Consider the following 70,209-nt stretch of genomic DNA (forward strand, 5'->3'; position numbering starts at 1 on the left):
CCCCCAGGACGTCTGCGTACGGCAGTCGGTTGCCAGCTGTTTACTTCCAGCCGGAGAAAGAAAAAGAGGACAGCTTTCCCAGGGACAATTCTGGACCCTTGGGACCATCCAGAGTCACCAAAGCCTAAACTTTACACGGCTGGGGAACGCTCTTCCTCATGTCCAGCAATCCCCACGTCAAAACCTTTCTCAGCAGAGGCAGGCACTCTCTCCCTCGTACTAGATAGCTCGGCAGAGCCTTCCGAGAAACATGCTGCGTCATTCAGCTTGAACGTGGGACGCGGAGGGGAGAGTACGCTTTCTCCCCGTTTGGAGGCGCCTTGCGCTTGGCTTCAAAGCTGCCTGAACAGCACTAGCGGCCCGACGTCTCTGCACGGCAGGATTGTCGTTGTGGGCCGAGGCTGCGTGTTCTCTCAAAACGAAAACCGTGCTGGCGATCCCTTTCTAGGAACCCCTCCCACGGCACCACATGTTCAGCTCCGGCCGAACGAAAGGTGACCTCAGGCCTCAAGGTAAGTTCCAGTGTTTCACGTCGGGGGAGTTGGGTGTGCAGTGGTTTCCATGAGGCCATACTCCACCACGGAGTGCCTTCACTCTGCGACGCTCCTGGGGGCACACAGGATAGGAGCTCGTTCGCCAAGTTCGCAGGATGACTTCTCTCCGTGCCGGAACGGCGGCTCCTGGCTTCTGAGGAACCTTAGCCTCAACAGGGCCCTGGAGAAAGCTCTTCACATTCATAGCAAGGGCAACGTACTGCTCTCTGGCTTGCCTGGGTTGAGTGCCCCAGTCGTCAAAGAGCCTCGCGAAGGCGGTGCTGCGCAGACTCCCTTTGCCAGTCGCACGGCCTCCTTGACTGAAAGAGAACTGCAGTGCCAAAAGGCACCGTGCTGACGACTGGCTCCAGGAGGAGACTCGGGACAGCACTCTCACAGAAGCGAAAGCTAGGCTGTGGGCCCAGCCTGAGGACCAGCACGTTTTCCACACTTAACACAGCTAAGGCATGAGCCAGACGACAGCCTTGGTCCCTGAGGCCTACCTAAGGTACTGCCATACTTACCCAGTAGATCCCACGCAGAGGTCCCTGTGCCCAAAAGGGCCTCCATGGAAGGGCCCTGTTCCTCCCGTGTGTTTCCTTGAGGTAATCGGAAACCACTGAGGATAACTACGTGAGCTCAGCTTTGAAACTGGGCGACCCTGGGCAAACCTTATTCCCCTCCGTGGTAGACGAGACAGTTGCGGGTCCTAAGCTGCCTGAAGCACACTCCTCGCGCCCACCTTCTCTTTGCTGCCGGAAGGCCTCACTTTAGAGGTCTGAGTTTACTCGTGACGGAAGCCGTCTGAGTGTACTCGTGTGAGGCCTGCTGCTCTCAGGTCCTTGCTGGGAGCTTCAGCAAGAGCACTCTGGAGCTCGCCGACAAAAGAATTGTGAGCCCCCCCGGCCTCAAGTAAAAGTCCAGATTTCCCCCGTCAGTACCACCTCGGAGTGCCATAGGAGCGAAGAAGCCTGCGTTAACGGGATGCTTCAACAGTGCTAGGGATTTCTTTCACGAGACACTGTGCACTCACGTTCGTCGTAACAACTGTCAAAGGGCACTGTATGCCTTCCAACTCCTCTGTTGCGTTTGAACCACAGGAAGTAAAGGCATTCGTTTGATTAAGCTCCGTGAACGGGCAACGATGATGGCGAAGCGCTGCCCTGTTCGCTCGAAAGCTCTCGTCCGTACGGCCTTCCAACGGCCTCAGGGTACGCAGTTCTAAACAGCCTTACATTCCATGCTGGTGTGCCCCCAATTAGGAATTTGGGCTCTTCTGTGAGACACCCACGTGCGTCCCAAATGAAACCGGGGGGCTCCCCCAGGACGTCTGCGTACGGCAGTCGGTTGCCAGCTGTTTACTTCCAGCCGGAGAAAGAAAAAGAGGACAGCTTTCCCAGGGACAATTCTGGACCCTTGGGACCATCCAGAGTCACCAAAGCCTAAACTTTGCAGGGCTGGGGAACGCTCTTCCTCATGTCCAGCAATCCCCACGTCAAAACCTTTCTCAGCAGAGGCAGGCACTCTCTCCCTCGTACTAGATAGCTCGGCAGAGCCTTCCGAGAAACATGCTGCGTCATTCAGCTTGAACGTGGGACGCGGAGGGAGAGTACGCTTTCTCCCCGTTTGGAGGCGCCTTGCGCTTGGCTTCAAAGCTGCCTGAACAGCAGTAGCGGCCCGACGTCTCTGCACGGCAGGATTGTCGTTGTGGGCCGAGGCTGCGTGTTCTCTCAAAACGAAAACCGTGCTGGCGATCCCTTTCTAGGAACCCCTCCCACGGCACCACATGTTCAGCTCCGGCCGAACGAAAGGTGACCTCAGGCCTCAAGGTAAGTTCCAGTGTTTCACGTCGGGGGAGTTGGGTGTGCAGTGGTTTCCATGAGGCCATACTCCACCACGGAGTGCCTTCACTCTGCGACGCTCCTGGGGGCACACAGGATAGGAGCTCGTTCGCCAAGTTCGCAGGATGACTTCTCTCCGTGCCGGAACGGCGGCTCCTGGCTTCTGAGGAACCTTAGCCTCAACAGGGCCCTGGAGAAAGCTCTTCACATTCATAGCAAGGGCAACGTACTGCTCTCTGGCTTGCCTGGGTTGAGTGCCCCAGTCGTCAAAGAGCCTCGCGAAGGCAGTGCTGCGCAGACTCCCTTTGCCAGTCGCACGGCCTCCTTGACTGAAAGAGAACTGCAGTGCCAAAAGGCACCGTGCTGACGACTGGCTCCAGGAGGAGACTCGGGACAGCACTCTCACAGAAGCGAAAGCTAGGCTGTGGGCCCAGCCTGAGGACCAGCACGTTTTCCACACTTAACACAGCTAAGGCATGAGCCAGACGACAGCCTTGATCCCTGAGGCCTACCTAAGGTACTGCCATTCTTACCCAGTAGATCCCACGCAGAGGTCCCTGTGCCCAAAAGGGCCTCCATGGAAGGGCCCTGTTCCTCCCGTGTGTTTCCTTGAGGTAATCGGAAACCACTGAGGATAACTACGTGAGCTCAGCTTTGAAACTGGGCGACCCTGGGCAAACCTTATTCCCCTCCGTGGTAGACGAGACAGTTGCGGGTCCTAAGCTGCCTGAAGCACACTCCTCGCGCCCACCTTCTCTTTGCTGCCGGAAGGCCTCACTTTAGAGGTCTGAGTTTACTCGTGACGGAAGCCGTCTGAGTGTACTCGTGTGAGGCCTGCTGCTCTCAGGTCCTTGCTGGGAGCTTCAGCAAGAGCACTCTGGAGCTCGCCGACAAAAGAATTGTGAGCCCCCCCGGCCTCAAGTAAAAGTCCAGATTTCCCCCGTCAGTACCACCTCGGAGTGCCATAGGAGCGAAGAAGCCTGCGTTAACGGGATGCTTCAACAGTGCTAGGGATTTCTTTCACGAGACACTGTGCACTCACGTTCGTCGTAACAACTGTCAAAGGGCACTGTATGCCTTCCAACTCCTCTGTTGCGTTTGAACCACAGGAAGTAAAGGCATTCGTTTGATTAAGCTCCGTGAACGGGCAACGATGATGGCGAAGCGCTGCCCTGTTCGCTCGAAAGCTCTCGTCCGTACGGCCTTCCAACGGCCTCAGGGTACGCAGTTGTAAACAGCCTTACATTCCATGCTGGTGTGCCCCCAATTAGGAATTTGGGCTCTTCTGTGAGACACCCACGTGCGTCCCAAATGAAACCGGGGGGCTCCCCCAGGACGTCTGCGTACGGCAGTCGGTTGCCAGCTGTTTACTTCCAGCCGGAGAAAGAAAAAGAGGACAGCTTTCCCAGGGACAATTCTGGACCCTTGGGACCATCCAGAGTCACCAAAGCCTAAACTTTGCAGGGCTGGGGAACGCTCTTCCTCATGTCCAGCAATCCCCACGTCAAAACCTTTCTCAGCAGAGGCAGGCACTCTCTCCCTCGTACTAGATAGCTCGGCAGAGCCTTCCGAGAAACATGCTGCGTCATTCAGCTTGAACGTGGGACGCGGAGGGGAGAGTACGCTTTCTCCCCGTTTGGAGGCGCCTTGCGCTTGGCTTCAAAGCTGCCTGAACAGCACTAGCGGCCCGACGTCTCTGCACGGCAGGATTGTCGTTGTGGGCCGAGGCTGCGTGTTCTCTCAAAACGAAAACCGTGCTGGCGATCCCTTTCTAGGAACCCCTCCCACGGCACCACATGTTCAGCTCCGGCCGAACGAAAGGTGACCTCAGGCCTCAAGGTAAGTTCCAGTGTTTCACGTCGGGGGAGTTGGGTGTGCAGTGGTTTCCATGAGGCCATACTCCACCACGGAGTGCCTTCACTCTGCGACGCTCCTGGGGGCACACAGGATAGGAGCTCGTTCGCCAAGTTCGCAGGATGACTTCTCTCCGTGCCGGAACGGCGGCTCCTGGCTTCTGAGGAACCTTAGCCTCAACAGGGCCCTGGAGAAAGCTCTTCACATTCATAGCAAGGGCAACGTACTGCTCTCTGACTTGCCTGGGTTGAGTGCCCCAGTCGTCAAAGAGCCTCGCGAAGGCGGTGCTGCGCAGACTCCCTTTGCCAGTCGCACGGCCTCCTTGACTGAAAGAGAACTGCAGTGCCAAAAGGCACCGTGCTGACGACTGGCTCCAGGAGGAGACTCGGGACAGCACTCTCACAGAAGCGAAAGCTAGGCTGTGGGCCCAGCCTGAGGACCAGCACGTTTTCCACACTTAACACAGCTAAGGCATGAGCCAGACGACAGCCTTGGTCCCTGAGGCCTACCTAAGGTACTGCCATACTTACCCAGTAGATCCCACGCAGAGGTCCCTGTGCCCAAAAGGGCCTCCATGGAAGGGCCCTGTTCCTCCCGTGTGTTTCCTTGAGGTAATCGGAAACCACTGAGGATAACTACGTGAGCTCAGCTTTGAAACTGGGCGACCCTGGGCAAACCTTATTCCCCTCCGTGGTAGACGAGACAGTTGCGGGTCCTAAGCTGCCTGAAGCACACTCCTCGCGCCCACCTTCTCTTTGCTGCCGGAAGGCCTCACTTCAGAGGTCTGAGTTTACTCGTGACGGAAGCCGTCTGAGTGTACTCGTGTGAGGCCTGCTGCTCTCAGGTCCTTGCTAGGAGCTTCAGCAAGAGCACTCTGGAGCTCGCCGACAAAAGAATTGTGAGCCCCCCCGGCCTCAAGTAAAAGTCCAGATTTCCCCCGTCAGTACCACCTCGGAGTGCCATAGGAGCGAAGAAGCCTGCGTTAACGGGATGCTTCAACAGTGCTAGGGATTTCTTTCACGAGACACTGTGCACTCACGTTCGTCGTAACAACTGTCAAAGGGCACTGTATGCCTTCCAACTCCTCTGTTGCGTTTGAACCACAGGAAGTAAAGGCATTCGTTTGATTAAGCTCCGTGAACGGGCAACGATGATGGCGAAGCGCTGCCCTGTTCGCTCGAAAGCTCTCGTCCGTACGGCCTTCCAACGGCCTCAGGGTACGCAGTTGTAAACAGCCTTACATTCCATGCTGGTGTGCCCCCAATTAGGAATTTGGGCTCTTCTGTGAGACACCCACGTGCGTCCCAAATGAAACCGGGGGGCTCCCCCAGGACGTCTGCGTACGGCAGTCGGTTGCCAGCTGTTTACTTCCAGCCGGAGAAAGAAGAAGAGGACAGCTTTCCCAGGGACAATTCTGGACCCTTGGGACCATCCAGAGTCACCAAAGCCTAAACTTTGCACGGCCTGGGGAACGCTCTTCCTCATGTCCAGCAATCCCCACGTCAAAACCTTTCTCAGCAGAGGCAGGCACTCTCTCCCTCGTACTAGAAAGCTCGGCAGAGCCTTCCGAGAAACATGCTGCGTCATTCAGCTTGAACGTGGGACGCGGAGGGGAGAGTACGCTTTCTCCCCGTTTGGAGGCGCCTTGCGCTTGGCTTCAAAGCTGCCTGAACAGCACTAGCGGCCCGACGTCTCTGCACGGCAGGATTGTCGTTGTGGGCCGAGGCTGCGTGTTCTCTCAAAACGAAAACCGTGCTGGCGATCCCTTTCTAGGAACCCCTCCCACGGCACCACATGTTCAGCTCCGGCCGAACGAAAGGTGACCTCAGGCCTCAAGGTAAGTTCCAGTGTTTCACGTCGGGGGAGTTGGGTGTGCAGTGGTTTCCATGAGGCCATACTCCACCACGGAGTGCCTTCACTCTGCGACGCTCCTGGGGGCACACAGGATAGGAGCTCGTTCGCCAAGTTCGCAGGATGACTTCTCTCCGTGCCGGAACGGCGGCTCCTGGCTTCTGAGGAACCTTAGCCTCAACAGGGCCCTGGAGAAAGCTCTTCACATTCATAGCAAGGGCAACGTACTGCTCTCTGGCTTGCCTGGGTTGAGTGCCCCAGTCGTCAAAGAGCCTCGCGAAGGCAGTGCTGCGCAGACTCCCTTTGCCAGTCGCACGGCCTCCTTGACTGAAAGAGAACTGCAGTGCCAAAAGGCACCGTGCTGACGACTGGCTCCAGGAGGAGACTCGGGACAGCACTCTCACAGAAGCGAAAGCTAGGCTGTGGGCCCAGCCTGAGGACCAGCACGTTTTCCACACTTAACACAGCTAAGGCATGAGCCAGACGACAGCCTTGATCCCTGAGGCCTACCTAAGGTACTGCCATTCTTACCCAGTAGATCCCACGCAGAGGTCCCTGTGCCCAAAAGGGCCTCCATGGAAGGGCCCTGTTCCTCCCGTGTGTTTCCTTGAGGTAATCGGAAACCACTGAGGATAACTACGTGAGCTCAGCTTTGAAACTGGGCGACCCTGGGCAAACCTTATTCCCCTCCGTGGTAGACGAGACAGTTGCGGGTCCTAAGCTGCCTGAAGCACACTCCTCGCGCCCACCTTCTCTTTGCTGCCGGAAGGCCTCACTTTAGAGGTCTGAGTTTACTCGTGACGGAAGCCGTCTGAGTGTACTCGTGTGAGGCCTGCTGCTCTCAGGTCCTTGCTGGGAGCTTCAGCAAGAGCACTCTGGAGCTCGCCGACAAAAGAATTGTGAGCCCCCCCGGCCTCAAGTAAAAGTCCAGATTTCCCCCGTCAGTACCACCTCGGAGTGCCATAGGAGCGAAGAAGCCTGCGTTAACGGGATGCTTCAACAGTGCTAGGGATTTCTTTCACGAGACACTGTGCACTCACGTTCGTCGTAACAACTGTCAAAGGGCACTGTATGCCTTCCAACTCCTCTGTTGCGTTTGAACCACAGGAAGTAAAGGCATTCGTTTGATTAAGCTCCGTGAACGGGCAACGATGATGGCGAAGCGCTGCCCTGTTCGCTCGAAAGCTCTCGTCCGTACGGCCTTCCAACGGCCTCAGGGTACGCAGTTGTAAACAGCCTTACATTCCATGCTGGTGTGCCCCCAATTAGGAATTTGGGCTCTTCTGTGAGACACCCACGTGCGTCCCAAATGAAACCGGGGGGCTCCCCCAGGACGTCTGCGTACGGCAGTCGGTTGCCAGCTGTTTACTTCCAGCCGGAGAAAGAAAAAGAGGACAGCTTTCCCAGGGACAATTCTGGACCCTTGGGACCATCCAGAGTCACCAAAGCCTAAACTTTGCAGGGCTGGGGAACGCTCTTCCTCATGTCCAGCAATCCCCACGTCAAAACCTTTCTCAGCAGAGGCAGGCACTCTCTCCCTCGTACTAGATAGCTCGGCAGAGCCTTCCGAGAAACATGCTGCGTCATTCAGCTTGAACGTGGGACGCGGAGGGGAGAGTACGCTTTCTCCCCGTTTGGAGGCGCCTTGCGCTTGGCTTCAAAGCTGCCTGAACAGCACTAGCGGCCCGACGTCTCTGCACGGCAGGATTGTCGTTGTGGGCCGAGGCTGCGTGTTCTCTCAAAACGAAAACCGTGCTGGCGATCCCTTTCTAGGAACCCCTCCCACGGCACCACATGTTCAGCTCCGGCCGAACGAAAGGTGACCTCAGGCCTCAAGGTAAGTTCCAGTGTTTCACGTCGGGGGAGTTGGGTGTGCAGTGGTTTCCATGAGGCCATACTCCACCACGGAGTGCCTTCACTCTGCGACGCTCCTGGGGGCACACAGGATAGGAGCTCGTTCGCCAAGTTCGCAGGATGACTTCTCTCCGTGCCGGAACGGCGGCTCCTGGCTTCTGAGGAACCTTAGCCTCAACAGGGCCCTGGAGAAAGCTCTTCACATTCATAGCAAGGGCAACGTACTGCTCTCTGACTTGCCTGGGTTGAGTGCCCCAGTCGTCAAAGAGCCTCGCGAAGGCGGTGCTGCGCAGACTCCCTTTGCCAGTCGCACGGCCTCCTTGACTGAAAGAGAACTGCAGTGCCAAAAGGCACCGTGCTGACGACTGGCTCCAGGAGGAGACTCGGGACAGCACTCTCACAGAAGCGAAAGCTAGGCTGTGGGCCCAGCCTGAGGACCAGCACGTTTTCCACACTTAACACAGCTAAGGCATGAGCCAGACGACAGCCTTGGTCCCTGAGGCCTACCTAAGGTACTGCCATACTTACCCAGTAGATCCCACGCAGAGGTCCCTGTGCCCAAAAGGGCCTCCATGGAAGGGCCCTGTTCCTCCCGTGTGTTTCCTTGAGGTAATCGGAAACCACTGAGGATAACTACGTGAGCTCAGCTTTGAAACTGGGCGACCCTGGGCAAACCTTATTCCCCTCCGTGGTAGACGAGACAGTTGCGGGTCCTAAGCTGCCTGAAGCACACTCCTCGCGCCCACCTTCTCTTTGCTGCCGGAAGGCCTCACTTCAGAGGTCTGAGTTTACTCGTGACGGAAGCCGTCTGAGTGTACTCGTGTGAGGCCTGCTGCTCTCAGGTCCTTGCTAGGAGCTTCAGCAAGAGCACTCTGGAGCTCGCCGACAAAAGAATTGTGAGCCCCCCCGGCCTCAAGTAAAAGTCCAGATTTCCCCCGTCAGTACCACCTCGGAGTGCCATAGGAGCGAAGAAGCCTGCGTTAACGGGATGCTTCAACAGTGCTAGGGATTTCTTTCACGAGACACTGTGCACTCACGTTCGTCGTAACAACTGTCAAAGGGCACTGTATGCCTTCCAACTCCTCTGTTGCGTTTGAACCACAGGAAGTAAAGGCATTCGTTTGATTAAGCTCCGTGAACGGGCAACGATGATGGCGAAGCGCTGCCCTGTTCGCTCGAAAGCTCTCGTCCGTACGGCCTTCCAACGGCCTCAGGGTACGCAGTTGTAAACAGCCTTACATTCCATGCTGGTGTGCCCCCAATTAGGAATTTGGGCTCTTCTGTGAGACACCCACGTGCGTCCCAAATGAAACCGGGGGGCTCCCCCAGGACGTCTGCGTACGGCAGTCGGTTGCCAGCTGTTTACTTCCAGCCGGAGAAAGAAGAAGAGGACAGCTTTCCCAGGGACAATTCTGGACCCTTGGGACCATCCAGAGTCACCAAAGCCTAAACTTTGCACGGCCTGGGGAACGCTCTTCCTCATGTCCAGCAATCCCCACGTCAAAACCTTTCTCAGCAGAGGCAGGCACTCTCTCCCTCGTACTAGAAAGCTCGGCAGAGCCTTCCGAGAAACATGCTGCGTCATTCAGCTTGAACGTGGGACGCGGAGGGGAGAGTACGCTTTCTCCCCGTTTGGAGGCGCCTTGCGCTTGGCTTCAAAGCTGCCTGAACAGCACTAGCGGCCCGACGTCTCTGCACGGCAGGATTGTCGTTGTGGGCCGAGGCTGCGTGTTCTCTCAAAACGAAAACCGTGCTGGCGATCCCTTTCTAGGAACCCCTCCCACGGCACCACATGTTCAGCTCCGGCCGAACGAAAGGTGACCTCAGGCCTCAAGGTAAGTTCCAGTGTTTCACGTCGGGGGAGTTGGGTGTGCAGTGGTTTCCATGAGGCCATACTCCACCACGGAGTGCCTTCACTCTGCGACGCTCCTGGGGGCACACAGGATAGGAGCTGGTTCGCCAAGTTCGCAGGATGACTTCTCTCCGTGCCGGAACGGCGGCTCCTGGCTTCTGAGGAACCTTAGCCTCAACAGGGCCCTGGAGAAAGCTCTTCACATTCATAGCAAGGGCCACGTACTGCTCTCTGGTTTGCCTGGGTTGAGTGCCCCAGTCGTCAAAGAGCCTCGCGAAGGCGGTGCTGCGCAGACTCCCTTTGCCAGTCGCACGGCCTCCTTGACTGAAAGAGAACTGCAGTGCCAAAAGGCACCGTGCTGACGACTGGCTCCAGGAGGAGACTCGGGACAGCACTCTCACAGAAGCGAAAGCTAGGCTGTGGGCCCAGCCTGAGGACCAGCACGTTTTCCACCCTTAACACAGCTAAGGCATGAGCCAGACGACAGCCTTGTTCCCTGAGGCCTATCTAAGGTACTGCCATACTTACCCAGTAGATCCCACGCAGAGGTCCCTGTGCCCAAAAGGGCCTCCATGGAAGGGCCCTGTTCCTCCCGTGTGTTTCCTTGAGGTAATCGGAAACCACTGAGGATAACTACGTGAGCTCAGCTTTGAAACTGGGCGACCCTGGGCAAACCTTATTCCCCTCCGTGGTAGACGAGACAGTGGCGGGTCCTAAGCTGCCTGAAGCACACTCCTCGCGCCCACCTTCTCTTTGCTGCCGGAAGGCCTCACTTCAGAGGTCTGAGTTTACTCGTGACGGAAGCCGTCTGAGTGTACTCGTGTGAGGCCTGCTGCTCTCAGGTCCTTGCTGGGAGCTTCAGCAAGAGCACTCTGGAGCTCGCCGACAAAAGAATTGTGAGCCCCCCCGGCCTCAAGTAAAAGTCCAGATTTCCCCCGTCAGTACCACCTCGGAGTGCCATAGGAGCGAAGAAGCATGCGTTAACGGGATGCTTCAACAGTGCTAGGCATTTCTTTCACGAGACACTGTGCACTCACGTTCGTCGTAACAACTGTCAAAGGGCACTGTATGCCTTCCAACTCCTCTGTTGCGTTTGAACCACAGGAAGTAAAGGCATTCGTTTGATTAAGCTCCGTGAACGGGCAACGATGATGGCGAAGCGCTGCCCTGTTCGCTCGAAAGCTCTCGTCAGTACGGCCTTCCAACGGCCTCAGGGTACGCAGTTGTAAACAGCCTTACATTCCATGCTGGTGTGCCCCCAATTAGGAATTTGGGCTCTTCTGTGAGACACCCACGTGCGTCCCAAATGAAACCGGGGGGCTCCCCCAGGACGTCTGCGTACGGCAGTCGGTTGCCAGCTGTTTACTTCCAGCCGGAGAAAGAAAACGAGGACAGCTTTCCCAGGGACAATTCTGGACCCTTGGGACCATCCAGTCACCAAAGCCTAAACTTTGCACGGCCTGGGGAACGCTCTTCCTCATGTCCAGCAATCCCCACGTCAAAACCTTTCTCAGAAGAGGCAGGCGCTCTCTCCCTCGTACTAGATAGCTCGGCAGAGCCTTCCGAGAAACATGCTGCGTCATTCAGCTTGAACGTGGGACGCGGAGGGGAGAGTACGCTTTCTCCCCGTTTGGAGGCGCCTTGCGCTTGGCTTCAAAGCTGCCTGAACAGCACTAGCGGCCCGACGTCTCTGCACGGCAGGACTGTCGTTGTGGGCCAAGGCTGCATGTTCTCCCAAAGCGAAAACCGTGCTGGCAATCCCTTTCTAGGAACTCCTCCCACGGCACCCCAGGTTCAGCTCCGGCCAAGTGGAAGGTGACCTCAGGCCTCAAGGTGAAGTTCCAGTGTTTCACGTCAGGGGAGTTGGGTGTGCAGGGGTCTCCAATGAGGCCGTCCTCCACCACGGAGTGCCTTAACCCTGCGACGGTCCTGGGGGCACACAGGATAGGAGCCCATTCACCAGTTCCCCACGATGACCTTTCTCCGTGCCGGAACGGCGGCTCCTGGCTTCTGAGGAACCTTGGCCTAAGCAGGCCCCTGGAGACAGCTCTTCACGTTCATAGCAAGGGCAACGTACTGTTCTCTGGCTTGCCTGGGTTGAGTGCCCCAGTCGTCAAAGAGCCTCGCGAAGGCAGTGCTGCGCAGACTCCCTTTGCCAGTCGCACGGCCTCCTTGACTGAAAGAGAACTGCAGTGCCAAAAGGCACCGTGCTGACGACTGGCTCCAGGAGGAGACTCGGGACAGCACTCTCACAGAAGCGAAAGCTAGGCTGTGGGCCCAGCCTGAGGACCAGCACGTTTTCCACACTTAACACAGCTAAGGCATGAGCCAGACGACAGCCTTGATCCCTGAGGCCTACCTAAGGTACTGCCATACTTACCCAGTAGATCCCACGCAGAGGTCCCTGTGCCCAAAAGGGCCTCCATGGAAGGGCCCTGTTCCTCCCGTGTGTTTCCTTGAGGTAATCGGAAACCACTGAGGATAACTACGTGAGCTCAGCTTTGAAACTGGGCGACCCTGGGCAAACCTTATTCCCCTCCGTGGTAGACGAGACAGTTGCGGGTCCTAAGCTGCCTGAAGCACACTCCTCGCGCCCACCTTCTCTTTGCTGCCGGAAGGCCTCACTTAAGAGGTCTGAGTTTACTCGTGACGGAAGCCGTCTGAGTGTACTCGTGTGAGGCCTGCTGCTCTCAGGTCCTTGCTGGGAGCTTCAGCAAGAGCACTCTGGAGCTCGCCGACAAAAGAATTGTGAGCCCCCCCGGCCTCAAGTAAAAGTCCAGATTTCCCCCGTCAGTACCACCTCGGAGTGCCATAGGAGCGAAGAAGCCTGCGTTAACGGGATGCTTCAACAGTGCTAGGGATTTCTTTCACGAGACACTGCACTCACGTTCGTCGTAACAACTGTCAAAGGGCACTGTATGCCTTCCAACTCCTCTGTTTCGTTTGAGCCACAGGAAGTAAAGGCATTCGTTTGATTAAGCTCCGTGAACGGGCAACGATGATGGCGAAGCGCTGCCCTGTTCGCTCGAAAGCTCTCGTCCGTACGGCCTTCCAACGGCCTCAGGGTACGCAGTTGTAAACAGCCTTACATTCCATGCTGGTGTGCCCCCAATTAGGAATTTGGGCTCTTCTGTGAGACACCCACGTGCGTCCCAAATGAAACCGGGGGGCTCCCCCAGGACGTCTGCGTACGGCAGTCGGTTGCCAGCTGTTTACTTCCAGCCGGAGAAAGAAAACGAGGACAGCTTTCCCAGGGACAATTCTGGACCCTTGGGACCATCCAGTCACCAAAGCCTAAACTTTGCACGGCCTGGGGAACGCTCTTCCTCATGTCCAGCAATCCCCACGTCAAAACCTTTCTCAGAAGAGGCAGGCGCTCTCTCCCTCGTACTAGATAGCTCGGCAGAGCCTTCCGAGAAACATGCTGCGTCATTCAGCTTGAACGTGGGACGCGGAGGGGAGAGTACGCTTTCTCCCCGTTTGGAGGCGCCTTGCGCTTGGCTTCAAAGCTGCCTGAACAGCACTAGCGGCCCGACGTCTCTGCACGGCAGGATTGTCGTTGTGGGCCGAGGCTGCGTGTTCTCTCAAAACGAAAACCGTGCTGGCGATCCCTTTCTAGGAACCCCTCCCACGGCACCACATGTTCAGCTCCGGCCGAACGAAAGGTGACCTCAGGCCTCAAGGTAAGTGTTTCACGTCGGGGGAGTTGGGTGTGCAGTGGTTTCCATGAGGCCATACTCCACCACGGAGTGCCTTCACTCTGCGACGCTCCTGGGGGCACACAGGATAGGAGCTCGTTCGCCAAGTTCGCAGGATGACTTCTCTCCGTGCCGGAACGGCGGCTCCTGGCTTCTGAGGAACCTTAGCCTCAACAGGGCCCTGGAGAAAGCTCTTCACATTCATAGCAAGGGCAACGTACTGCTCTCTGGCTTGCCTGGGTTGAGTGCCCCAGTCGTCAAAGAGCCTCGCGAAGGCAGTGCTGCGCAGACTCCCTTTGCCAGTCGCACGGCCTCCCTGACTGAAAGAGAACTGCAGTGCCAAAAGGCACCGTGCTGACGACTGGCTCCAGGAAGAGACTCGGGACAGCACTCTCAGAGAAGCGAAAGCTAGGCTGTGGGCCCAGCCTGAGGAGCAGTACGTACGTTTGCCACACTTCTTTGCACAGCTAGGCGTGAGGCAGAGAGCCTTGGTCCCTGAGGCCTCCCTAAGGTACTGCCATACTTACCCAGTAGATCCCACGCAGAGGTCCCTGTGCCCAAAAGGGCCTCCATGGAAGGGCCCTGTTCCTCCCGTTGTGTTTCCTTGAGGTAATCAGAAACCACTGAGGATACCCGTATGAGCTCAGGTATGAAGCTGGGCGACCCTGGCCAAACCTTATTCCCCTCCGTGGCAGACGAGACAGTGGCGGGTCCTGAGCTGCCTGAAGCACACTCCTCGCGCGTACCTTCTCTTTGCTGCCGGAAGGCCTCACATAAGAAGTCTGAGTTGACTCGTGACAGAAGAAGTCTGAGTGTACTCGTGTGAGGCCTGCTGCTCTCAGTTCCTTGCTGGGAGCTTCAGCAGGAGCGCTCTGGAGCTCACCCGCAGAAGAATTGTGAGTCCCCCCGCCCCACCCCGGGATCAAGCAAAAGTCCAGATTTCCCCAGTTAGTAACACCTCGGAGCGCCAGAGGGAGCGGAGGGGCATGCCTTAACGGAATGCTTCGACCGTGGAAGGTATTTCACGAGACACTGTGCACTCACGTTCGTCGTAACAACTGTCAAAGGGCACTGTATGCCTTCCAACTCCTCGGCTGTGTTTGAGCCACAGAAAGTAAATGCGTTCGTTTGATTCAGCTCCGTGAATGTGCAACGATGATGTCGAAGCGCTGCCCTGTTCGCTCGAAAGCTCTCGTCTGTTCGGCCTTCCAATGGCCTCAGGGTACGCAGTTGTAAACAACCTTACATTCCATGCTGGTGTGCCCCCAATTAGGAATTTGGGCTCTTCTGTGAGACACCCACGTGCGTCCCAAATGAAACCAGGGGGCTCCCCCAGGACGTCTGCGTACGGCAGTCGGTTGCCAGCTGTTTACTTCCAGCCGGAGAAAGAAGAAGAGGACAGCTTTCCCAGGGACAATTCTGGACCCTTGGGACCATCCAGAGTCACCAAAGCCTAAACTTTGCACGGCCTGGGGAACGCTCTTCCTCATGTCCAGCAATCCCCACGTCAAAACCTTTCTCAGCAGAGGCAGGCACTCTCTCCCTTGTACTAGATAGCTCGGCAGAGCCTTCCGAAAAACATGCTGCGTCATTCAGCTTGAACGTGGGACGCGGAGGGGAGAGTACGCTTTCTCCCCGTTTGGAGGCGCCTTGCGCTTGGCTTCAAAGCTGCCTGAACAGCACTAGCGGCCCGACGTCTCTGCACGGCAGGATTGTCGTTGTGGGCCGAGGCTGCGTGTTCTCTCAAAACGAAAACCGTGCTGGCGATCCCTTTCTAGGAACTCCTCCCACGGCACCACATGTTCAGCTCCGGCCGAACGAAAGGTGACCTCAGGCCTCAAGGTAAGTTCCAGTGTTTCACGTCGGGGGAGTTGGGTGTGCAGTGGTTTCCATGAGGCCATACTCCACCACGGAGTGCCTTCACTCTGCGACGCTCCTGGGGGCACACAGGATAGGAGCTCGTTCGCCAAGTTCGCAGGATGACTTCTCTCCGTGCCGGAACGGCGGCTCCTGGCTTCTGAGGAACCTTAGCCTCAACAGGGCCCTGGAGAAAGCTCTTCACATTCATAGCAAGGGCAACGTACTGCTCTCTGGCTTGCCTGGGTTGAGTGCCCCAGTCGTCAAAGAGCCTCGCGAAGGCAGTGCTGCACAGACTCCCTTTGCCAGTCGCCCGGCCTCCCTGACTGAAAGAGAACTGCAATGCCAAAATGCACCGTGCTGACGACTGGCTCCAGGAGGAGACTCGGGACAGCACTCTCACAGAAGCGAAAGCTAGGCTGTGGGCCCAGCCTGAGGACCAGCACGTTTTCCACACTTAACACAGCTAAGGCATGAGCCAAACGACAGCCTTGGTCCATGAGGCCTACCTAAGGTACTGCCATACTTACTCAGTAGATCCCACGCAGAGGTCCCTGTGCCCAAAAGGGCCTCCATGGAAGGGCCCTGTTCCTCCCGTGTGTTTCCTTCAGGAAATCGGAAACCACTGAGGATAACTACGTGAGCTCTGCTTTGAATATGGGCGACCCTGGGCAAACCTTATTCCCCTCCGTGGTAGACGAGACAGTTGCGGGTCCTAAGCTGCCTGAAGCACACTCCTCGCGCCCACCTTCTCTTTGCTGCCGGAAGGCCTCACTTAAGAGGTCTGAGTTTACTCGTGACGGAAGCCGTCTGAGTGTACTCGTGTGAGGCCTGCTGCTCTCAGGTCCTTGCTGGGAGCTTCAGCAAGAGCACTCTGGAGCTCGCCGACAAAAGAATTGTGAGCCCCCCCGGCCTCAAGTAAAAGTCCAGATTTCCCCCGTCAGTACCACCTCGGAGTGCCATAGGAGCGAAGAAGCATGCGTTAACGGGATGCTTCAACAGTGCTAGGCATTTCTTTCACGAGACACTGTGCACTCACGTTCGTCGTAACAACTGTCAAAGGGCACTGTATGCCTTCCAACTCCTCTGTTGCGTTTGAACCACAGGAAGTAAAGGCATTCGTTTGATTAAGCTCCGTGAACGGGCAACGATGATGGCGAAGCGCTGCCCTGTTCGCTCGAAAGCTCTCGTCCGTACGGCCTTCCAACGGCCTCAGGGTACGCAGTTGTAAACAGCCTTACATTCCATGCTGGTGTGCCCCCAATTAGGAATTTGGGCTCTTCTGTGAGACACCCACGTGCGTCCCAAATGAAACCGGGGGGCTCCCCCAGGACGTCTGCGTACGGCAGTCGGTTGCCAGCTGTTTACTTCCAGCCGGAGAAAGAAAACGAGGACAGCTTTCCCAGGGACAATTCTGGACCCTTGGGACCATCCAGTCACCAAAGCCTAAACTTTGCACGGCCTGGGGAACGCTCTTCCTCATGTCCAGCAATCCCCACGTCAAAACCTTTCTCAGAAGAGGCAGGCGCTCTCTCCCTCGTACTAGATAGCTCGGCAGAGCCTTCCGAGAAACATGCTGCGTCATTCAGCTTGAACGTGGGACGCGGAGGGGAGAGTACGCTTTCTCCCCGTTTGGAGGCGCCTTGCGCTTGGCTTCAAAGCTGCCTGAACAGCACTAGCGGCCCGACGTCTCTGCACGGCAGGACTGTCGTTGTGGGCCAAGGCTGCGTGTTCTCCCAAAGCGAAAACCGTGCTGGCAATCCCTTTCTAGGAACTCCTCCCACGGCACCCCAGGTTCAGCTCCGGCCAAGTGGAAGGTGACCTCAGGCCTCAAGGTGAAGTTCCAGTGTTTCACGTCAGGGGAGTTGGGTGTGCAGGGGTCTCCAACGAGGCCGTCCTCCACCACGGAGTGCCTTAACCCTGCGACGGTCCTGGGGGCACACAGGATAGGAGCCCATTCACCAGTTCCGCACGATGACCTTTCTCCGTGCCGGAACGGCGGCTCCTGGCTTCTGAGGAACCTTAGCCTAAGCAGGCCCCTGGAGACAGCTCTTCACGTTCATAGCAAGGGCAACGTACTGTTCTCTGGCTTGCCTGGGTTGAGTGCCCCAGTCGTCAAAGAGCCTCGCGAAGGCAGTGCTGCGCAGACTCCCTTTGCCAGTCGCACGGCCTCCTTGACTGAAAGAGAACTGCAGTGCCAAAAGGCACCGTGCTGACGACTGGCTCCAGGAGGAGACTCGGGACAGCACTCTCACAGAAGCGAAAGCTAGGCTGTGGGCCCAGCCTGAGGACCAGCACGTTTTCCACACTTAACACAGCTAAGGCATGAGCCAGACGACAGCCTTGATCCCTGAGGCCTACCTAAGGTACTGCCATACTTACCCAGTAGATCCCACGCAGAGGTCCCTGTGCCCAAAAGGGCCTCCATGGAAGGGCCCTGTTCCTCCCGTGTGTTTCCTTGAGGTAATCGGAAACCACTGAGGATAACTACGTGAGCTCAGCTTTGAAACTGGGCGACCCTGGGCAAACCTTATTCCCCTCCGTGGTAGACGAGACAGTTGCGGGTCCTAAGCTGCCTGAAGCACACTCCTCGCGCCCACCTTCTCTTTGCTGCCGGAAGGCCTCACTTAAGAGGTCTGAGTTTACTCGTGACGGAAGCCGTCTGAGTGTACTCGTGTGAGGCCTGCTGCTCTCAGGTCCTTGCTGGGAGCTTCAGCAAGAGCACTCTGGAGCTCGCCGACAAAAGAATTGTGAGCCCCCCCGGCCTCAAGTAAAAGTCCAGATTTCCCCCGTCAGTACCACCTCGGAGTGCCATAGGAGCGAAGAAGCATGCGTTAACGGGATGCTTCAACAGTGCTAGGGATTTCTTTCACGAGACACTGCACTCACGTTCGTCGTAACAACTGTCAAAGGGCACTGTATGCCTTCCAACTCCTCTGTTGCGTTTGAGCCACAGGAAGTAAAGGCATTCGTTTGATTAAGCTCCGTGAACGGGCAACGATGATGGCGAAGCGCTGCCCTGTTCGCTCGAAAGCTCTCGTCCGTACGGCCTTCCAACGGCCTCAGGGTACGCAGTTGTAAACAGCCTTACATTCCATGCTGGTGTGCCCCCAATTAGGAATTTGGGCTCTTCTGTGAGACACCCACGTGCGTCCCAAATGAAACCGGGGGGCTCCCCCAGGACGTCTGCGTACGGCAGTCGGTTGCCAGCTGTTTACTTCCAGCCGGAGAAAGAAAACGAGGACAGCTTTCCCAGGGACAATTCTGGACTCTTGGGACCATCCAGTCACCAAAGCCTAAACTTTGCACGGCCTGGGGAACGCTCTTCCTCATGTCCAGCAATCCCCACGTCAAAACCTTTCTCAGAAGAGGCAGGCGCTCTCTCCCTCGTACTAGATAGCTCGGCAGAGCCTTCCGAGAAACATGCTGCGTCATTCAGCTTGAACGTGGGACGCGGAGGGGAGAGTACGCTTTCTCCCCGTTTGGAGGCGCCTTGCGCTTGGCTTCAAAGCTGCCTGAACAGCACTAGCGGCCCGACGTCTCTGCACGGCAGGATTGTCGTTGTGGGCCGAGGCTGCGTGTTCTCTCAAAACGAAAACCGTGCTGGCGATCCCTTTCTAGGAACCCCTCCCACGGCACCACATGTTCAGCTCCGGCCGAACGAAAGGTGACCTCAGGCCTCAAGGTAAGTGTTTCACGTCGGGGGAGTTGGGTGTGCAGTGGTTTCCATGAGGCCATACTCCACCACGGAGTGCCTTCACTCTGCGACGCTCCTGGGGGCACACAGGATAGGAGCTCGTTCGCCAAGTTCGCAGGATGACTTCTCTCCGTGCCGGAACGGCGGCTCCTGGCTTCTGAGGAACCTTAGCCTCAACAGGGCCCTGGAGAAAGCTCTTCACATTCATAGCAAGGGCAACGTACTGCTCTCTGGCTTGCCTGGGTTGAGTGCCCCAGTCGTCAAAGAGCCTCGCGAAGGCAGTGCTGCGCAGACTCCCTTTGCCAGTCGCACGGCCTCCCTGACTGAAAGAGAACTGCAGTGCCAAAAGGCACCGTGCTGACGACTGGCTCCAGGAAGAGACTCGGGACAGCACTCTCAGAGAAGCGAAAGCTAGGCTGTGGGCCCAGCCTGAGGAGCAGTACGTACGTTTGCCACACTTCTTTGCACAGCTAGGCGTGAGCCAGAGAGCCTTGGTCCCTGAGGCCTCCCTAAGGTACTGCCATACTTACCCAGTAGATCCCACGCAGAGGTCCCTGTGCCCAAAAGGGCCTCCATGGAAGGGCCCTGTTCCTCCCGTTGTGTTTCCTTGAGGTAATCAGAAACCACTGAGGATACCCGTATGAGCTCAGGTATGAAGCTGGGCGACCCTGGCCAAACCTTATTCCCCTCCGTGGCAGACGAGACAGTGGCGGGTCCTGAGCTGCCTGAAGCACACTCCTCGAGCGCACCTTCTCTTTGCTGCCGGAAGGCCTCACATAAGAAGTCTGAGTTGACTCGTGACAGAAGAAGTCTGAGTGTACTCGTGTGAGGCCTGCTGCTCTCAGTTCCTTGCTGGGAGCTTCAGCAGGAGCGCTCTGGAGCTCACCCGCAGAAGAATTGTGAGTCCCCCCGCCCCACCCCGGGATCAAGCAAAAGTCCAGATTTCCCCAGTTAGTAACACCTCGGAGCGCCAGAGGGAGCGGAGGGGCATGCCTTAACGGAATGCTTCGACCGTGGAAGGTATTTCACGAGACACTGTGCACTCACGTTCGTTGTAACAACTGTCAAAGGGCACTGTATGCCTTCCAACTCCTCGGCTGTGTTTCAGCCACAGAAAGTAAATGCGTTCGTTTGATTCAGCTCCGTGAATGTGCAACGATGATGTCGAAGCGCTGCCCTGTTCGCTCGAAAGCTCTCGTCTGTACGGCCTTCCAACGGCCTCAGGGTACGCAGTTGTAAACAACCTTACATTCCATGCTGGTGTGCCCCCAATTAGGAATTTGGGCTCTTCTGTGAGACACCCACGTGCGTCCCAAATGAAACCAGGGGGCTCCCCCAGGACGTCTGCGTACGGCAGTCGGTTGCCAGCTGTTTACTTCCAGCCGGAGAAAGAAGAAGAGGACAGCTTTCCCAGGGACAATTCTGGACCCTTGGGACCATCCAGAGTCACCAAAGCCTAAACTTTGCACGGCCTGGGGAACGCTCTTCCTCATGTCCAGCAATCCCCACGTCAAAACCTTTCTCAGCAGAGGCAGGCACTCTCTCCCTCGTACTAGATAGCTCGGCAGAGCCTTCCGAAAAACATGCTGCGTCATTCAGCTTGAACGTGGGACGCGGAGGGGAGAGTACGCTTTCTCCCCGTTTGGAGGCGCCTTGCGCTTGGCTTCAAAGCTGCCTGAACAGCACTAGCGGCCCGACGTCTCTGCACGGCAGGATTGTCGTTGTGGGCCGAGGCTGCGTGTTCTCTCAAAACGAAAACCGTGCTGGCGATCCCTTTCTAGGAACTCCTCCCACGGCACCACATGTTCAGCTCCGGCCGAACGAAAGGTGACCTCAGGCCTCAAGGTAAGTTCCAGTGTTTCACGTCGGGGGAGTTGGGTGTGCAGTGGTTTCCATGAGGCCATACTCCACCACGGAGTGCCTTCACTCTGCGACGCTCCTGGGGGCACACAGGATAGGAGCTCGTTCGCCAAGTTCGCAGGATGACTTCTCTCCGTGCCGGAACGGCGGCTCCTGGCTTCTGAGGAACCTTAGCCTCAACAGGGCCCTGGAGAAAGCTCTTCACATTCATAGCAAGGGCAACGTACTGCTCTCTGGCTTGCCTGGGTTGAGTGCCCCAGTCGTCAAAGAGCCTCGCGAAGGCAGTGCTGCGCAGACTCCCTTTGCCAGTCGCACGGCCTCCCTGACTGAAAGAGAACTGCAGTGCCAAAAGGCACCGTGCTGACGACTGGCTCCAGGAGGAGACTCGGGACAGCACTCTCACAGAAGCGAAAGCTAGGCTGTGGGCCCAGCCTGAGGACCAGCACGTTTTCCACACTTAACACAGCTAAGGCATGAGCCAGACGACAGCCTTGGTCCCTGAGGCCTACCTAAGGTACTGCCATACTTACCCAGTAGATCCCACGCAGAGGTCCCTGTGCCCAAAAGGGCCTCCATGGAAGGGCCCTGTTCCTCCCGTGTGTTTCCTTGAGGTAATCGGAAACCACTGAGGATAACTACGTGAGCTCAGCTTTGAAACTGGGCGACCCTGGGCAAACCTTATTCCCCTCCGTGGTAGACGAGACAGTTGCGGGTCCTAAGCTGCCTGAAGCACACTCCTCGCGCCCACCTTCTCTTTGCTGCCGGAAGGCCACACTTAAGAGGTCTGAGTTTACTCGTGACGGAAGCCATCTGAGTGTACTCGTGTGAGACCTGCTGCTCTCAGGTCCTTGCTGGGAGCTTCAGCAAGAGCACTCTGGAGCTCGCCGACAAAAGAATTGTGAGCCCCCCCGGCCTCAAGTAAAAGTCCAGATTTCCCCCGTCAGTACCACCTCGGAGTGCCATAGGAGCGAAGAAGCATGCGTTAACGGGATGCTTCAACAGTGCTAGCGATTTCTTTCACGAGACACTGTGCACACACGTTAGTCGTAACAACTGTCAAAGGGCACTGTATGCCTTCCAACTCCTCTGTTGCGTTTGAACCACAGGAAGTAAAGGCATTCGTTTGATTAAGCTCCGTGAACGGGCAACGATGATGGCTAAGCGCTGCCCTGTTCGCTCGAAAGCTCTCATCCGTACGGCCTTCCAACGGCCTCAGGGTACGCAGTTGTAAACAGCCTTACATTCCATGCTGGTGTGCCCCCAATTAGGAATTTGGGCTCTTCTGTGAGACACCCACGTGCGTCCCAAATGAAACCGGGGGGCTCCCCCAGGACGTCTGCGTACGGCAGTCGGTTGCCAGCTGTTTACTTCCAGCCGGAGAAAGAAAAAGAGGACAGCTTTCCCAGGGACAATTCTGGACCCTTGGGACCATCCAGAGTCACCAAAGCCTAAACTTTGCACGGCCTGGGGAACGCTCTTCCTCATGTCCAGCAATCCCCACGTCAAAACCTTTCTCAGCAGAGGCAGGCACTCTCTCCCTCGTACTAGATAGCTCGGCAGAGCCTTCCGAGAAACATGCTGCGTCATTCAGCTTGAACGTGGGACGCGGAGGGGAGAGTACGCTTTCTCCCCGTTTGGAGGCGCCTTGCGCTTGGCTTCAAAGCTGCCTGAACAGCACTAGCGGCCCGACGTCTCTGCACGGCAGGATTGTCGTTGTGGGCCGAGGCTGCGTGTTCTCTCAAAACGAAAACCGTGCTGGCGATCCCTTTCTAGGAACCCCTCCCACGGCACCACATGTTCAGCTCCGGCCGAACGAAAGGTGACCTCAGGCCTCAAGGTAAGTTCCAGTGTTTCACGTCGGGGGAGTTGGGTGTGCAGTGGTTTCCATGAGGCCATACTCCACCACGGAGTGCCTTCACTCTGCGACGCTCCTGGGGGCACACAGGATAGGAGCTCATTCGCCAAGTTCGCAGGATGACTTCTCTCCGTGCCGGAACGGCGGCTCCTGGCTTCTGAGGAAACTTAGCCTCAACAGGGCCCTGGAGAAAGCTCTTCACATTCATAGCAAGGGCAACGTACTGCTCTCTGGCTTGCCTGGGTTGAGTGCCCCAGTCGTCAAAGAGCCTCGCGAAGGCGGTGCTGCGCAGACTCCCTTTGCCAGTCGCACGGCCTCCTTGACTGAAAGAGAACTGCAGTGCCAAAAGGCACCGTGCTGACGACTGGCTCCAGGAGGAGACTCGGGACAGCACTCTCACAGAAGCGAAAGCTAGGCTGTGGGCCCAGCCTGAGGACCAGCACGTTTTCCACCCTTAACACAGCTAAGGCATGAGCCAGACGACAGCCTTGTTCCCTGAGGCCTATCTAAGGTACTGCCATACTTACCCAGTAGATCCCACGCAGAGGTCCCTGTGCCCAAAAGGGCCTCCATGGAAGGGCCCTGTTCCTCCCGTGTGTTTCCTTGAGGTAATCGGAAACCACTGAGGATAACTACGTGAGCTCAGCTTTGAAACTGGGCGACCCTGGGCAAACCTTATTCCCCTCCGTGGTAGACGAGACAGTTGCGGGTCCTAAGCTGCCTGAAGCACACTCCTCGCGCCCACCTTCTCTTTGCTGCCGGAAGGCCTCACTTAAGAGGTCTGAGTTTACTCGTGACGGAAGCCGTCTGAGTGTACTCGTGTGAGGCCTGCTGCTCTCAGGTCCTTGCTGGGAGCTTCAGCAAGAGCACTCTGGAGCTCGCCGACAAAAGAATTGTGAACCCCCCCGGCCTCAAGTAAAAGTCCAGATTTCCCCCGTCAGTACCACCTCGGAGTGCCATAGGAGCGAAGAAGCCTGCGTTAACGGGATGCTTCAACAGTGCTAGGGATTTCTTTCACGAGACACTGTGCACTCACGTTCGTCGTAACAACTGTCAAAGGGCACTGTATGCCTTCCAACTCCTCTGTTGCGTTTGAACCACAGGAAGTAAAGGCATTCGTTTGATTAACTCCGTGAACGGGCAACGATGATGGCGAAGCGCTGCCCTGTTCGCTCGAAAGCTCTCGTCTGTACGGCCTTCCAACGGCCTCAGGGTACGCAGTTGTAAAGAGCCTTACATTCCATGCTGGTGTGCCCCCAATTAGGAATTTGGGCTCTTCTGTGAGACACACACGTGCGTCCCAAATGAAACCGGGGGGCTCCCCCAGGACGTCTGCGTACGGCAGTCGGTTGCCAGCTGTTTACTTCCAGCCGGAGAAAGAAAAAGAGGACAGCTTTCCCAGGGACAATTCTGGACCCTTGGGACCATCCAGAGTCACCAAAGCCTAAACTTTGCACGGCCTGGGGAACGCTCTTCCTCATGTCCAGCAATCCCCACGTCAAAACCTTTCTCAGCAGAGGCAGGCACTCTCTCCCTCGTACTAGATAGCTCGGCAGAGCCTTCCGAGAAACATGCTGCGTCATTCAGCTTGAACGTGGGACGCGGAGGGGAGAGTACGCTTTCTCCCCGTTTGGAGGCGCCTTGCGCTTGGCTTCAAAGCTGCCTGAACAGCACTAGCGGCCCGACGTCTCTGCACGGCAGGATTGTCGTTGTGGGCCGAGGCTGCGTGTTCTCTCAAAACGAAAACCGTGCTGGCGATCCCTTTCTAGGAACCCCTCCCACGGCACCACATGTTCAGCTCCGGCCGAACGAAAGGTGACCTCAGGCCTCAAGGTAAGTTCCAGTGTTTCACGTCGGGGGAGTTGGGTGTGCAGTGGTTTCCATGAGGCCATACTCCACCACGGAGTGCCTTCACTCTGCGACGCTCCTGGGGGCACACAGGATAGGAGCTCGTTCGCCAAGTTCGCAGGATGACTTCTCTCCGTGCCGGAACGGCGGCTCCTGGCTTCTGAGGAACCTTAGCCTCAACAGGGACCTGGAGAAAGCTCTTCACATTCATAGCAAGGGCCACGTACTGCTCTCTGGCTTGCCTGGGTTGAGTGCCCCAGTCGTCAAAGAGCCTCGCGAAGGCGGTGCTGCGCAGACTCCCTTTGCCAGTCGCACGGCCTCCTTGACTGAAAGAGAACTGCAGTGCCAAAAGGCACCGTGCTGACGACTGGCTCCAGGAGGAGACTCGGGACAGCACTCTCACAGAAGCGAAAGCTAGGCTGTGGGCCCAGCCTGAGGACCAGCACGTTTTCCACCCTTAACACAGCTAAGGCATGAGCCAGACGACAGCCTTGTTCCCTGAGGCCTATCTAAGGTACTGCCATACTTACCCAGTAGATCCCACGCAGAGGTCCCTGTGCCCAAAAGGGCCTCCATGGAAGGGCCCTGTTCCTCCCGTGTGTTTCCTTGAGGTAATCGGAAACCACTGAGGATAACTACGTGAGCTCAGCTTTGAAACTGGGCGACCCTGGGCAAACCTTATTCCCCTCCGTGGTAGACGAGACAGTTGCGGGTCCTAAGCTGCCTGAAGCACACTCCTCGCGCCCACCTTCTCTTTGCTGCCGGAAGGCCTCACTTAAGAGGTCTGAGTTTACTCGTGACGGAAGCCGTCTGAGTGTACTCGTGTGAGGCCTGCTGCTCTCAGGTCCTTGCTGGGAGCTTCAGCAAGAGCACTCTGGAGCTCGCCGACAAAAGAATTGTGAGCCCCCCCGGCCTCAAGTAAAAGTCCAGATTTCCCCCGTCAGTACCACCTCGGAGTGCCATAGGAGCGAAGAAGCCTGCGTTAACGGGATGCTTCAACAGTGCTAGGGATTTCTTTCACGAGACACTGTGCACTCACGTTCGTCGTAACAACTGTCAAAGGGCACTGTATGCCTTCCAACTCCTCTGTTGCGTTTGAACCACAGGAAGTAAAGGCATTCGTTTGATTAAGCTCCGTGAACGGGCAACGATGATGGCGAAGCGCTGCCCTGTTCGCTCGAAAGCTCTCGTCCGTACGGCCTTCCAACGGCCTCAGGGTACGCAGTTGTAAACAGCCTTACATTCCATGCTGGTGTGCCCCCAATTAGGAATTTGGGCTCTTCTGTGAGACACACACGTGCGTCCCAAATGAAACCGGGGGGCTCCCCCAGGACGTCTGCGTACGGCAGTCGGTTGCCAGCTGTTTACTTCCAGCCGGAGAAAGAAAAAGAGGACAGCTTTCCCAGGGACAATTCTGGACCCTTGGGACCATCCAGAGTCACCAAAGCCTAAACTTTGCACGGCCTGGGGAACGCTCTTCCTCATGTCCAGCAATCCCCACGTCAAAACCTTTCTCAGCAGAGGCAGGCACTCTCTCCCTCGTACTAGATAGCTCGGCAGAGCCTTCCGAGAAACATGCTGCGTCATTCAGCTTGAACGTGGGACGCGGAGGGGAGAGTACGCTTTCTCCCCGTTTGGAGGCGCCTTGCGCTTGGCTTCAAAGCTGCCTGAACAGCACTAGCGGCCCGACGTCTCTGCACGGCAGGATTGTCGTTGTGGGCCGAGGCTGCGTGTTCTCTCAAAACGAAAACCGTGCTGGCGATCCCTTTCTAGGAACCCCTCCCACGGCACCACATGTTCAGCTCCGGCCGAACGAAAGGTGACCTCAGGCCTCAAGGTAAGTTCCAGTGTTTCACGTCGGGAGAGTTGGGTGTGCAGTGGTTTCCATGAGGCCATACTCCACCACGGAGTGCCTTCACTCTGCGACGCTCCTGGGGCCACACAGGATAGGAGCTCGTTCGCCAAGTTCGCAGGATGACTTCTCTCCGTGCCGGAACGGCGGCTCCTGGCTTCTGAGGAACCTTAGCCTAAACAGGCCCCTGGAGACAGCTCTTCACATTCATAGCAAGGGCCACGTACTGCTCTCTGGCTTGCCTGGGTTGAGTGCCCCAGTCGTCAAAGAGCCTCGCGAAGGCGGTGCTGCGCAGACTCCCTTTGCCAGTCGCACGGCCTCCTTGACTGAAAGAGAACTGCAGTGCCAAAAGGCACCGTGCTGGCGACTGGCTCCAGGAGGAGACTCGGGACAGCACTCTCACAGAAGCGAAAGCTAGGCTGTGGGCCCAGCCTGAGGACCAGCACGTTTTCCACCCTTAACACAGCTAAGGCATGAGCCAGACGACAGCCTTGTTCCCTGAGGCCTATCTAAGGTACTGCCATACTTACCCAGTAGATCCCACGCAGAGGTCCCTGTGCCCAAAAGGGCCTCCATGGAAGGGCCCTGTTCCTCCCGTGTGTTTCCTTGAGGTAATCGGAAACCACTGAGGATAACTACGTGAGCTCAGCTTTGAAACTGGGCGACCCTGGGCAAACCTTATTCCCCTCCGTGGTAGACGAGACAGTTGCGGGTCCTAAGCTGCCTGAAGCACACTCCTCGCGCCCACCTTCTCTTTGCTGCCGGAAGGCCTCACTTAAGAGGTCTGAGTTTACTCGTGACGGAAGCCGTCTGAGTGTACTCGTGTGAGGCCTGCTGCTCTCAGGTCCTTGCTGGGAGCTTCAGCAAGAGCACTCTGGAGCTCGCCGACAAAAGAATTGTGAGCCCCCCCGGCCTCAAGTAAAAGTCCAGATTTCCCCCGTCAGTACCACCTCGGAGTGCCATAGGAGCGAAGAAGCCTGCGTTAACGGGATGCTTCAACAGTGCTAGGGATTTCTTTCACGAGACACTGTGCACTCACGTTCGTCGTAACAACTGTCAAAGGGCACTGTATGCCTTCCAACTCCTCTGTTGCGTTTGAACCACAGGAAGTAAAGGCATTCGTTTGATTAAGCTCCGTGAACGGGCAACGATGATGGCGAAGCGCTGCCCTGTTCGCTCGAAAGCTCTCGTCCGTACGGCCTTCCAACGGCCTCAGGGTACGCAGTTGTAAACAGCCTTACATTCCATGCTGGTGTGCCCCCAATTAGGAATTTGGGCTCTTCTGTGAGACACACACGTGCGTCCCAAATGAAACCGGGGGGCTCCCCGAGGACGTCTGCGTACGGCAGTCGGTTGCCAGCTGTTTACTTCCAGCCGGAGAAAGAAAAAGAGGACAGCTTTCCCAGGGACAATTCTGGACCCTTGGGACCATCCAGAGTCACCAAAGCCTAAACTTTGCACGGCCTGGGGAACGCTCTTCCTCATGTCCAGCAATCCCCACGTCAAAACCTTTCTCAGCAGAGGCAGGCACTCTCTCCCTCGTACTAGATAGCTCGGCAGAGCCTTCCGAGAAACATGCTGCGTCATTCAGCTTGAACGTGGGACGCGGAGGGGAGAGTACGCTTTCTCCCCGTTTGGAGGCGCCTTGCGCTTGGCTTCAAAGCTGCCTGAACAGCACTAGCGGCCCGACGTCTCTGCACGGCAGGATTGTCGTTGTGGGCCGAGGCTGCGTGTTCTCTCAAAACGAAAACCGTGCTGGCGATCCCTTTCTAGGAACCCCTCCCACGGCACCACATGTTCAGCTCCGGCCGAACGAAAGGTGACCTCAGGCCTCAAGGTAAGTTCCAGTGTTTCACGTCGGGGGAGTTGGGTGTGCAGTGGTTTCCATGAGGCCATACTCCACCACGGAGTGCCTTCACTCTGCGACGCTCCTGGGGCCACACAGGATAGGAGCTCGTTCGCCAAGTTCGCAGGATGACTTCTCTCCGTGCCGGAACGGCGGCTCCTGGCTTCTGAGGAACCTTAGCCTCAACAGGGCCCTGGAGAAAGCTCTTCACATTCATAGCAAGGGCCACGTACTGCTCTCTGGCTTGCCTGGGTTGAGTGCCCCAGTCGTCAAAGAGCCTCGCGAAGGCGGTGCTGCGCAGACTCCCTTTGCCAGTCGCACGGCCTCCTTGACTGAAAGAGAACTGCAGTGCCAAAAGGCACCGTGCTGACGACTGGCTCCAGGAGGAGACTCGGGACAGCACTCTCACAGAAGCGAAAGCTAGGCTGTGGGCCCAGCCTGAGGACCAGCACGTTTTCCACCCTTAACACAGTTAAGGCATGAGCCAGACGACAGCCTTGTTCCCTGAGGCCTATCTAAGGTACTGCCATACTTACCCAGTAGATCCCACGCAGAGGTCCCTGTGCCCAAAAGGGCCTCCATGGAAGGGCCCTGTTCCTCCCGTGTGTTTCCTTGAGGTAATCGGAAACCACTGAGGATAACTACGTGAGCTCAGCTTTGAAACTGGGCGACCCTGGGCAAACCTTATTCCCCTCCGTGGTAGACGAGACAGTTGCGGGTCCTAAGCTGCCTGAAGCACACTCCTCGCGCCCACCTTCTCTTTGCTGCCGGAAGGCCTCACTTAAGAGGTCTGAGTTTACTCGTGACGGAAGCCGTCTGAGTGTACTCGTGTGAGGCCTGCTGCTCTCAGGTCCTTGCTGGGAGCTTCAGCAAGAGCACTCTGGAGCTCGCGAAAAAAGAATTGTGAGCCCCCCCGGCCTCAAATAAAAATCCAGATTTCCCCCGTCAGTACCACCTCGGAGTGCCATAGGAGCGAAGAAGCCTGCGTTAACGGGATGCTTCAACAGTGCTAGGGATTTCTTTCACGAGACACTGTGCACTCACGTTCGTCGTAACAACTGTCAAAGGGCACTGTATGCCTTCCAACTCCTCTGTTGCGTTTGAACCACAGGAAGTAAAGGCATTCGTTTGATTAACTCCGTGAACGGGCAACGATGATGGCGAAGCGCTGCCCTGTTCGCTCGAAAGCTCTCGTCCGTACGGCCTTCCAACGGCCTCAGGGTACGCAGTTGTAAAGAGCCTTACATTCCATGCTGGTGTGCCCCCAATTAGGAATTTGGGCTCTTCTGTGAGACACCCACGTGCGTCCCAAATGAAACCGGGGGGCTCCCCCAGGACGTCTGCGTACGGCAGTCGGTTGCCAGCTGTTTACTTCCAGCCGGAGAAAGAAAAAGAGGACAGCTTTCCCAGGGACAATTCTGGACCCTTGGGACCATCCAGAGTCACCAAAGCCTAAACTTTGCACGGCCTGGGGAACGCTCTTCCTCATGTCCAGCAATCCCCACGTCAAAACCTTTCTCAGCAGAGGCAGGCACTCTCTCCCTCGTACTAGATAGCTCGGCAGAGCCTTCCGAGAAACATGCTGCGTCATTCAGCTTGAACGTGGGACGCGGAGGGGAGAGTACGCTTTCTCCCCGTTTGGAGGCGCCTTGCGCTTGGCTTCAAAGCTGCCTGAACAGCACTAGCGGCCCGACGTCTCTGCACGGCAGGATTGTCGTTCTGCGTGTTGAACGTGTGCGTGTTCTCTCAAAACGAAAACCGTGCTGGCGATCCCTTTCTAGGAACCCCTCCCACGGCACCACATGTTCAGCTCCGGCCGAACGAAAGGTGACCTCAGGCCTCAAGGTAAGTTCCAGTGTTTCACGTCGGGGGAGTTGGGTGTGCAGTGGTTTCCATGAGGCCATACTCCACCACGGAGTGCCTTAACTCTGCGACGCTCCTGGGGGCACACAGGATAGGAGCTCGTTCACCAAGTTCGCAGGATGACTTCTCTCCGTGCCGGAACGGCGGCTCCTGGCTTCTGAGGAACCTTAGCCTCAACAGGGCCCTGGAGAAAGCTCTTCACATTCATAGCAAGGGCAACGTACTGCTCTCTGGCTTGCCTGGGTTGAGTGCCCCAGTCGTCAAAGAGCCTCGCGAAGGCGGTGCTGCGCAGACTCCCTTTGCCAGTCGCACGGCCTCCTTGACTGAAAGAGAACTGCAGTGCCAAAAGGCACCGTGCTGACGACTGGCTCCAGGAGGAGACTCGGGACAGCACTCTCACAGAAGCGAAAGCTAGGCTGTGGGCCCAGCCTGAGGACCAGCACGTTTTCCACCCTTAACACAGCTAAGGCATGAGCCAGACGACAGCCTTGTTCCCTGAGGCCTATCTAAGGTACTGCCATACTTACCCAGTAGATCCCACGCAGAGGTCCCTGTGCCCAAAAGGGCCTCCATGGAAGGGCCCTGTTCCTCCCGTGTGTTTCCTTGAGGTAATCGGAAACCACTGAGGATAACTACGTGAGCTCAGCTTTGAAACTGGGCGACCCTGGGCAAACCTTATTCCCCTCCGTGGTAGACGAGACAGTTGCGGGTCCTAAGCTGCCTGAAGCACACTCCTCGCGCCCACCTTCTCTTTGCTGCCGGAAGGCCTCACTTAAGAGGTCTGAGTTTACTCGTGACGGAAGCCGTCTGAGTGTACTCGTGTGAGGCCTGCTGCTCTCAGGTCCTTGCTGGGAGCTTCAGCAAGAGCACTCTGGAGCTCGCCGACAAAAGAATTGTGAGCCCCCCCGGCCTCAAGTAAAAGTCCAGATTTCCCCCGTCAGTACCACCTCGGAGTGCCATAGGAGCGAAGAAGCCTGCGTTAACGGGATGCTTCAACAGTGCTAGGGATTTCTTTCACGAGACACTGTGCACTCACGTTCGTCGTAACAACTGTCAAAGGGCACTGTATGCCTTCCAACTCCTCTGTTGCGTTTGAACCACAGGAAGTAAAGGCATTCGTTTGATTAACTCCGTGAACGGGCAACGATGATGGCGAAGCGCTGCCCTGTTCGCTCGAAAGCTCTCGTCCGTTCGGCCTTCCAACGGCCTCAGGGTACGCAGTTGTAAAGAGCCTTACATTCCATGCTGGTGTGCCCCCAATTAGGAATTTGGGCTCTTCTGTGAGACACCCACGTGCGTCCGAAATGAAACCGGGGGGCTCCCCCAGGACGTCTGCGTACGGCAGTCGGTTGCCAGCTGTTTACTTCCAGCCGGAGAAAGAAAAAGAGGACAGCTTTCCCAGGGACAATTCTGGACCCTTGGGACCATCCAGAGTCACCAAAGCCTAAACTTTGCACGGCCTGGGGAACGCTCTTCCTCATGTCCAGCAATCCCCACGTCAAAACCTTTCTCAGCAGAGGCAGGCACTCTCTCCCTCGTACTAGATAGCTCGGCAGAGCCTTCCGAGAAACATGCTGCGTCATTCAGCTTGAACGTGGGACGCGGAGGGGAGAGTACGCTTTCTCCCCGTTTGGAGGCGCCTTGCGCTTGGCTTCAAAGCTGCCTGAACAGCACTAGCGGCCCGACGTCTCTGCACGGCAGGATTGTCGTTGTGGGCCGAGGCTGCGTGTTCTCTCAAAACGAAAACCGTGCTGGCGATCCCTTTCTAGGAACCCCTCCCACGGCACCACATGTTCAGCTCCGGCCGAACGAAAGGTGACCTCAGGCCTCAAGGTAAGTTCCAGTGTTTCACGTCGGGGGAGTTGGGTGTGCAGTGGTTTCCATGAGGCCATACTCCACCACGGAGTGCCTTCACTCTGCGACGCTCCTGGGGCCACACAGGATAGGAGCTCGTTCGCCAAGTTCGCAGGATGACTTCTCTCCGTGCCGGAACGGCGGCTCCTGGCTTCTGAGGAACCTTAGCCTCAACAGGGCCCTGGAGAAAGCTCTTCACATTCATAGCAAGGGCCACGTACTTCTCTCTGGCTTGCCTGGGTTGAGTGCCCCAGTCGTCAAAGAGCCTCGCGAAGGCGGTGCTGCGCAGACTCCCTTTGCCAGTCGCACGGCCTCCTTGACTGAAAGAGAACTGCAGTGCCAAAAGGCACCGTGCTGACGACTGGCTCCAGGAGGAGACTCGGGACAGCACTCTCACAGAAGCGAAAGCTAGGCTGTGGGCCCAGCCTGAGGACCAGCACGTTTTCCACCCTTAACACAGCTAAGGCATGAGCCAGACGACAGCCTTGTTCCCTGAGGCCTATCTAAGGTACTGCCATACTTACCCAGTAGATCCCACGCAGAGGTCCCTGTGCCCAAAAGGGCCTCCATGGAAGGGCCCTGTTCCTCCCGTGTGTTTCCTTGAGGTAATCGGAAACCACTGAGGATAACTACGTGAGCTCAGCTTTGAAACTGGGCGACCCTGGGCAAACCTTATTCCCCTCCGTGGTAGACGAGACAGTTGCGGGTCCTAAGCTGCCTGAAGCACACTCCTCGCGCCCACCTTCTCTTTGCTGCCGGAAGGCCTCACTTAAGAGGTCTGAGTTTACTCGTGACGGAAGCCGTCTGAGTGTACTCGTGTGAGGCCTGCTGCTCTCAGGTCCTTGCTGGGAGCTTCAGCAAGAGCACTCTGGAGCTCGCCGACAAAAGAATTGTGAGCCCCCCCGGCCTCAAGTAAAAGTCCAGATTTCCCCCGTCAGTACCACCTCGGAGTGCCATAGGAGCGAAGAAGCCTGCGTTAACGGGATGCTTCAACAGTGCTAGGGATTTCTTTCACGAGACACTGTGCACTCACGTTCGTCGTAACAACTGTCAAAGGGCACTGTATGCCTTCCAACTCCTCTGTTGCGTTTGAACCACAGGAAGTAAAGGCATTCGTTTGATTAAGCTCCGTGAACGGGCAACGATGATGGCGAAGCGCTGCCCTGTTCGCTCGAACGCTCTCGTCCGTACGGCCTTCCAACGGCCTCAGGGTACGCAGTTCTAAACAGCCTTACATTCCATGCTGGTGTGCCCCCAATTAGGAATTTGGGCTCTTCTGTGAGACACCCACGTGCGTCCCAAATGAAACCGGGGGGCTCCCCCAGGACGTCTGCGTACAGCAGTCGGTTGCCAGCTGTTTACTTCCAGCCGGAGAAAGAAAAAGAGGACAGCTTTCCCAGGGACAATTCTGGACCCTTGGGACCATCCAGAGTCACCAAAGCCTAAACTTTGCACGGCCTGGGGAACGCTCTTCCTCATGTCCAGCAATCCCCACGTCAAAACCTTTCTCAGCAGAGGCAGGCGCTCTCTCCCTCGTACTAGATAGCTCGGCAGAGCCTTCCGAGAAACATGCTGCGTCATTCAGCTTGAACGTGGGACGCGGAGGGGAGAGTACGCTTTCTCCCCGTTTGGAGGCGCCTTGCGCTTGGCTTCAAAGCTGCCTGAACAGCACTAGCGGCCCGACGTCTCTGCACGGCAGGATTGTCGTTGTGGGCCGAGGCTGCGTGTTCTCTCAAAACGAAAACCGTGCTGGCGATCCCTTTCTAGGAACCCCTCCCACGGCACCACATGTTCAGCTCCGGCCGAACGAAAGGTGACCTCAGGCCTCAAGGTAAGTTCCAGTGTTTCACGTCAGGGGAGTTGGGTGTGCAGTGGTTTCCATGAGGCCATACTCCACCACGCAGTGCCTTAACCCTGCGACGCTCCTGGGGGCACACAGGATAGGAGCCCATTCACCAGTTTCGCACGATGACCTCTCTCCGTGCCGGAACGGCGGCTCCTGGCTTCTGAGGAACCTTAGCCTAAGCAGGCCCCTGGAGACAGCTCTTCACATTCATAGCAAGGGCAGTGTACTCCTCTCTGGGTTGCCTAGGTTGAGTGGCCCAGTCGTCAGAGAGACTGGCGAAAGCCAGCGCTGGGCGGACTCCCTTTGCCCGTCAGTCGAACGGCCTCCTTGACTGAAAGACAACTGCAGTGCCAAAAGGCACCGTGCTGACGACTGGCTCCAGGAGGAGACTCGGGACAGCACTCTCAGAGAAGCGAAAGCTAGGCTGTGGGCCCAGCCTGAGGAGCAGTACGTACGTTTGCACACTTCTTTGCACAGCTAGGCGTGAGCCAGAGAGCCTTGGTCCCTGAGGCCTCCCTAAGGTACTGCCATACTTACCCAGTAGATCCCACGCAGAGGTCCCTGTGCCCAAAAGGGCCTCCATGGAAGGGCCCTGTTCCTCCCGTTGTGTTTCCTTGAGGTAATCAGAAACCACTGAGGATACCCGTATGAGCTCAGGTATGAAGCTGGGCGACCCTGGCCAAACCTTATTCCCCTCCGTGGCAGACGAGACAGTGGCGGGTCCTGAGCTGCCTGAAGCACACTCCTCGCGCGTACCTTCTCTTTGCTGCCGGAAGGCCTCACATAAGAAGTCTGAGTTGACTCGTGACAGAAGAAGTCTGAGTGTACTCGTGTGAGGCCTGCTGCTCTCAGTTCCTTGCTGGGAGCTTCAGCAGGAGCGCTCTGGAGCTCGCCGGCAGAAGAATTGTGAGTCCCCACGCCCCACCCCGGCCTCAAGCAGAAGTCCAGATTTCCCCCGTTAGTAACACCTCAGAGCGCCAGAGGGAGCGGAGGGGCATGCCTTAACGGAATGCTTCGACCGTGGAAGGTATTTCACGAGACACTGTGCACTCACGTTCGTTGTAACAACTGTCAAAGGGCACTGTATGCCTTCCAACTCCTCGGCTGTGTTTGAGCCACAGGAAGTAAATGCGTTCGTTTGATTCAGCTCCGTGAATGTGCAACGAGGATGGCGAAGCGCTGCCCTGTTCGCTCGAAACCTCTCGTTCGTACGGCCTTCACACGGCCTCAAGGTACGCAGTTCTGAACAGCCTTACATTCCATGCTGGTGTGCCAACCCCCCCCCCCACCCGCAGGGAGGAATTTGGGCTCTTCTGAGAAACACCAGGGTGCGTCCCAAGTGAAAGTAGGGCGTCTCCCCCAGGACGTCTCCGAACGGCAGTCGGATGCCGGAGGTGTACTTCCAGCCGGAAAAAGAGGGAAAAGGACAGCTTTCCCAGGGACAACTCTGGACCCTTGGGACCATCCGGAATCACCAAGGCCTAAACTTTGCACGGCCTGGGGAACGCTCTTCCGCCTGTCCAGCCATCCCCACGTCAAAACCTTTCTCAGCAGAGGCAGGCGCTCTCTCCCTCGTACTAGATAGTTCGGCAGAGCCTTCCGAGAAACATGCTGCGTCATTCAGCTTGAACGTGGGACGCGGAGGGGAGAGTACGCTTTCTCCCCGTTTGGAGGCGCCTTGCACTTGGCTTCAAAGCTGCCTGAACAGCAGTAGCGGCCCGACGTCTCTGCACGGCAGGATTGTCGTTGTGGGCCGAGGCTGCGTGTTCTCTCAAAACGAAAACCGTGCTGGCGATCCCTTTCTAGGAACCCCTCCCACGGCACCACATGTTAAGCTCCGGCCGAACGAAAGGTGACCTCAGGCCTCAAGGTAAGTTCCAGTGTTTCACGTCGGGGGAGTTGGGTGTGCAGTGGTTTCCATGAGGCCATACTCCACCACGGAGTGCCTTAACTCTGCGACGCTCCTGGGGGCACACAGGATAGGAGCTCGTTCGCCAAGTTCGCAGGATGACTTCTCTCCGTGCCGGAACGGCGGCTCCTGGCTTCTGAGGAACCTTAGCCTCAACAGGGCCCTGGAGAAAGCTCTTCACATTCATAGCAAGGGCAACGTACTGCTCTCTGGCTTGCCTGGGTTGAGTGCCCCAGTCGTCAAAGAGCCTCGCGAAGGCAGTGCTGCGCAGACTCCCTTTGCCAGTCGCACGGCCTCCCTGACTGAAAGAGAACTGCAGTGCCAAAAGGCACCGTGCTGACGACTGGCTCCAGGAGGAGACTCGGGACAGCACTCTCACAGAAGCGAAAGCTAGGCTGTGGGCCCAGCCTGAGGACCAGCACGTTTTCCACACTTAACACAGCTAAGGCATGAGCCAGACGACAGCCTTGGTCCCTGAGGCCTACCTAAGGTACTGCCATACTTACCCAGTAGATCCCACGCAGAGGTCCCTGTGCCCAAAAGGGCCTCCATGGAAGGGTCCTGTTCCTCCCGTGTGTTTCCTTGAGGTAATCGGAAACCACTGAGGATAACTACGTGAGCTCAGCTTTGAAACTGGGCGACCCTGGGCAAACCTTATTCCCCTCCGTGGTAGACGAGACAGTTGCGGGTCCTAAGCTGCCTGAAGCACACTCCTCGCGCCCACCTTCTCTTTGCTGCCGGAAGGCCTCACTTAAGAGGTCTGAGTTTACTCGTGACGGAAGCCGTCTGAGTGTACTCGTGTGAGGCCTGCTGCTCTCAGGTCCTTGCTGGGAGCTTCAGCAAGAGCACTCTGGAGCTCGCCGACAAAAGAATTGTGAGCCCCCCCGGCCTCAAGTAAAAGTCCAGATTTCCCCCGTCAGTACCACCTCGGAGTGCCATAGGAGCGAAGAAGCCTGCGTTAACGGGATGCTTCAACAGTGCTAGGGATTTCTTTCACGAGACACTGTGCACTCACGTTCGTCGTAACAACTGTCAAAGGGCACTGTATGCCTTCCAACTCCTCTGTTGCGTTTGAACCACAGGAAGTAAAGGCATTCGTTTGATTAAGCTCCGTGAACGGGCAACGATGATGGCGAAGCGCTGCCCTGTTCGCTCGAACGCTCTCGTCCGTACGGCCTTCCAACGGCCTCAGGGTACGCAGTTCTAAACAGCCTTACATTCCATGCTGGTGTGCCCCCAATTAGGAATTTGGGCTCTTCTGTGAGACACCCACGTGCGTCCCAAATGAAACCGGGGGGCTCCCCCAGGACGTCTGCGTACGGCAGTCGGTTGCCAGCTGTTTACTTCCAGCCGGAGAAAGAAAAAGAGGACAGCTTTCCCAGGGACAATTCTGGACCCTTGGGACCATCCAGAGTCACCAAAGCCTAAACTTTGCACGGCCTGGGGAACGCTCTTCCTCATGTCCAGCAATCCCCACGTCAAAACCTTTCTCAGCAGAGGCAGGCGCTCTCTCCCTCGTACTAGATAGCTCGGCAGAGCCTTCCGAGAAACATGCTGCGTCATTCAGCTTGAACGTGGGACGCGGAGGGGAGAGTACGCTTTCTCCCCGTTTGGAGGCGCCTTGCGCTTGGCTTCAAAGCTGCCTGAACAGCACTAGCGGCCCGACGTCTCTGCACGGCAGGATTGTCGTTGTGGGCCGAGGCTGCGTGTTCTCTCAAAACGAAAACCGTGCTGGCGATCCCTTTCTAGGAACCCCTCCCACGGCACCACATGTTCAGCTCCGGCCGAACGAAAGGTGACCTCAGGCCTCAAGGTAAGTTCCAGTGTTTCACGTCAGGGGAGTTGGGTGTGCAGTGGTTTCCATGAGGCCATACTCCACCACGCAGTGCCTTAACCCTGCGACGCTCCTGGGGGCACACAGGATAGGAGCCCATTCACCAGTTTCGCACGATGACCTCTCTCCGTGCCGGAACGGCGGCTCCTGGCTTCTGAGGAACCTTAGCCTAAGCAGGCCCCTGGAGACAGCTCTTCACATTCATAGCAAGGGCAGTGTACTCCTCTCTGGGTTGCCTAGGTTGAGTGGCCCAGTCGTCAGAGAGACTGGCGAAAGCCAGCGCTGGGCGGACTCCCTTTGCCCGTCAGTCGAACGGCCTCCTTGACTGAAAGACAACTGCAGTGCCAAAAGGCACCGTGCTGACGACTGGCTCCAGGAGGAGACTCGGGACAGCACTCTCAGAGAAGCGAAAGCTAGGCTGTGGGCCCAGCCTGAGGAGCAGTACGTACGTTTGCACACTTCTTTGCACAGCTAGGCGTGAGCCAGAGAGCCTTGGTCCCTGAGGCCTCCCTAAGGTACTGCTATACTTACCCAGTAGATCCCACGCAGAGGTCCCTGTGCCCAAAAGGGCCTCCATGGAAGGGCCCTGTTCCTCCCGTTGTGTTTCCTTGAGGTAATCAGAAACCACTGAGGATACCCGTATGAGCTCAGGTATGAAGCTGGGCGACCCTGGCCAAACCTTATTCCCCTCCGTGGCAGACGAGACAGTGGCGGGTCCTGAGCTGCCTGAAGCACACTCCTCGCGCGTACCTTCTCTTTGCTGCCGGAAGGCCTCACATAAGAAGTCTGAGTTGACTCGTGACAGAAGAAGTCTGAGTGTAGTCGTGTGAGGCCTGCTGCTCTCAGTTCCTTGTTGGGAGCTTCAGCAGGAGCGCTCTGGAGCTCGCCGGCAGAAGAATTGTGAGTCCCCACGCCCCACCCCGGCCTCAAGCAAAAGTCCAGATTTCCCCCGTTAGTAACACCTCGGAGCGCCAGAGGGAGCGGAGGGGCATGCCTTAACGGAATGCTTCGACCGTGGAAGGTATTTCACGAGACACTGTGCACTCACGTTCGTTGTAACAACTGTCAAAGGGCACTGTATGCCTTCCAACTCCTCGGCTGTGTTTGAGCCACAGGAAGTAAATGCGTTCGTTTGATTCAGCTCCGTGAATGTGCAACGATGATGGCGAAGCGCTGCCCTGTTCGCTCGAAACCTCTCGTTCGTACGGCCTTCACACGGCCTCAAGGTACGCAGTTCTGAACAGCCTTACATTCCATGCTGGTGTGCCAACCCCCCCCCCACCCGCAGGGAGGAATTTGGGCTCTTCTGAGAAACACCAGGGTGCGTCCCAAGTGAAAGTAGGGCGTCTCCCCCAGGACGTCTCCGAACGGCAGTCGGATGCCGGAGGTGTACTTCCAGCCGGAAAAAGAGGGAAAAGGACAGCTTTCCCAGGGACAACTCTGGACCCTTGGGACCATCCGGAATCACCAAGGCCTAAACTTTGCACGGCCTGGGGAACGCTCTTCCGCCTGTCCAGCCATCCCCACGTCAAAACCTTTCTCAGCAGAGGCAGGCGCTCTCTCCCTCGTACTAGATAGCTCGGCAGAGCCTTCCGAGAAACATGCTGCGTCATTCAGCTTGAACGTGGGACGCGGAGGGGAGAGTACGCTTTCTCCCCGTTTGGAGGCGCCTTGCACTTGGCTTCAAAGCTGCCTGAACAGCAGTAGCGGCCCGACGTCTCTGCACGGCAGGATTGTCGTTGTGGGCCGAGGCTGCGTGTTCTCTCAAAACGAAAACCGTGCTGGCGATCCCTTTCTAGGAACTCCTCCCACGGCACCACATGTTCAGCTCCGGCCGAACGAAAGGTGACCTCAGGCCTCAAGGTAAGTTCCAGTGTTTCACGTCGGGGGAATTGGGTGTGCAGTGGTTTCCATGAGGCCATACTCCACCACGGAGTGCCTTAACTCTGCGACGCTCCTAGGGGCACACAGGATAGGAGCTCGTTCGCCAAGTTCGCAGGATGACTTCTCTCCGTGCCGGAACGGCGGCTCCTGGCTTCTGAGGAACCTTAGCCTCAACAGGGCCCTGGAGAAAGCTCTTCACATTCATAGCAAGGGCAACGTACTGCTCTCTGGCTTGCCTGGGTTGAGTGCCCCAGTCGTCAAAGAGCCTCGCGAAGGCAGTGCTGCGCAGACTCCCTTTGCCAGTCGCACGGCCTCCCTGACTGAAAGAGAACTGCAGTGCCAAAAGGCACCGTGCTGACGACTGGCTCCAGGAGGAGACTCGGGACAGCACTCTCACAGAAGCGAAAGCTAGGCTGTGGGCCCAGCCTGAGGACCAGCACGTTTTCCACACTTAACACAGCTAAGGCATGAGCCAGACGACAGCCTTGGTCCCTGAGGCCTACCTAAGGTACTGCCATACTTACCCAGTAGATCCCACGCAGAGGTCCCTGTGCCCAAAAGGGCCTCCATGGAAGGGTCCTGTTCCTCCCGTGTGTTTCCTTGAGGTAATCGGAAACCACTGAGGATAACTACGTGAGCTCAGCTTTGAAACTGGGCGACCCTGGGCAAACCTTATTCCCCTCCGTGGTAGACGAGACAGTTGCGGGTCCTAAGCTGCCTGAAGCACACTCCTCGCGCCCACCTTCTCTTTGCTGCCGGAAGGCCTCACTTAAGAGGTCTGAGTTTACTCGTGACGGAAGCCGTCTGAGTGTACTCGTGTGAGGCCTGCTGCTCTCAGGTCCTTGCTGGGAGCTTCAGCAAGAGCACTCTGGAGCTCGCCGACAAAAGAATTGTGAGCCCCCCCGGCCTCAAGTAAAAGTCCAGATTTCCCCCGTCAGTACCACCTCGGAGTGCCATAGGAGCGAAGAAGCCTGCGTTAACGGGATGCTTCAACAGTGCTAGGGATTTCTTTCACGAGACACTGTGCACTCACGTTCGTCGTAACAACTGTCAAAGGGCACTGTATGCCTTCCAACTCCTCTGTTGCGTTTGAACCACAGGAAGTAAAGGCATTCGTTTGATTAAGCTCCGTGAACGGGCAACGATGATGGCGAAGCGCTGCCCTGTTCGCTCGAACGCTCTCGTCCGTACGGCCTTCCAACGGCCTCAGGGTACGCAGTTCTAAACAGCCTTACATTCCATGCTGGTGTGCCCCCAATTAGGAATTTGGGCTCTTCTGTGAGACACCCACGTGCGTCCCAAATGAAACCGGGGGGCTCCCCCAGGACGTCTGCGTACGGCAGTCGGTTGCCAGCTGTTTACTTCCAGCCGGAGAAAGAAAAAGAGGACAGCTTTCCCAGGGACAATTCTGGACCCTTGGGACCATCCAGAGTCACCAAAGCCTAAACTTTGCACGGCCTGGGGAACGCTCTTCCTCATGTCCAGCAATCCCCACGTCAAAACCTTTCTCAGCAGAGGCAGGCGCTCTCTCCCTCGTACTAGATAGCTCGGCAGAGCCTTCCGAGAAACATGCTGCGTCATTCAGCTTGAACGTGGGACGCGGAGGGGAGAGTACGCTTTCTCCCCGTTTGGAGGCGCCTTGCACTTGGCTTCAAAACTGCCTGAACAGCACTAGCGGCCCGACGTCTCTGCACGGCAGGATTGTCGTTGTGGGCCGAGGCTGCGTGTTCTCTCAAAACGAAAACCGTGCTGGCGATCCCTTTCTAGGAACCCCTCCCACGGCACCACATGTTAAGCTCCGGCCGAACGAAAGGTGACCTCAGGCCTCAAGGTAAGTTCCAGTGTTTCACGTCGGGGGAGTTGGGTGTGCAGTGGTTTCCATGAGGCCATACTCCACCACGGAGTGCCTTTACTCTGCGACGCTCCTGGGGGCACACAGGATAGGAGCTCGTTCGCCAAGTTCGCAGGATGACTTCTCTCCGTGCCGGAACGGCGGCTCCTGGCTTCTGAGGAACCTTAGCCTCAACAGGGCCCTGGAGAAAGCTCTTCACATTCATAGCAAGGGCAACGTACTGCTCTCTGACTTGCCTGGGTTGAGTGCCCCAGTCGTCAAAGAGCCTCGCGAAGGCAGTGCTGCGCAGACTCCCTTTGCCAGTCGCACGGCCTCCCTGACTGAAAGAGAACTGCAGTGCCAAAAGGCACCGTGCTGACGACTGGCTCCAGGAGGAGACTCGGGACAGCACTCTCACAGAAGCGAAAGCTAGGCTGTGGGCCCAGCCTGAGGACCAGCACGTTTTCCACACTTAACACAGCTAAGGCATGAGCCAGACGACAGCCTTGGTCCCTGAGGCCTACCTAAGGTACTGCCATACTTACCCAGTAGATCCCACGCAGAGGTCCCTGTGCCCAAAAGGGCCTCCATGGAAGGGTCCTGTTCCTCCCGTGTGTTTCCTTGAGGTAATCGGAAACCACTGAGGATAACTACGTGAGCTCAGCTTTGAAACTGGGCGACCCTGGGCAAACCTTATTCCCCTCCGTGGTAGACGAGACAGTTGCGGGTCCTAAGCTGCCTGAAGCACACTCCTCGCGCCCACCTTCTCTTTGCTGCCGGAAGGCCTCACTTAAGAGGTCTGAGTTTACTCGTGACGGAAGCCGTCTGAGTGTACTCGTGTGAGGCCTGCTGCTCTCAGGTCCTTGCTGGGAGCTTCAGCAAGAGCACTCTGGAGCTCGCCGACAAAAGAATTGTGAGCCCCCCCGGCCTCAAGTAAAAGTCCAGATTTCCCCCGTCAGTACCACCTCGGAGTGCCATAGGAGCGAAGAAGCCTGCGTTAACGGGATGCTTCAACAGTGCTAGGGATTTCTTTCACGAGACACTGTGCACTCACGTTCGTCGTAACAACTGTCAAAGGGCACTGTATGCCTTCCAACTCCTCTGTTGCGTTTGAACCACAGGAAGTAAAGGCATTCGTTTGATTAAGCTCCGTTAACGGGCAACGATGATGGCGAAGCGCTGCCCTGTTCGCTCGAACGCTCTCGTCCGTACGGCCTTCCAACGGCCTCAGGGTACGCAGTTCTAAACAGCCTTACATTCCATGCTGGTGTGCCCCCAATTAGGAATTTGGGCTCTTCTGTGAGACACCCACGTGCGTCCCAAATGAAACCGGGGGGCTCCCCCAGGACGTCTGCGTACGGCAGTCGGTTGCCAGCTGTTTACTTCCAGCCGGAGAAAGAAAAAGAGGACAGCTTTCCCAGGGACAATTCTGGACCCTTGGGACCATCCAGAGTCACCAAAGCCTAAACTTTGCACGGCCTGGGGAACGCTCTTCCTCATGTACAGCAATCCCCACGTCAAAACCTTTCTCAGCAGAGGCAGGCGCTCTCTCCCTCGTACTAGATAGCTCGGCAGAGCCTTCCGAGAAACATGCTGCGTCATTCAGCTTGAACGTGGGACGCGGAGGGGAGAGTACGCTTTCTCCCCGTTTGGAGGCGCCTTGCGCTTGGCTTCAAAGCTGCCTGAACAGCACTAGCGGCCCGACGTCTCTGCACGGCAGGATTGTCGTTGTGGGCCGAGGCTGCGTGTTCTCTCAAAACGAAAACCGTGCTGGCGATCCCTTTCTAGGAACCCCTCCCACGGCACCACATGTTCAGCTCTGGCCGAACGAAAGGTGACCTCAGGCCTCAAGGTAAGTTCCAGTGTTTCACGGCGGGGGAGTTCGGTGTGCAGTGGTTTCCATGAGGCCATACTCCACCACGCAGTGCCTTAACCCTGCGACGCTCCTGGGGGCACACAGGATAGGAGCCCATTCACCAGTTTCGCACGATGACCTCTCTCCGTGCCGGAACGGCGGCTCCTGGCTTCTGAGGAACCTTAGCCTAAGCAGGCCCCTGGAGACAGCTCTTCACATTCATAGCAAGGGCAGTGTACTCCTCTCTGGGTTGCCTAGGTTGAGTGGCCCAGTCGTCAGAGAGACTGGCGAAAGCCAGCGCTGGGCGGACTCCCTTTGCCCGTCAGTCGAACGGCCTCCTTGACTGAAAGACAACTGCAGTGCCAAAAGGCACCGTGCTGACGACTGGCTCCAGGAGGAGACTCGGGACAGCACTCTCAGAGAAGCGAAAGCTAGGCTGTGGGCCCAGCCTGAGGAGCAGTACGTACGTTTGCACACTTCTTTGCACAGCTAGGCGTGAGCCAGAGAGCCTTGGTCCCTGAGGCCTCCCTAAGGTACTGCCATACTTACCCAGTAGATCCCACGCAGAGGTCCCTGTGCCCAAAAGGGCCTCCATGGAAGGGCCCTGTTCCTCCCGTTGTGTTTCCTTGAGGTAATCAGAAACCACTGAGGATACCCGTATGAGCTCAGGTATGAAGCTGGGCGACCCTGGCCAAACCTTATTCCCCTCCGTGGCAGACGAGACAGTGGCGGGTCCTGAGCTGCCTGAAGCACACTCCTCGCGCGTACCTTCTCTTTGCTGCCGGAAGGCCTCACATAAGAAGTCTGAGTTGACTCGTGACAGAAGAAGTCTGAGTGTACTCGTGTGAGGCCTGCTGCTCTCAGTTCCTTGCTGGGAGCTTCAGCAGGAGCGCTCTGGAGCTCGCCGGCAGAAGAATTGTGAGTCCCCACGCCCCACCCCGGCCTCAAGCAGAAGTCCAGATTTCCCCCGTTAGTAACACCTCGGAGCGCCAGAGGGAGCGGAGGGGCATGCCTTAACGGAATGCTTCGACCGTGGAAGGTATTTCACGAGACACTGTGCACTCACGTTCGTTGTAACAACTGTCAAAGGGCACTGTATGCCTTCCAACTCCTCGGCTGTGTTTGAGCCACAGGAAGTAAATGCGTTCGTTTGATTCAGCTCCGTGAATGTGCAACGAGGATGGCGAAGCGCTGCCCTGTTCGCTCGAAACCTCTCGTTCGTACGGCCTTCACACGGCCTCAAGGTACGCAGTTCTGAACAGCCTTACATTCCATGCTGGTGTGCCAACCCCCCCCCCCACCCGCAGGGAGGAATTTGGGCTCTTCTGAGAAACACCAGGGTGCGTCCCAAGTGAAAGTAGGGCGTCTCCCCCAGGACGTCTCCGAACGGCAGTCGGATGCCGGAGGTGTACTTCCAGCCGGAAAAAGAGGGAAAAGGACAGCTTTCCCAGGGACAACTCTGGACCCTTGGGACCATCCGGAATCACCAAGGCCTAAACTTTGCACGGCCTGGGGAACGCTCTTCCGCCTGTCCAGCCATCCCCACGTCAAAACCTTTCTCAGCAGAGGCAGGCGCTCTCTCCCTCGTACTAGATAGTTCGGCAGAGCCTTCCGAGAAACATGCTGCGTCATTCAGCTTGAACGTGGGACGCGGAGGGGAGAGTACGCTTTCTCCCCGTTTGGAGGCGCCTTGCACTTGGCTTCAAAGCTGCCTGAACAGCAGTAGCGGCCCGACGTCTCTGCACGGCAGGATTGTCGTTGTGGGCCGAGGCTGCGTGTTCTCTCAAAACGAAAACCGTGCTGGCGATCCCTTTCTAGGAACCCCTCCCACGGCACCACATGTTAAGCTCCGGCCGAACGAAAGGTGACCTCAGGCCTCAAGGTAAGTTCCAGTGTTTCACGTCGGGGGAGTTGGGTGTGCAGTGGTTTCCATGAGGCCATACTCCACCACGGAGTGCCTTAACTCTGCGACGCTCCTGGGGGCACACAGGATAGGAGCTCGTTCGCCAAGTTCGCAGGATGACTTCTCTCCGTGCCGGAACGGCGGCTCCTGGCTTCTGAGGAACCTTAGCCTCAACAGGGCCCTGGAGAAAGCTCTTCACATTCATAGCAAGGGCAACGTACTGCTCTCTGGCTTGCCTGGGTTGAGTGCCCCAGTCGTCAAAGAGCCTCGCGAAGGCAGTGCTGCGCAGACTCCCTTTGCCAGTCGCACGGCCTCCCTGACTGAAAGAGAACTGCAGTGCCAAAAGGCACCGTGCTGACGACTGGCTCCAGGAGGAGACTCGGGACAGCACTCTCACAGAAGCGAAAGCTAGGCTGTGGGCCCAGCCTGAGGACCAGCACGTTTTCCACACTTAACACAGCTAAGGCATGAGCCAGACGACAGCCTTGGTCCCTGAGGCCTACCTAAGGTACTGCCATACTTACCCAGTAGATCCCACGCAGAGGTCCCTGTGCCCAAAAGGGCCTCCATGGAAGGGTCCTGTTCCTCCCGTGTGTTTCCTTGAGGTAATCGGAAACCACTGAGGATAACTACGTGAGCTCAGCTTTGAAACTGGGCGACCCTGGGCAAACCTTATTCCCCTCCGTGGTAGACGAGACAGTTGCGGGTCCTAAGCTGCCTGAAGCACACTCCTCGCGCCCACCTTCTCTTTGCTGCCGGAAGGCCTCACTTAAGAGGTCTGAGTTTACTCGTGACGGAAGCCGTCTGAGTGTACTCGTGTGAGGCCTGCTGCTCTCAGGTCCTTGCTGGGAGCTTCAGCAAGAGCACTCTGGAGCTCGCCGACAAAAGAATTGTGAGCCCCCCCGGCCTCAAGTAAAAGTCCAGATTTCCCCCGTCAGTACCACCTCGGAGTGCCATAGGAGCGAAGAAGCCTGCGTTAACGGGATGCTTCAACAGTGCTAGGGATTTCTTTCACGAGACACTGTGCACTCACGTTCGTCGTAACAACTGTCAAAGGGCACTGTATGCCTTCCAACTCCTCTGTTGCGTTTGAACCACAGGAAGTAAAGGCATTCGTTTGATTAAGCTCCGTGAACGGGCAACGATGATGGCGAAGCGCTGCCCTGTTCGCTCGAACGCTCTCGTCCGTACGGCCTTCCAACGGCCTCAGGGTACGCAGTTCTAAACAGCCTTACATTCCATGCTGGTGTGCCCCCAATTAGGAATTTGGGCTCTTCTGTGAGACACCCACGTGCGTCCCAAATGAAACCGGGGGGCTCCCCCAGGACGTCTGCGTACAGCAGTCGGTTGCCAGCTGTTTACTTCCAGCCGGAGAAAGAAAAAGAGGACAGCTTTCCCAGGGACAATTCTGGACCCTTGGGACCATCCAGAGTCACCAAAGCCTAAACTTTGCACGGCCTGGGGAACGCTCTTCCTCATGTCCAGCAATCCCCACGTCAAAACCTTTCTCAGCAGAGGCAGGCGCTCTCTCCCTCGTACTAGATAGCTCGGCAGAGCCTTCCGAGAAACATGCTGCGTCATTCAGCTTGAACGTGGGACGCGGAGGGGAGAGTACGCTTTCTCCCCGTTTGGAGGCGCCTTGCGCTTGGCTTCAAAGCTGCCTGAACAGCACTAGCGGCCCGACGTCTCTGCACGGCAGGATTGTCGTTGTGGGCCGAGGCTGCGTGTTCTCTCAAAACGAAAACCGTGCTGGCGATCCCTTTCTAGGAACCCCTCCCACGGCACCACATGTTCAGCTCCGGCCGAACGAAAGGTGACCTCAGGCCTCAAGGTAAGTTCCAGTGTTTCACGTCAGGGGAGTTGGGTGTGCAGTGGTTTCCATGAGGCCATACTCCACCACGCAGTGCCTTAACCCTGCGACGCTCCTGGGGGCACACAGGATAGGAGCCCATTCACCAGTTTCGCACGATGACCTCTCTCCGTGCCGGAACGGCGGCTCCTGGCTTCTGAGGAACCTTAGCCTAAGCAGGCCCCTGGAGACAGCTCTTCACATTCATAGCAAGGGCAGTGTACTCCTCTCTGGGTTGCCTAGGTTGAGTGGCCCAGTCGTCAGAGAGACTGGCGAAAGCCAGCGCTGGGCGGACTCCCTTTGCCCGTCAGTCGAACGGCCTCCTTGACTGAAAGACAACTGCAGTGCCAAAAGGCACCGTGCTGACGACTGGCTCCAGGAGGAGACTCGGGACAGCACTCTCAGAGAAGCGAAAGCTAGGCTGTGGGCCCAGCCTGAGGAGCAGTACGTACGTTTGCACACTTCTTTGCACAGCTAGGCGTGAGCCAGAGAGCCTTGGTCCCTGAGGCCTCCCTAAGGTACTGCTATACTTACCCAGTAGATCCCACGCAGAGGTCCCTGTGCCCAAAAGGGCCTCCATGGAAGGGCCCTGTTCCTCCCGTTGTGTTTCCTTGAGGTAATCAGAAACCACTGAGGATACCCGTATGAGCTCAGGTATGAAGCTGGGCGACCCTGGCCAAACCTTATTCCCCTCCGTGGCAGACGAGACAGTGGCGGGTCCTGAGCTGCCTGAAGCACACTCCTCGCGCGTACCTTCTCTTTGCTGCCGGAAGGCCTCACATAAGAAGTCTGAGTTGACTCGTGACAGAAGAAGTCTGAGTGTAGTCGTGTGAGGCCTGCTGCTCTCAGTTCCTTGTTGGGAGCTTCAGCAGGAGCGCTCTGGAGCTCGCCGGCAGAAGAATTGTGAGTCCCCACGCCCCACCCCGGCCTCAAGCAAAAGTCCAGATTTCCCCCGTTAGTAACACCTCGGAGCGCCAGAGGGAGCGGAGGGGCATGCCTTAACGGAATGCTTCGACCGTGGAAGGTATTTCACGAGACACTGTGCACTCACGTTCGTTGTAACAACTGTCAAAGGGCACTGTATGCCTTCCAACTCCTCGGCTGTGTTTGAGCCACAGGAAGTAAATGCGTTCGTTTGATTCAGCTCCGTGAATGTGCAACGATGATGGCGAAGCGCTGCCCTGTTCGCTCGAAACCTCTCGTTCGTACGGCCTTCACACGGCCTCAAGGTACGCAGTTCTGAACAGCCTTACATTCCATGCTGGTGTGCCAACCCCCCCCCCACCCGCAGGGAGGAATTTGGGCTCTTCTGAGAAACACCAGGGTGCGTCCCAAGTGAAAGTAGGGCGTCTCCCCCAGGACGTCTCTGAACGGCAGTCGGATGCCGGAGGTGTACTTCCAGCCGGAAAAAGAGGGAAAAGGACAGCTTTCCCAGGGACAACTCTGGACCCTTGGGACCATCCGGAATCACCAAGGCCTAAACTTTGCACGGCCTGGGGAACGCTCTTCCGCCTGTCCAGCCATCCCCACGTCAAAACCTTTCTCAGCAGAGGCAGGCGCTCTCTCCCTCGTACTAGATAGCTCGGCAGAGCCTTCCGAGAAACATGCTGCGTCATTCAGCTTGAACGTGGGACGCGGAGGGGAGAGTACGCTTTCTCCCCGTTTGGAGGCGCCTTGCACTTGGCTTCAAAGCTGCCTGAACAGCAGTAGCGGCCCGACGTCTCTGCACGGCAGGATTGTCGTTGTGGGCCGAGGCTGCGTGTTCTCTCAAAACGAAAACCGTGCTGGCGATCCCTTTCTAGGAACTCCTCCCACGGCACCACATGTTCAGCTCCGGCCGAACGAAAGGTGACCTCAGGCCTCAAGGTAAGTTCCAGTGTTTCACGTCGGGGGAGTTGGGTGTGCAGTGGTTTCCATGAGGCCATACTCCACCACGGAGTGCCTTAACTCTGCGACGCTCCTAGGGGAACACAGGATAGGAGCTCGTTCGCCAAGTTCGCAGGATGACTTCTCTCCGTGCCGGAACGGCGGCTCCTGGCTTCTGAGGAACCTTAGCCTCAACAGGGCCCTGGAGAAAGCTCTTCACATTCATAGCAAGGGCAACGTACTGCTCTCTGGCTTGCCTGGGTTGAGTGCCCCAGTCGTCAAAGAGCCTCGCGAAGGCAGTGCTGCGCAGACTCCCTTTGCCAGTCGCACGGCCTCCCTGACTGAAAGAGAACTGCAGTGCCAAAAGGCACCGTGCTGACGACTGGCTCCAGGAGGAGACTCGGGACAGCACTCTCACAGAAGCGAAAGCTAGGCTGTGGGCCCAGCCTGAGGACCAGCACGTTTTCCACACTTAACACAGCTAAGGCATGAGCCAGACGACAGCCTTGGTCCCTGAGGCCTACCTAAGGTACTGCCATACTTACCCAGTAGATCCCACGCAGAGGTCCCTGTGCCCAAAAGGGCCTCCATGGAAGGGTCCTGTTCCTCCCGTGTGTTTCCTTGAGGTAATCGGAAACCACTGAGGATAACTACGTGAGCTCAGCTTTGAAACTGGGCGACCCTGGGCAAACCTTATTCCCCTCCGTGGTAGACGAGACAGTTGCGGGTCCTAAGCTGCCTGAAGCACACTCCTCGCGCCCACCTTCTCTTTGCTGCCGGAAGGCCTCACTTAAGAGGTCTGAGTTTACTCGTGACGGAAGCCGTCTGAGTGTACTCGTGTGAGGCCTGCTGCTCTCAGGTCCTTGCTGGGAGCTTCAGCAAGAGCACTCTGGAGCTCGCCGACAAAAGAATTGTGAGCCCCCCCGGCCTCAAGTAAAAGTCCAGATTTCCCCCGTCAGTACCACCTCGGAGTGCCATAGGAGCGAAGAAGCCTGCGTTAACGGGATGCTTCAACAGTGCTAGGGATTTCTTTCACGAGACACTGTGCACTCACGTTCGTCGTAACAACTGTCAAAGGGCACTGTATGCCTTCCAACTCCTCTGTTGCGTTTGAACCACAGGAAGTAAAGGCATTCGTTTGATTAAGCTCCGTGAACGGGCAACGATGATGGCGAAGCGCTGCCCTGTTCGCTCGAACGCTCTCGTCCGTACGGCCTTCCAACGGCCTCAGGGTACGCAGTTCTAAACAGCCTTACATTCCATGCTGGTGTGCCCCCAATTAGGAATTTGGGCTCTTCTGTGAGACACCCACGTGCGTCCCAAATGAAACCGGGGGGCTCCCCCAGGACGTCTGCGTACGGCAGTCGGTTGCCAGCTGTTTACTTCCAGCCGGAGAAAGAAAAAGAGGACAGCTTTCCCAGGGACAATTCTGGACCCTTGGGACCATCCAGAGTCACCAAAGCCTAAACTTTGCACGGCCTGGGGAACGCTCTTCCTCATGTCCAGCAATCCCCACGTCAAAACCTTTCTCAGCAGAGGCAGGCGCTCTCTCCCTCGTACTAGATAGCTCGGCAGAGCCTTCCGAGAAACATGCTGCGTCATTCAGCTTGAACGTGGGACGCGGAGGGGAGAGTACGCTTTCTCCCCGTTTGGAGGCGCCTTGCACTTGGCTTCAAAGCTGCCTGAACAGCACTAGCGGCCCGACGTCTCTGCACGGCAGGATTGTCGTTGTGGGCCGAGGCTGCGTGTTCTCTCAAAACGAAAACCGTGCTGGCGATCCCTTTCTAGGAACCCCTCCCACGGCACCACATGTTAAGCTCCGGCCGAACGAAAGGTGACCTCAGGCCTCAAGGTAAGTTCCAGTGTTTCACGTCGGGGGAGTTGGGTGTGCAGTGGTTTCCATGAGGCCATACTCCACCACGGAGTGCCTTTACTCTGCGACGCTCCTGGGGGCACACAGGATAGGAGCTCGTTCGCCAAGTTCGCAGGATGACTTCTCTCCGTGCCGGAACGGCGGCTCCTGGCTTCTGAGGAACCTTAGCCTCAACAGGGCCCTGGAGAAAGCTCTTCACATTCATAGCAAGGGCAACGTACTGCTCTCTGGCTTGCCTGGGTTGAGTGCCCCAGTCGTCAAAGAGCCTCGCGAAGGCAGTGCTGCGCAGACTCCCTTTGCCAGTCGCACGGCCTCCCTGACTGAAAGAGAACTGCAGTGCCAAAAGGCACCGTGCTGACGACTGGCTCCAGGAGGAGACTCGGGACAGCACTCTCACAGAAGCGAAAGCTAGGCTGTGGGCCCAGCCTGAGGACCAGCACGTTTTCCACACTTAACACAGCTAAGGCATGAGCCAGACGACAGCCTTGGTCCCTGAGGCCTACCTAAGGTACTGCCATACTTACCCAGTAGATCCCACGCAGAGGTCCCTGTGCCCAAAAGGGCCTCCATGGAAGGGTCCTGTTCCTCCCGTGTGTTTCCTTGAGGTAATCGGAAACCACTGAGGATAACTACGTGAGCTCAGCTTTGAAACTGGGCGACCCTGGGCAAACCTTATTCCCCTCCGTGGTAGACGAGACAGTTGCGGGTCCTAAGCTGCCTGAAGCACACTCCTCGCGCCCACCTTCTCTTTGCTGCCGGAAGGCCTCACTTAAGAGGTCTGAGTTTACTCGTGACGGAAGCCGTCTGAGTGTACTCGTGTGAGGCCTGCTGCTCTCAGGTCCTTGCTGGGAGCTTCAGCAAGAGCACTCTGGAGCTCGCCGACAAAAGAATTGTGAGCCCCCCCGGCCTCAAGTAAAAGTCCAGATTTCCCCCGTCAGTACCACCTCGGAGTGCCATAGGAGCGAAGAAGCCTGCGTTAACGGGATGCTTCAACAGTGCTAGGGATTTCTTTCACGAGACACTGTGCACTCACGTTCGTCGTAACAACTGTCAAAGGGCACTGTATGCCTTCCAACTCCTCTGTTGCGTTTGAACCACAGGAAGTAAAGGCATTCGTTTGATTAAGCTCCGTTAACGGGCAACGATGATGGCGAAGCGCTGCCCTGTTCGCTCGAACGCTCTCGTCCGTACGGCCTTCACACGGCCTCAGGGTACGCAGTTCTAAACAGCCTTACATTCCATGCTGGTGTGCCCCCAATTAGGAATTTGGGCTCTTCTGTGAGACACCCACGTGCGTCCCAAATGAAACCGGGGGGCTCCCCCAGGACGTCTGCGTACGGCAGTCGGTTGCCAGCTGTTTACTTCCAGCCGGAGAAAGAAAAAGAGGACAGCTTTCCCAGGGACAATTCTGGACCCTTGGGACCATCCGGAATCACCAAGGCCTAAACTTTGCACGGCCTGGGGAACGCTCTTCCGCCTGTCCAGCCATCCCCACGTCAAAACCTTTCTCAGCAGAGGCAGGCGCTCTCTCCCTCGTACTAGATAGCTCGGCAGAGCCTTCCGAGAAACATGCTGCGTCATTCAGCTTGAACGTGGGACGCGGAGGGGAGAGTACGCTTTCTCCCCGTTTGGAGGCGCCTTGCGCTTGGCTTCAAAGCTGCCTGAACAGCACTAGCGGCCCGACGTCTCTGCACGGCAGGATTGTCGTTGTGGGCCGAGGCTGCGTGTTCTCTCAAAACGAAAACCGTGCTGGCGATCCCTTTCTAGGAACCCCTCCCACGGCACCACATGTTCAGCTCTGGCCGAACGAAAGGTGACCTCAGGCCTCAAGGTAAGTTCCAGTGTTTCACGGCGGGGGAGTTCGGTGTGCAGTGGTTTCCATGAGGCCATACTCCACCACGCAGTGCCTTAACCCTGCGACGCTCCTGGGGGCACACAGGATAGGAGCCCATTCACCAGTTTCGCACGATGACCTCTCTCCGTGCCGGAACGGCGGCTCCTGGCTTCTGAGGAACCTTAGCCTAAGCAGGCCCCTGGAGACAGCTCTTCACATTCATAGCAAGGGCAGTGTACTCCTCTCTGGGTTGCCTAGGTTGAGTGGCCCAGTCGTCAGAGAGACTGGCGAAAGCCAGCGCTGGGCGGACTCCCTTTGCCCGTCAGTCGAACGGCCTCCTTGACTGAAAGACAACTGCAGTGCCAAAAGGCACCGTGCTGACGACTGGCTCCAGGAGGAGACTCGGGACAGCACTCTCAGAGAAGCGAAAGCTAGGCTGTGGGCCCAGCCTGAGGAGCAGTACGTACGTTTGCACACTTCTTTGCACAGCTAGGCGTGAGACAGAGAGCCTTGGTCCCTGAGGCCTCCCTAAGGTACTGCCATACTTACCCAGTAGATCCCACGCAGAGGTCCCTGTGCCCAAAAGGGCCTCCATGGAAGGGCCCTGTTCCTCCCGTTGTGTTTCCTTGAGGTAATCAGAAACCACTGAGGATACCCGTATGAGCTCAGGTATGAAGCTGGGCGACCCTGGCCAAACCTTATTCCCCTCCGTGGCAGACGAGACAGTGGCGGGTCCTGAGCTGCCTGAAGCACACTCCTCGCGCGTACCTTCTCTTTGCTGCCGGAAGGCCTCACATAAGAAGTCTGAGTTGACTCGTGACAGAAGAAGTCTGAGTGTACTCGTGTGAGGCCTGCTGCTCTCAGTTCCTTGCTGGGAGCTTCAGCAGGAGCGCTCTGGAGCTCGCCGGCAGAAGAATTGTGAGTCCCCCCGCCCCACCCCGGCCTCAAGCAAAAGTCCAGATTTCCCCCGTTAGTAACACCTCGGAGCGCCAGAGGGAGCGGAGGGGCATGCCTTAACGGAATGCTTCGACCGTGGAAGGTATTTCACGAGACACTGTGCACTCACGTTCGTTGTAACAACTGTCAAAGGGCACTGTATGCCTTCCAACTCCTCGGCTGTGTTTGAGCCACAGGAATTAAATGCGTTCGTTTGATTCAGCTCCGTGAATGTGCAACGATGATGGCGAAGCGCTGCCCTGTTCGCTCGAAACCTCTCGTTCGTACGGCCTTCACACGGCCTCAAGGTACGCAGTTCAGAACAGCCTTACATTCCATGCTGGTGTGCCAACCCCCCCACCCGCAGGGAGGAATTTGGGCTCTTCTGAGAAACACCAGGGTGCGTCCCAAGTGAAAGTAGGGCGTCTCCCCCAGGACGTCTCCGAACGGCAGTCGGATGCCGGAGGTGTACTTCCAGCCGGAAAAAGAGGGAAAAGGACAGCTTTCCCAGGGACAACTCTGGACCCTTGGGACCATCCGGAATCACCAAGGCCTAAACTTTGCACGGCCTGGGGAACGCTCTTCCGCCTGTCCAGCCATCCCCACGTCAAAACCTTTCTCAGCAGAGGCAGGCGCTCTCTCCCTCGTACTAGATAGCTCGGCAGAGCCTTCCGAGAAACATGCTGCGTCATTCAGCTTGAACGTGGGACGCGGAGGGGAGAGTACGCTTTCTCCCCGTTTGGAGGCGCCTTGCGCTTGGCTTCAAAGCTGCCTGAACAGCACTAGCGGCCCGACGTCTCTGCACGGCAGTATTGTCGTTGTGGGCCGAGGCTGCGTGTTCTCTCAAAACGAAAACCGTGCTGGCGATCCCTTTCTAGGAACTCCTCCCACGGCACCACATGTTCAGCTCCGGCCGAAGGAAAGGTGACCTCAGGCCTCAAGGTAAGTTCCAGTGTTTCACGTCGGGGGAGTTGGGTGTGCAGTGGTTTCCATGAGGCCATACTCCACCACGGAGTGCCTTCACTCTGCGACGCTCCTGGGGGCACACAGGATAGGAGCTCGTTCGCCAAGTTCGCAGGATGACTTCTCTCCGTGCCGGAACGGCGGCTCCTGGCTTCTGAGGAATCTTAGCCTCAACAGGGCCCTGGAGAAAGCTCTTCACATTCATAGCAAGGGCAACGTACTGCTCTCTGGCTTGCCTGGGTTGAGTGCCCCAGTCGTCAAAGAGCCTCGCGAAGGCAGTGCTGCGCAGACTCCCTTTGCCAGTCGCACGGCCTCCCTGACTGAAAGAGAACTGCAGTGCCAAAAGGCACCGTGCTGACGACTGGCTCCAGGAGGAGACTCGGGACAGCACTCTCACAGAAGCGAAAGCTAGGCTGTGGGCCCAGCCTGAGGAGCAGTACGTACGTTTGCACACTTCTTTGCACAGCTAGGCGTGAGCCAGAGAGCCTTGGTCCCTGAGGCCTCCCTAAGGTACTGCCATACTTACCCAGTAGATCCCACGCAGAGGTCCCTGTGTCCAAAAGGGCCTCCATGGAAGGGCCCTGTTCCTCCCGTTGTGTTTCCTTGAGGTAATCAGAAACCACTGAGGATACCCGTATGAGCTCAGGTATGAAGCTGGGCGACCCTGGCCAAACCTTATTCCCCTCCGTGGTAGATGAGACAGTGGCGGGTCCTGAGCTGCCTGAAGCACACTCCTCGCGCGTACCTTCTCTTTGCTTCTCTTTGCTCAGACTTCACATAAGAAGTCTGAGTTGACTCGTGACAGAAGAAGTCTGAGTGTACTCGTGTGAGGCCTGCTGCTCTCAGTTCCTTGCTGGGAGCTTCAGCAGGAGTGCTCTGGAGCTCGCCGGCAGAAGAATTGTGAGTCCCCACGCCCCACCCCGGCCTCAAGCAAAAGTCCAGATTTCCCCCGTTAGTAACACCTCGGAGCGCCAGAGGGAGCGGAGGGGCATGCCTTAACGGAATGCTTCGACCGTGGAAGGTATTTCACGAGACACTGTGCACTCACGTTCGTTGTAACAACTGTCAAAGGGCACTGTATGCCTTCCAACTCCTCGGCTGTGTTTGAGCCACAGGAAGTAAATGCGTTCGTTTGATTCAGCTCCGTGAATGTGCAACGATGATGGCGAAGCGCTGCCCTGTTCGCTCGAAAGCTCTCGTTCGTACGGCCTTCACACGGCCTCAAGGTACGCAGTTCTGAACAGCCTTACATTCCATGCTGGTGTGCCAACCCCCCCACCCGCAGGGAGGAATTTGGGCTCTTCTGAGAAACACCAGGGTGCGTCCCAAGTGAAAGTAGGGCGTCTCCCCCAGGACGTCTCCGAACGGCAGTCGGATGCCGGAGGTGTACTTCCAGCCGGAAAAAGAGGGAAAAGGACAGCTTTCCCAGGGACAACTCTGGACCCTTGGGACCATCCGGAATCACCAAGGCCTAAACTTTGCACGGCCTGGGGAACGCTCTTCCACATGTCCAGCAATCCCCACGTCAAAACCTTTCTCAGCAGAGGCAGGCACTCTCTCCCTCGTACTAGAAAGCTCGGCAGAGCCTTCCGAGAAACATGCTGCGTCATTCAGCTTGAACGTGGGACGCGGAGGGGAGAGTACGCTTTCTCCCCGTTTGGAGGCGCCTTGCGCTTGGCTTCAAAGCTGCCTGAACAGCACTAGCGGCCCGACGTCTCTGCACGGCAGGATTGTCGTTGTGGGCCGAGGCTGCGTGTTCTCTCAAAACGAAAACCGTGCTGGCGATCCCTTTCTAGGAACTCCTCCCACGGCACCACATGTTCAGCTCCGGCCGAACGAAAGGTGACCTCAGGCCTCAAGGTAAGTTCCAGTGTTTCACGTCGGGGGAGTTGGGTGTGCAGTGGTTTCCATGAGGCCATACTCCACCACGGAGTGCCTTCACTCTGCGACGCTCCTGGGGGCACACAGGATAGGAGCTCGTTCGCCAAGTTCGCAGGATGACTTCTCTCCGTGCCGGAACGGCGGCTCCTGGCTTCTGAGGAACCTTAGCCTCAACAGGGCCCTGGAGAAAGCTCTTCACATTCATAGCAAGGGCAACGTACTGCTCTCTGGCTTGCCTGGGTTGAGTGCCCCAGTCGTCAAAGAGCCTCGCGAAGGCGGTGCTGCGCAGACTCCCTTTGCCAGTCGCACGGCCTCCTTGACTGAAAGAGAACTGCAGTGCCAAAAGGCACCGTGTTGACTACTGGCTCCAGGAGGAGACTCGGGACAGCACTCTCACAGAAGCGAAAGCTAGGCTGTGGGCCCAGCCTGAGGACCAGCACGTTTTCCACACTTAACACAGCTAAGGCATGAGCCAGACGACAGCCTTGATCCCTGAGGCCTACCTAAGGTACTGCCATACTTACCCAGTAGATCCCACGCAGAGGTCCCTGTGCCCAAAAGGGCCTCCATGGAAGGGCCCTGTTCCTCCCGTGTGTTTCCTTGAGGTAATCGGAAACCACTGAGGATAACTACGTGAGCTCAGCTTTGAAACTGGGCGACCCTGGGCAAACCTTATTCCCCTCCGTGGTAGACGAGACAGTTGCGGGTCCTAAGCTGCCTGAAGCACACTCCTCGCGCCCACCTTCTCTTTGCTGCCGGAAGGCCTCACTTAAGAGGTCTGAGTTTACTCGTGACGGAAGCCGTCTGAGTGTACTCGTGTGAGGCCTGCTGCTCTCAGGTCCTTGCTGGGAGCTTCAGCAAGAGCACTCTGGAGCTCGCCGACAAAAGAATTGTGAGCCCCCCCGGACTCAAGTAAAAGTCCAGATTTCCCCCGTCAGTACCACCTCGGAGTGCCATAGGAGCGAAGAAGCCTGCGTTAACGGGATGCTTCAACAGTGCTAGGGATTTCTTTCACGAGACACTGTGCACTCACGTTCGTCGTAACAACTGTCAAAGGGCACTGTATGCCTTCCAACTCCTCTGTTGCGTTTGAACCACAGGAAGTAAAGGCATTCGTTTGATTAAGCTCCGTGAACGGGCAACGATGATGGCGAAGCGCTGCCCTGTTCGCTCGAAAGCTCTCGTCCGTACGGCCTTCCAACGGCCTCAGGGTACGCAGTTGTAAACAGCCTTACATTCCATGCTGGTGTGCCCCCAATTAGGAATTTGGGCTCTTCTGTGAGACACCCACGTGCGTCCCAAATGAAACCAGGGGGCTCCCCCAGGACGTCTGCGTACGGCAGTCGGTTGCCAGCTGTTTACTTCCAGCCGGAGAAAGAAGAAGAGGACAGCTTTCCCAGGGACAATTCTGGACCCTTGGGACCATCCAGAGTCACCAAAGCCTAAACTTTGCACGGCCTGGGGAACACTTCCTCATGTCCAGCAATCCCCACGTCAAAACCTTTCTCAGCAGAGGCAGGCACTCTCTCCCTCGTACTAGATAGCTCGGCAGAGCCTTCCGAGAAACATGCTGCGTCATTCAGCTTGAACGTGGGACGCGGAGGGGAGAGTACGCTTTCTCCCCGTTTGGAGGCGCCTTGCGCTTGGCTTCAAAGCTGCCTGAACAGCAGTAGCGGCCCGACGTCTCTGCACGGCAGCACTGTCGTTGTGGGCCAAGGCTGCGTGTTCTCCCAAAGCGAAAACCGTGCTGGCAATCCCTTTCTAGGAACTCCTCCCACGGCACCCCAGGTTCAGCTCCGGCCAAGTGGAAGGTGACCTCAGGCCTCAAGGTGAAGTTCCAGTGTTTCACGTCAGGGGAGTTGGGTGTGCAGGGGTCTCCAACGAGGCCGTCCTCCACCACGGAGTGCCTTAACCCTGCGACGGTCCTGGGGGCACACAGGATAGGAGCCCATTCACCAGTTCCGCACGATGACCTTTCTCCGTGCTGGAACGGCGGCTCCTGTCTTCTGAGGAACCTTAGCCTAAGCAGGCCCCTGGAGACAGCTCTTCACGTTCATAGCAAGGGCAACGTACTGTTCTCTGGCTTACCTGGGTTGAGTGCCCCAGTCGTCAAAGAGCCTCGCGAAGGCAGTGCTGCGCAGACTCCCTTTGCCAGTCGCACGGCCTCCTTGACTGAAAGAGAACTGCAGTGCCAAAAGGCACCGTGCTGACGACTGGCTCCACGAGGAGACTCGGGACAGCACTCTCACAGAAGCGAAAGCTAGGCTGTGGGCCCAGCCTGAGGACCAGCACGTTTTCCACACTTAACACAGCTAAGGCATGAGCCAGACGACAGCCTTGATCCCTGAGGCCTACCTAAGGTACTGCCATACTTACCCAGTAGATCCCACGCAGAGGTCCCTGTGCCCAAAAGGGCCTCCATGGAAGGGCCCTGTTCCTCCCGTGTGTTTCCTTGAGGTAATCGGAAACCACTGAGGATAACTACGTGAGCTCAGCTTTGAAACTGGGCGACCCTGGGCAAACCTTATTCCCCTCCGTGGTAGACGAGACAGCTGCGGGTCCTAAGCTGCCTGAAGCACACTCCTCGCGCCCACCTTCTCTTTGCTGCCGGAAGGCCTCACTTAAGAGGTCTGAGTTTACTCGTGACGGAAGCCGTCTGAGTGTACTCGTGTGAGGCCTGCTGCTCTCAGGTCCTTGCTGGGAGCTTCAGCAAGAGCACTCTGGAGCTCGCCGACAAAAGAATTGTGAGCCCCCCCGGCCTCAAGTAAAAGTCCAGATTTCCCCCGTCAGTACCACCTCGGAGTGCCATAGGAGCGAAGAAGCATGCGTTAACGGGATGCTTCAACAGTGCTAGGGATTTCTTTCACGAGACACTGCACTCACGTTCGTCGTAACAACTGTCAAAGGGCACTGTATGCCTTCCAACTCCTCTGTTGCGTTTGAGCCACAGGAAGTAAAGGCATTCGTTTGATTAAGCTCCGTGAACGGGCAACGATGATGGCGAAGCGCTGCCCTGTTCGCTCGAAAGCTCTCGTCCGTACGGCCTTCCAACGGCCTCAGGGTACGCAGTTGTAAACAGCCTTACATTCCATGCTGGTGTGCCCCCAATTAGGAATTTGGGCTCTTCTGTGAGACACCCACGTGCGTCCCAAATGAAACCGGGGGGCTCCCCCAGGACGTCTGCGTACGGCAGTCGGTTGCCAGCTGTTTACTTCCAGCCGGAGAAAGAAAACGAGGACAGCTTTCCCAGGGACAATTCTGGACCCTTGGGACCATCCAGTCACCAAAGCCTAAACTTTGCACGGCCTGGGGAACGCTCTTCCTCATGTCCAGCAATCCCCACGTCAAAACCTTTCTCAGAAGAGGCAGGCGCTCTCTCCCTCGTACTAGATAGCTCGGCAGAGCCTTCCGAGAAACATGCTGCGTCATTCAGCTTGAACGTGGGACGCGGAGGGGAGAGTACGCTTTCTCCCCGTTTGGAGGCGCCTTGCGCTTGGCTTCAAAGCTGCCTGAACAGCACTAGCGGCCCGACGTCTCTGCACGGCAGGATTGTCGTTGTGGGCCGAGGCTGCGTGTTCTCTCAAAACGAAAACCGTGCTGGCGATCCCTTTCTAGGAACCCCTCCCACGGCACCACATGTTCAGCTCCGGCCGAACGAAAGGTGACCTCAGGCCTCAAGGTAAGTGTTTCACGTCGGGGGAGTTGGGTGTGCAGTGGTTTCCATGAGGCCATACTCCACCACGGAGTGCCTTCACTCTGCGACGCTCCTGGGGGCACACAGGATAGGAGCTCGTTCGCCAAGTTCGCAGGATGACTTCTCTCCGTGCCGGAACGGCGGCTCCTGGCTTCTGAGGAACCTTAGCCTCAACAGGGCCCTGGAGAAAGCTCTTCACATTCATAGCAAGGGCAACGTACTGCTCTCTGGCTTGCCTGGGTTGAGTGCCCCAGTCGTCAAAGAGCCTCGCGAAGGCAGTGCTGCGCAGACTCCCTTTGCCAGTCGCACGGCCTCCCTGACTGAAAGAGAACTGCAGTGCCAAAAGGCACCGTGCTGACGACTGGCTCCAGGAAGAGACTCGGGACAGCACTCTCAGAGAAGCGAAAGCTAGGCTGTGGGCCCAGCCTGAGGAGCAGTACGTACGTTTGCCACACTTCTTTGCACAGCTAGGCGTGAGCCAGAGAGCCTTGGTCCCTGAGGCCTCCCTAAGGTACTGCCATACTTACCCAGTAGATCCCACGCAGAGGTCCCTGTGCCCAAAAGGGCCTCCATGGAAGGGCCCTGTTCCTCCCGTTGTGTTTCCTTGAGGTAATCAGAAACCACTGAGGATACCCGTATGAGCTCAGGTATGAAGCTGGGCGACCCTGGCCAAACCTTATTCCCCTCCGTGGCAGACGAGACAGTGGCGGGTCCTGAGCTGCCTGAAGCACACTCCTCGCGCGCACCTTCTCTTTGCTGCCGGAAGGCCTCACATAAGAAGTCTGAGTTGACTCGTGACAGAAGAAGTCTGAGTGTACTCGTGTGAGGCCTGCTGCTCTCAGTTCCTTGCTGGGAGCTTCAGCAGGAGCGCTCTGGAGCTCACCCGCAGAAGAATTGTGAGTCCCCCCGCCCCACCCCGGGATCAAGCAAAAGTCCAGATTTCCCCAGTTAGTAACACCTCGGAGCGCCAGAGGGAGCGGAGGGGCATGCCTTAACGGAATGCTTCGACCGTGGAAGGTATTTCACGAGACACTGTGCACTCACGTTCGTTGTAACAACTGTCAAAGGGCACTGTATGCCTTCCAACTCCTCGGCTGTGTTTGAGCCACAGAAAGTAAATGCGTTCGTTTGATTCAGCTCCGTGAATGTGCAACGATGATGTCGAAGCGCTGCCCTGTTCGCTCGAAAGCTCTCGTCTGTACGGCCTTCCAACGGCCTCAGGGTACGCAGTTGTAAACAACCTTACATTCCATGCTGGTGTGCCCCCAATTAGGAATTTGGGCTCTTCTGTGAGACACCCACGTGCGTCCCAAATGAAACCAGGGGGCTCCCCCAGGACGTCTGCGTACGGCAGTCGGTTGCCAGCTGTTTACTTCCAGCCGGAGAAAGAAGAAGAGGACAGCTTTCCCAGGGACAATTCTGGACCCTTGGGACCATCCAGAGTCACCAAAGCCTAAACTTTGCACGGCCTGGGGAACGCTCTTCCTCATGTCCAGCAATCCCCACGTCAAAACCTTTCTCAGCAGAGGCAGGCACTCTCTCCCTTGTACTAGATAGCTCGGCAGAGCCTTCCGAAAAACATGCTGCGTCATTCAGCTTGAACGTGGGACGCGGAGGGGAGAGTACGCTTTCTCCCCGTTTGGAGGCGCCTTGCGCTTGGCTTCAAAGCTGCCTGAACAGCACTAGCGGCCCGACGTCTCTGCACGGCAGGATTGTCGTTGTGGGCCGAGGCTGCGTGTTCTCTCAAAACGAAAACCGTGCTGGCGATCCCTTTCTAGGAACTCCTCCCACGGCACCACATGTTCAGCTCCGGCCGAACGAAAGGTGACCTCAGGCCTCAAGGTAAGTTCCAGTGTTTCACGTCGGGGGAGTTGGGTGTGCAGTGGTTTCCATGAGGCCATACTCCACCACGGAGTGCCTTCACTCTGCGACGCTCCTGGGGGCACACAGGATAGGAGCTCGTTCGCCAAGTTCGCAGGATGACTTCTCTCCGTGCCGGAACGGCGGCTCCTGGCTTCTGAGGAACCTTAGCCTCAACAGGGCCCTGGAGAAAGCTCTTCACATTCATAGCAAGGGCAACGTACTGCTCTCTGGCTTGCCTGGGTTGAGTGCCCCAGTCGTCAAAGAGCCTCGCGAAGGCAGTGCTGCACAGACTCCCTTTGCCAGTCGCCCGGCCTCCCTGACTGAAAGAGAACTGCAATGCCAAAATGCACCGTGCTGACGACTGGCTCCAGGAGGAGACTCGGGACAGCACTCTCACAGAAGCGAAAGCTAGGCTGTGGGCCCAGCCTGAGGACCAGCACGTTTTCCACACTTAACACAGCTAAGGCATGAGCCAAACAACAGCCTTGGTCCATGAGGCCTACCTAAGGTACTGCCATACTTACTCAGTAGATCCCACGCAGAGGTCCCTGTGCCCAAAAGGGCCTCCATGGAAGGGCCCTGTTCCTCCCGTGTGTTTCCTTCAGGAAATCGGAAACCACTGAGGATAACTACGTGAGCTCAGCTTTGAAACTGGGCGACCCTGGGCAAACCTTATTCCCCTCCGTGGTAGACGAGACAGTTGCGGGTCCTAAGCTGCCTGAAGCACACTCCTCGCGCCCACCTTCTCTTTGCTGCCGGAAGGCCTCACTTAAGAGGTCTGAGTTTACTCGTGACGGAAGCCGTCTGAGTGTACTCGTGTGAGGCCTGCTGCTCTCAGGTCCTTGCTGGGAGCTTCAGCAAGAGCACTCTGGAGCTCGCCGACAAAAGAATTGTGAGCCCCCCCGGCCTCAAGTAAAAGTCCAGATTTCCCCCGTCAGTACCACCTCGGAGTGCCATAGGAGCGAAGAAGCATGCGTTAACGGGATGCTTCAACAGTGCTAGGCATTTCTTTCACGAGACACTGTGCACTCACGTTCGTCGTAACAACTGTCAAAGGGCACTGTATGCCTTCCAACTCCTCTGTTGCGTTTGAACCACAGGAAGTAAAGGCATTCGTTTGATTAAGCTCCGTGAACGGGCAACGATGATGGCGAAGCGCTGCCCTGTTCGCTCCAAAGCTCTCGTCCGTACGGCCTTCCAACGGCCTCAGGGTACGCAGTTGTAAACAGCCTTACATTCCATGCTGGTGTGCCCCCAATTAGGAATTTGGGCTCTTCTGTGAGACACCCACGTGCGTCCCAAATGAAACCGGGGGGCTCCCCCAGGACGTCTGCGTACGGCAGTCGGTTGCCAGCTGTTTACTTCCAGCCGGAGAAAGAAAACGAGGACAGCTTTCCCAGGGACAATTCTGGACCCTTGGGACCATCCAGTCACCAAAGCCTAAACTTTGCACGGCCTGGGGAACGCTCTTCCTCATGTCCAGCAATCCCCACGTCAAAACCTTTCTCAGAAGAGGCAGGCGCTCTCTCCCTCGTACTAGATAGCTCGGCAGAGCCTTCCGAGAAACATGCTGCGTCATTCAGCTTGAACGTGGGACGCGGAGGGGAGAGTACGCTTTCTCCCCGTTTGGAGGCGCCTTGCGCTTGGCTTCAAAGCTGCCTGAACAGCAGTAGCGGCCCGACGTCTCTGCACGGCAGGACTGTCGTTGTGGGCCAAGGCTGCGTGTTCTCCCAAAGCGAAAACCGTGCTGGCAATCCCTTTCTAGGAACTCCTCCCACGGCACCCCAGGTTCAGCTCCGGCCAAGTGGAAGGTGACCTCAGGCCTCAAGGTGAAGTTCCAGTGTTTCACGTCAGGGGAGTTGGGTGTGCAGGGGTCTCCAACGAGGCCGTCCTCCACCACGGAGTGCCTTAACCCTGCGACGGTCCTGGGGGCACACAGGATAGGAGCCCATTCACCAGTTCCGCACGATGACCTTTCTCCGTGCTGGAACGGCGGCTCCTGGCTTCTGAGGAACCTTAGCCTAAGCAGGCCCCTGGAGACAGCTCTTCACGTTCATAGCAAGGGCAACGTACTGTTCTCTGGCTTGCCTGGGTTGAGTGCCCCAGTCGTCAAAGAGCCTCGCGAAGGCAGTGCTGCGCAGACTCCCTTTGCCAGTCGCACGGCCTCCTTGACTGAAAGAGAACTGCAGTGCCAAAAGGCACCGTGCTGACGACTGGCTCCAGGAGGAGACTCGGGACAGCACTCTCACAGAAGCGAAAGCTAGGCTGTGGGCCCAGCCTGAGGACCAGCACGTTTTCCACACTTAACACAGCTAAGGCATGAGCCAGACGACAGCCTTGATCCCTGAGGCCTACCTAAGGTACTGCCATACTTACCCAGTAGATCCCACGCAGAGGTCCCTGTGCCCAAAAGGGCCTCCATGGAAGGGCCCTGTTCCTCCCGTGTGTTTCCTTGAGGTAATCGGAAACCACTGAGGATAACTACGTGAGCTCAGCTTTGAAACTGGGCGACCCTGGGCAAACCTTATTCCCCTCCGTGGTAGACGAGACAGTTGCGGGTCCTAAGCTGCCTGAAGCACACTCCTCGCGCCCACCTTCTCTTTGCTGCCGGAAGGCCTCACTTAAGAGGTCTGAGTTTACTCGTGACGGAAGCCGTCTGAGTGTACTCGTGTGAGGCCTGCTGCTCTCAGGTCCTTGCTGGGAGCTTCAGCAAGAGCACTCTGGAGCTCGCCGACAAAAGAATTGTGAGCCCCCCCGGCCTCAAGTAAAAGTCCAGATTTCCCCCGTCAGTACCACCTCGGAGTGCCATAGGAGCGAAGAAGCATGCGTTAACGGGATGCTTCAACAGTGCTAGGGATTTCTTTCACGAGACACTGCACTCACGTTCGTCGTAACAACTGTCAAAGGGCACTGTATGCCTTCCAACTCCTCTGTTGCGTTTGAGCCACAGGAAGTAAAGGCATTCGTTTGATTAAGCTCCGTGAACGGGCAACGATGATGGCGAAGCGCTGCCCTGTTCGCTCGAAAGCTCTCGTCCGTACGGCCTTCCAACGGCCTCAGGGTACGCAGTTGTAAACAGCCTTACATTCCATGCTGGTGTGCCCCCAATTAGGAATTTGGGCTCTTCTGTGAGACACCCACGTGCGTCCCAAATGAAACCGGGGGGCTCCCCCAGGACGTCTGCGTACGGCAGTCGGTTGCCAGCTGTTTACTTCCAGCCGGAGAAAGAAAACGAGGACAGCTTTCCCAGGGACAATTCTGGACCCTTGGGACCATCCAGTCACCAAAGCCTAAACTTTGCACGGCCTGGGGAACGCTCTTCCTCATGTCCAGCAATCCCCACGTCAAAACCTTTCTCAGCAGAGGCAGGCGCTCTCTCCCTCGTACTAGATAGCTCGGCAGAGCCTTCCGAGAAACATGCTGCGTCATTCAGCTTGAACGTGGGACGCGGAGGGGAGAGTACGCTTTCTCCCCGTTTGGAGGCGCCTTGCGCTTGGCTTCAAAGCTGCCTGAACAGCACTAGCGGCCCGACGTCTCTGCACGGCAGGATTGTCGTTGTGGGCCGAGGCTGCGTGTTCTCTCAAAACGAAAACCGTGCTGGCGATCCCTTTCTAGGAACTCCTCCCACGGCACCACATGTTCAGCTCCGGCCGAACGAAAGGTGACCTCAGGCCTCAAGGTAAGTGTTTCACGTCGGGGGAGTTGGGTGTGCAGTGGTTTCCATGAGGCCATACTCCACCACGGAGTGCCTTCACTCTGCGACGCTCCTGGGGGCACACAGGATAGGAGCTCGTTCGCCAAGTTCGCAGGATGACTTCTCTCCGTGCCGGAACGGCGGCTCCTGGCTTCTGAGGAACCTTAGCCTCAACAGGGCCCTGGAGAAAGCTCTTCACATTCATAGCAAGGGCAACGTACTGCTCTCTGGCTTGCCTGGGTTGAGTGCCCCAGTCGTCAAAGAGCCTCGCGAAGGCAGTGCTGCGCAGACTCCCTTTGCCAGTCGCACGGCCTCCCTGACTGAAAGAGAACTGCAGTGCCAAAAGGCACCGTGCTGACGACTGGCTCCAGGAAGAGACTCGGGACAGCACTCTCAGAGAAGCGAAAGCTAGGCTGTGGGCCCAGCCTGAGGAGCAGTACGTACGTTTGCCACACTTCTTTGCACAGCTAGGCGTGAGCCAGAGAGCCTTGGTCCCTGAGGCCTCCCTAAGGTACTGCCATACTTACCCAGTAGATCCCACGCAGAGGTCCCTGTGCCCAAAAGGGCCTCCATGGAAGGGCCCTGTTCCTCCCGTTGTGTTTCCTTGAGGTAATCAGAAACCACTGAGGATACCCGTATGAGCTCAGGTATGAAGCTGGGCGACCCTGGCCAAACCTTATTCCCCTCCGTGGCAGACGAGACAGTGGCGGGTCCTGAGCTGCCTGAAGCACACTCCTCGCGCGCACCTTCTCTTTGCTGCCGGAAGGCCTCACATAAGAAGTCTGAGTTGACTCGTGACAGAAGAAGTCTGAGTGTACTCGTGTGAGGCCTGCTGCTCTCAGTTCCTTGCTGGGAGCTTCAGCAGGAGCGCTCTGGAGCTCACCCGCAGAAGAATTGTGAGTCCCCCCGCCCCACCCCGGGATCAAGCAAAAGTCCAGATTTCCCCAGTTAGTAACACCTCGGAGCGCCAGAGGGAGCGGAGGGGCATGCCTTAACGGAATACTTCGACCGTGGAAGGTATTTCACGAGACACTGTGCACTCACGTTCGTTGTAACAACTGTCAAAGGGCACTGTATGCCTTCCAACTCCTCGGCTGTGTTTGAGCCACAGAAAGTAAATGCGTTCGTTTGATTCAGCTCCGTGAATGTGCAACGATGATGTCGAAGCGCTGCCCTGTTCGCTCGAAAGCTCTCGTCTGTACGGCCTTCCAACGGCCTCAGGGTACGCAGTTGTAAACAACCTTACATTCCATGCTGGTGTGCCCCCAATTAGGAATTTGGGCTCTTCTGTGAGACACCCACGTGCGTCCCAAATGAAACCAGGGGGCTCCCCCAGGACGTCTGCGTACGGCAGTCGGTTGCCAGCTGTTTACTTCCAGCCGGAGAAAGAAGAAGAGGACAGCTTTCCCAGGGACAATTCTGGACCCTTGGGACCATCCAGAGTCACCAAAGCCTAAACTTTGCACGGCCTGGGGAACGCTCTTCCTCATGTCCAGCAATCCCCACGTCAAAACCTTTCTCAGCAGAGGCAGGCACTCTCTCCCTTGTACTAGATAGCTCGGCAGAGCCTTCCGAAAAACATGCTGCGTCATTCAGCTTGAACGTGGGACGCGGAGGGGAGAGTACGCTTTCTCCCCGTTTGGAGGCGCCTTGCGCTTGGCTTCAAAGCTGCCTGAACAGCACTAGCGGCCCGACGTCTCTGCACGGCAGGATTGTCGTTGTGGGCCGAGGCTGCGTGTTCTCTCAAAACGAAAACCGTGCTGGCGATCCCTTTCTAGGAACTCCTCCCACGGCACCACATGTTCAGCTCCGGCCGAACGAAAGGTGACCTCAGGCCTCAAGGTAAGTTCCAGTGTTTCACGTCGGGGGAGTTGGGTGTGCAGTGGTTTCCATGAGGCCATACTCCACCACGGAGTGCCTTCACTCTGCGACGCTCCTGGGGGCACACAGGATAGGAGCTCGTTCGCCAAGTTCGCAGGATGACTTCTCTCCGTGCCGGAACGGCGGCTCCTGGCTTCTGAGGAACCTTAGCCTCAACAGGGCCCTGGAGAAAGCTCTTCACATTCATAGCAAGGGCAACGTACTGCTCTCTGGCTTGCCTGGGTTGAGTGCCCCAGTCGTCAAAGAGCCTCGCGAAGGCAGTGCTGCACAGACTCCCTTTGCCAGTCGCCCGGCCTCCCTGACTGAAAGAGAACTGCAATGCCAAAATGCACCGTGCTGACGACTGGCTCCAGGAGGAGACTCGGGACAGCACTCTCACAGAAGCGAAAGCTAGGCTGTGGGCCCAGCCTGAGGACCAGCACGTTTTCCACACTTAACACAGCTAAGGCATGAGCCAAACAACAGCCTTGGTCCATGAGGCCTACCTAAGGTACTGCCATACTTACTCAGTAGATCCCACGCAGAGGTCCCTGTGCCCAAAAGGGCCTCCATGGAAGGGCCCTGTTCCTCCCGTGTGTTTCCTTCAGGAAATCGGAAACCACTGAGGATAACTACGTGAGCTCAGCTTTGAAACTGGGCGACCCTGGGCAAACCTTATTCCCCTCCGTGGTAGACGAGACAGTTGCGGGTCCTAAGCTGCCTGAAGCACACTCCTCGCGCCCACCTTCTCTTTGCTGCCGGAAGGCCTCACTTAAGAGGTCTGAGTTTACTCGTGACGGAAGCCGTCTGAGTGTACTCGTGTGAGGCCTGCTGCTCTCAGGTCCTTGCTGGGAGCTTCAGCAAGAGCACTCTGGAGCTCGCCGACAAAAGAATTGTGAGCCCCCCCGGCCTCAAGTAAAAGTCCAGATTTCCCCCGTCAGTACCACCTCGGAGTGCCATAGGAGCGAAGAAGCATGCGTTAACGGGATGCTTCAACAGTGCTAGGCATTTCTTTCACGAGACACTGTGCACTCACGTTCGTCGTAACAACTGTCAAAGGGCACTGTATGCCTTCCAACTCCTCTGTTGCGTTTGAACCACAGGAAGTAAAGGCATTCGTTTGATTAAGCTCCGTGAACGGGCAACGATGATGGCGAAGCGCTGCCCTGTTCGCTCGAAAGCTCTCGTCCGTACGGCCTTCCAACGGCCTCAGGGTACGCAGTTGTAAACAGCCTTACATTCCATGCTGGTGTGCCCCCAATTAGGAATTTGGGCTCTTCTGTGAGACACCCACGTGCGTCCCAAATGAAACCGGGGGGCTCCCCCAGGACGTCTGCGTACGGCAGTCGGTTGCCAGCTGTTTACTTCCAGCCGGAGAAAGAAAACGAGGACAGCTTTCCCAGGGACAATTCTGGACCCTTGGGACCATCCAGTCACCAAAGCCTAAACTTTGCACGGCCTGGGGAACGCTCTTCCTCATGTCCAGCAATCCCCACGTCAAAACCTTTCTCAGAAGAGGCAGGCGCTCTCTCCCTCGTACTAGATAGCTCGGCAGAGCCTTCCGAGAAACATGCTGCGTCATTCAGCTTGAACGTGGGACGCGGAGGGGAGAGTACGCTTTCTCCCCGTTTGGAGGCGCCTTGCGCTTGGCTTCAAAGCTGCCTGAACAGCAGTAGCGGCCCGACGTCTCTGCACGGCAGGACTGTCGTTGTGGGCCAAGGCTGCGTGTTCTCCCAAAGCGAAAACCGTGCTGGCAATCCCTTTCTAGGAACTCCTCCCACGGCACCCCAGGTTCAGCTCCGGCCAAGTGGAAGGTGACCTCAGGCCTCAAGGTGAAGTTCCAGTGTTTCACGTCAGGGGAGTTGGGTGTGCAGGGGTCTCCAACGAGGCCGTCCTCCACCACGGAGTGCCTTAACCCTGCGACGGTCCTGGGGGCACACAGGATAGGAGCCCATTCACCAGTTCCGCACGATGACCTTTCTCCGTGCTGGAACGGCGGCTCCTGGCTTCTGAGGAACCTTAGCCTAAGCAGGCCCCTGGAGACAGCTCTTCACGTTCATAGCAAGGGCAACGTACTGTTCTCTGGCTTGCCTGGGTTGAGTGCCCCAGTCGTCAAAGAGCCTCGCGAAGGCAGTGCTGCGCAGACTCCCTTTGCCAGTCGCACGGCCTCCTTGACTGAAAGAGAACTGCAGTGCCAAAAGGCACCGTGCTGACGACTGGCTCCAGGAGGAGACTCGGGACAGCACTCTCACAGAAGCGAAAGCTAGGCTGTGGGCCCAGCCTGAGGACCAGCACGTTTTCCACACTTAACACAGCTAAGGCATGAGCCAGACGACAGCCTTGATCCCTGAGGCCTACCTAAGGTACTGCCATACTTACCCAGTAGATCCCACGCAGAGGTCCCTGTGCCCAAAAGGGCCTCCATGGAAGGGCCCTGTTCCTCCCGTGTGTTTCCTTGAGGTAATCGGAAACCACTGAGGATAACTACGTGAGCTCAGCTTTGAAACTGGGCGACCCTGGGCAAACCTTATTCCCCTCCGTGGTAGACGAGACAGTTGCGGGTCCTAAGCTGCCTGAAGCACACTCCTCGCGCCCACCTTCTCTTTGCTGCCGGAAGGCCTCACTTAAGAGGTCTGAGTTTACTCGTGACGGAAGCCGTCTGAGTGTACTCGTGTGAGGCCTGCTGCTCTCAGGTCCTTGCTGGGAGCTTCAGCAAGAGCACTCTGGAGCTCGCCGACAAAAGAATTGTGAGCCCCCCCGGCCTCAAGTAAAAGTCCAGATTTCCCCCGTCAGTACCACCTCGGAGTGCCATAGGAGCG

This window comes from Globicephala melas, unplaced genomic scaffold (assembly GCF_963455315.2).
Source record: "Globicephala melas unplaced genomic scaffold, mGloMel1.2 SCAFFOLD_99, whole genome shotgun sequence".
Taxonomy (NCBI): Eukaryota; Metazoa; Chordata; class Mammalia; order Artiodactyla; family Delphinidae; genus Globicephala; species Globicephala melas.